This window comes from Amborella trichopoda, chromosome 13, assembly GCF_054954075.1.
Source record: "Amborella trichopoda isolate Santa Cruz 75 chromosome 13, AtrichopodaSantaCruz75HAP2 v2.0, whole genome shotgun sequence".
NCBI lineage: Eukaryota > Viridiplantae > Streptophyta > Magnoliopsida > Amborellales > Amborellaceae > Amborella > Amborella trichopoda.
Genome location: NC_142348.1, coordinates 43,431,063 through 43,503,151, shown reverse-complemented (window position 1 = coordinate 43,503,151; position 72,089 = coordinate 43,431,063). Strand labels below are relative to the sequence as shown.

The 72,089-nt window shown below is 34.5% G+C and overlaps 3 protein-coding genes across 15 annotated transcripts; all 3 read left to right on the top strand.

Moving 5' to 3' along the window:
- Positions 1-16,889: 16,889 nt before the first annotated feature.
- On the top strand, positions 16,890-26,598 carry LOC18442530 (uncharacterized). Of its 6 annotated transcripts, none has more exons than XR_016047498.1 (10): positions 16,890-17,105; positions 17,327-17,505; positions 18,292-18,473; positions 18,668-18,952; positions 19,199-19,257; positions 19,388-19,424; positions 19,536-19,607; positions 22,570-22,894; positions 25,143-25,609; positions 25,965-26,598. XR_016047498.1 is itself a non-coding variant. In XM_088855741.1 (10 exons), exons 1-9 carry the CDS (start codon positions 16,976-16,978, stop codon positions 25,518-25,520), a joined length of 1,647 nt encoding a protein of 548 aa, XP_088711867.1. In that variant the 5' UTR covers positions 16,890-16,975; the 3' UTR covers positions 25,521-25,534; positions 25,965-26,598. The 6 variants fall into 6 exon arrangements, 4 of the variants coding, with proteins under 4 accessions (XP_088711867.1, XP_088711866.1, XP_006852807.1 ...); XR_002282331.2 differs by having other exon boundaries at positions 17,324-17,505; XM_088855741.1 differs by having other exon boundaries at positions 25,143-25,534.
- A 10,961-nt stretch (positions 26,599-37,559) lies between these two features.
- LOC18442529 (uncharacterized) lies at positions 37,560-49,281 on the top strand. Of its 8 annotated transcripts, none has more exons than XR_002282294.2 (10): positions 37,560-38,058; positions 38,177-38,325; positions 38,776-38,957; positions 39,067-39,351; positions 39,588-39,646; positions 40,151-40,187; positions 40,302-40,373; positions 47,263-47,569; positions 48,357-48,512; positions 48,655-49,281. XR_002282294.2 is itself a non-coding variant. In XM_006852744.4 (9 exons), the coding sequence occupies exons 1-9, from the start codon at positions 37,968-37,970 to the stop codon at positions 49,000-49,002; spliced, it is 1,530 nt and encodes a 509-aa protein (XP_006852806.1). In that variant the 5' UTR covers positions 37,560-37,967; the 3' UTR covers positions 49,003-49,281. The 8 variants fall into 8 exon arrangements, 2 of the variants coding, with proteins under 2 accessions (XP_006852806.1, XP_020528027.1); XR_016047494.1 differs by having other exon boundaries at positions 40,302-40,413; XR_016047492.1 differs by having other exon boundaries at positions 37,566-38,000.
- Positions 49,282-63,013: 13,732 nt separating this feature from the next.
- LOC18442528 (PLATZ transcription factor family protein) lies at positions 63,014-66,280 on the top strand. The gene is made up of 4 exons (XM_088855739.1): positions 63,014-63,147; positions 63,239-63,484; positions 63,590-63,730; positions 64,863-66,280. The coding sequence occupies exons 1-4, from the start codon at positions 63,145-63,147 to the stop codon at positions 65,208-65,210; spliced, it is 738 nt and encodes a 245-aa protein (XP_088711865.1). The 5' UTR covers positions 63,014-63,144; the 3' UTR covers positions 65,211-66,280.
- Positions 66,281-72,089: the final 5,809 nt, after the last annotated feature.

The window sequence follows — 72,089 nt, the reverse complement described above, 5'->3', positions numbered from 1 at the left end:
GAAGTTTCCTATTTGATGTGAATTACTAAGCTTATATATTGGGATGAAAGTGCAGAGAATTTGTGTCTTATTTGGGTCACTATATGGGAAAGGTGGCTTACTCTAGAGAGAGAGGCAGGGGCCTCCTATACATGAGAGGCAAGACATCCCTTTAGAGAGAAGAGAGCTTCCTACGGAGAGAAACACCTCAATGTGTCTCCTATGATAGGGAGACTGGTTTCTTGTAGAGAAGCAGTTCCCATGAAGATTTTAGATAGTTTCCTCTTTTAAAGAGAGAATGTCTCTGTTGCTCTCAATGTTCTTCTCTGGGCAGTGGTTTAGCTGTAGAATAGAGATGAGAGATTGATGGGTCATCCCAATCAGGAGAGCAAGTCTAAAAGGGTTTGTTTGACTAGGTTTTATCGAAGATTAGAGACAACTCTGTCTCAAAATCTATAATGTAACTTTGATTAGTATATTGAATTTCAGTTTCTCATGCCCATTGATGTAGCCCTCTTGGGTAAACCACGTATATCTTTGTGTTCTTGTGGACTGCATGTTTTATGCTTCATTTCTCGTATTATGACTCGTACTCTCTTCTATTTTTTTTCTAGCTGGATAAGTACACGATCTTGGTAAAATTCAACTTTTGTGATTCTTGTTTCTACATCGAAGAGGGTTCTTAGATCCTAACAAAAATAGGGTCGGGTCTTGATTAAGGGAGGTTTGGTCAGTCTTGAGTTTGATCAAGGTCAAATCGGGTTTGTTTAAGCCAATATAGGTAGTTTTAGGTTAAACTAGCCTAAATTAGATGGTCTCAACTAAATTCGGAAGGGTTTAACCTGATTTCAAGAGGTTTAAGGTAGGGATTTGGCTTAGACTTTTAAGATGTCTTAGTGGTCTAGGGAGTGTAGGGAATGGTAGTCTATGTGATAGAATGCTTTAGAAAGCTTCTCAAAAGAGAAATTGAGAATAAAATATGGGATTGTACACTATGAAACCATTTATTTTTTAGGAAAAATATCTCTTTATCCCTTATTTTTTATTTCTATATCTCATGAGACCCAATGATTGAAAATATTACTTGTAGGCAAAAAGTCTTCATCTTTTCTATCTTACAAGCCCCTGGACGCCTTTGACTATGAATTTTTTACCCAAAGAAACACTACAATGACACCCTCTCGAAAAAAAAAAAAATTGTTAACATTAATCTCTTGAAGCACCCTCTCTTTCTCAAATCACTGACTCTCTCTCAAACCTCTTTCTCTCTCTAAAACCCAAAGTTGTAGAGAAATTTCCCTCTCTACATCATCTCTCTCCTCTCTCTTTCTCTTTAAAAATTATCTTGCCCGTTTTGTACCCCAATATACCACAAAGTCTCTAAAAATACCCACTGATCTGAAGCCCTATTTTTCCCTTTTAGCCGCTCTTCATTTCCAATTATCAAAGCTCTCTCTCGCCTACATTGGAGCGCCTCTTCTAGCAACAAACCAAGTACCCTCTCTCCCTTTCTCTGTATCTCTCTCTACCAGCTCGTCTCTCTCTTCTGCTTTATACATTTCCTGTTGATTTCTCTTCTACTTTATCCATTTCTTGTTAATTTCTGCAGATGATGGGCTCATTTTGGTGGAATATTGATGCCAGATAGAGGTTTATTGTAGGGCTTTTGGGCTCATTTTGGTAGAATATTGATGCCAGATAGAGGTTCATTGTAGGACTTTTCTAAATTTACAAGATATCTGATAGAAGTTCTAGTTACTTTGTTCACAATTTTTCAATGAGTGTTTTGAATTCTTGGGTTTTCATGATTTGGGCTTTGTCTTGTAATTGGGATTTTTGAATTCGGAATCAAGTTCAGTATCAAATGGGCAAAGAGATCAATCACCCCTGTTACTCAAACAGCAGAGTGTAACCATTAATGGCTGCATTAGAAGATTAAATGCACAATGAAAACAAGTTCTGGGAATGAGGAGACGACATAAATTATTGGGGCCTAGCATGTATATTTGCAAAGGTTATCTGCTATTGACCTGGATCCCTGATTTAAATGGGTCACAATTGTAGTGTTGATTTCCTTTGCAGCTCAAAATTTTGTGCAATGACAAAGTTTCCAGCGAATGACACTGTCTTTTTTGTGGCCATTGGACTCCATGTTTAGATGTATCAAAATAATAAAAAATAATTGGGATACAAAAAGGGCAAGATAATTTTTAGAGAGAGAGAGACGATGCAGAGAAAGGAACGTTTCCACAACTTTGGGTTTTAGAGAGAGAGATATGGAGTTTTAAGAGAGAGACAGTGATTTGAGAGAGAGATGGTGGTTCAAGAGATTAATGTTAACGGAAAATAAAAAATTTAGAGATGGTGTCATTTTTGTATTTCTTTGAGTAAAAAAATTCACAGTCAAAAGAGTCCAGGGGGTTATAAGATAGAAAAAATGGAGACATTTTGCTTACAAGTAATATTTTCAATCATTAGATCTCATGAGATATAGAAGTCAAAAACAGGTGATAAGGAAATATTTTCTCTATTTTTTATACAAGGATGTCACAATCATGTTTAGCCATTGGATGTAAATGTAAAATCCAATAGATGAAAATGTTTCACAACATTTGAGAAATTTTGTTTTGGACTTTTTATCTAAACAATGACAGGTCATCAACCACTTGATTTCATATCTAACAGTCAATAATGATTGTGACCTCATTGTATCAAAAGTAAGTGGTCTCATTGTATATTTTTCTATAAAATGTTCACCCTCAAGAACCCTAGAGTTGAAACTACTCACTCACATCTTGTCTATCTTGAGGGCCTTTTAACTATTGGTACAACAAATATATAAACATGTCAATCTGGGTTTTTGTATAAGTTATGTGGGAAAGATACCATAAGGGACAGGATTTGGAGGACCCTAACAATCTCCTAAGTCTGGGATGGAAATTCATTCCCGCTTTTCAATCATACAATGGGATGAGATTGCAAGTTTGGAAATTAATATTAAAAAATGCCTTTCATAAGTGGGTGGGGATGAAGATATGCTCACATGGTACCTCAATCAATACACATAAATTACTGCAAGAAGTCATAAACTTATTATAGAGCATGGGGCTAGAAACAAAACATTTCAGGCTATATTGGAAACATGAATACACCTTAGGCCCCCTTGGTTTATAGGGTACCAATAAAGGCTACTAACCTTTGATGTGAAAAGATTTGCTGCTCCCTTAGGGGCATACTGTGCATTTGCTCCCTAGAGTAAAACTCACGTTAACCAACCTCAAAAAAAAAAAAAAAAGGTTAGATATGAATCATTATATGCCCCTCAAAAAAAAATTAGTCCATTGAATAAGAATTGTCTAATTTTCAGAGGAAAGATCTACGCAAGAGGTTTTTTTGAAGATAATCATCTGACGATACTTAAATGGATCTCAAAATTTTGGATAAAAAAATCCAAGTTAATCTTTTGCCCGAGGAAGTTCTTGTATAGTATGCCCCCAACGAGAGCACCCTTCAGATCCTCACCTCTCGAAAAGGGGTTATCAAAGATGCATTGGATGCTACCAAGGTTTGAAAACTCGACGAGTCGAACCGGACTCACCCTGTTCGACTCGAGAATCGGCAGACTCTATGCCGGTTTCACTACAATACCGGGAATCGCCCGTGTCTAGAGAGAACCGGGCGATTCCCAATAGTGAATCGCCGAGTCACTGTTAAAACTCGTCTAAGAACACAGGCTGCACAATGTTCTTCACGATTTTCATGGTTTTTGGTCATTTTCTTATCATTTTTCATCTTTTTCAACTTTAAAATCGAATCTTGCAGGCTTTATTTTAAATTTTTCAGCCATTTCAGTCAATAAAAGGTAGTAAAAATCACCGATTTTGATCAAAAAAATTTGGATATGTGAAGAACCTTAAAAAAGTTTTAGGGTTACGCCATTTCTTTGATTTCAAGCAAAAGAAGGCATCATTTTTCGTAAAATCTGAGCGTTATTGATCGTAAGAGTGTTTTTCAGAAGTTTTTGTTTATAATTTGTTAGTATTTTGGATGAATACATATCAAATTTGAATTTGAAGTCGGAAAAAATGGACTGTGTTTTTTTTTTTTCCGCCATTCTATCAACTTCACTCAATTTTTTGCAAATAATGTGTTAAATTTATAGGGTTTTGATTCGTTATAGTGTTGTTTATCATCACATGTATTCAATTTAACTTTATTTATTAAATTTGAGATTGATTTTTGAGAAAAAAAGACTGATGTTTGTGAAGAAAAAATGAGCTGTGGTTTTTTTTTTTTTTTATGGATGACTATATTATTATAATTTTTTTTTGGATTCTAAGTGTGACTTATACAGACTTTTTTTTATCTATAATGTTGCATAAATATATTTTTTTTCTCAATAGGAACTAATTCATGTTTGTCGAAATGAAGATTTGTGACAAGTCTATATGTATTGGCATTGTGAATTATTATACCATTGTAAATATATTTTTTATTGATACTATATCAATGTAAATTTTTTATTCTATATGTAGTGGCTGATATAGGCTATTTTTATCTATAATGTTGCATAAATAAATTAATTTTCCCAGTAGAAACTAAAATATTTTTTTCAATAAAAATATTTTGCATTAACAACAAATAGAACTTCATGAACTACCCCTACATATTATCACTACACATGGTGATTGTTTGTCATGTTGAACTGTCAGGTTAATTCTTAACCTTTTACATATTAAAACAGTTGAACCATGACAAGATATGCGAAAGACCCTGCATGGCAACATGGGGTCAGACTTGATCTCAACAAAAAAGACAAAATTATTTGTAATTACTGCTAAAGAGTGATAAGTAGTGGGGTACATAGGTTCAAGCAACACTTAACATGGGTTAAGGGAGATGTTTCTGCGTGCAATGGTGTTCTTAATAATGTAAGAAAGCAGATGGCGGCATTTCTCAAGACTACCAAAGGTAAAAAAATTGCAAAGCAGAGGATAGATGAGGAGATAGCTAGTTTATATACGCCATCAAGCGGGAATGATCCAGAAGAGCAATATAATAATAATGACTTGGAGATGGCCATAAGAATGAGTTTACAGGAAACATATCAGAGGGAACGTGGGTTTAGAATGCCTGGTGGTTATGACATGGGCATGCATGGTGGGCCTAGCTCAGACATACATGGCGGGCCTAGCTCAAGCATATATGTCGGACCCAGCTCAAATATGTATTGAGGGGTTGGTAGCAATATGTATCAAGAGGAATCAGACGTTGAAGAAATTGTTTCTAGCTTATATAGGAGTGCCAATATTGCAGGTCATGATCGTATAGACCAATTTCTCTCAAAGCTTAAGTCAGAACATATGACCCTCAAAGGCATAGTGAAAGGTACGAGAAACATGTTGGGCAGATATGTTGGTAAATGGTTCTACGATAAAGGGATCCCTTTTGATGCAACCGATAGCCCATATTTTCCACCTATGGTCAACGCAATCCAGAGAGCCGGGCTCGGGGTAAAAACCTCTTACGACATATGAGCTCAGTGGGCCAATATTGGATGAAGAGGTAGATGAAGTTAAAAAGTGGATTGAAGAATATAAACAGAGTTGGCCAAGAACAAACATTACTCTCATGAGCGATGGTTGGTTGAATAAAGTTAACAAAAATGAGTTTTTAAACTTCTTGGCCTATTCTCCAAAAGGTACAGCTTTTTTGTCTAGCAAAGACGTATCAAAGACGAAGAATGATGCAAACTTCGAAGTACGACTATATGACCATATAGTGGAGGAGGTGGGAGATAAGCATGTAGTCTAGTTTATTATAGACAATGCGCATGCATGTGTTTCTACGGGCAGCAAGTTGATGGATAAGAGAAAGCATCTAATATGGACCTCGTGTGCTGCACACAGCATCGATCTTATGTTAGAGGAGATCGGTGAGAACAAAATTGTGAAGAAGACTCTACAGGAAGCGAGGTTAGTGTCAAGATTTATATATAACCATTCTAAAAATTTATTTTTGTTCAGAGAACAGTCTAAGAAAAAAGAGATAATCAGGCTTGTCATAACCCGCTTTGTAATAACCCGCTTTGCGACAGGTTACTTGGATGTGGACTCTATTCGAGAATCTGAAGGTGTAATAAAGAGATTGTTTACCAGTAAAGAGTGGTTAAGTGACCGCCTCTCGAAGTCTAGTACCAGGCTAAAAGTGGATGGCATAGTCTCAAATAGGAGGTTCTGGTCTTAATGTTCCAGTATCGTAGAAGCCACTGCCCCTTTGGTCACGGTGTTAAGAATGGTAGATGCTGACAAGAAACCTACCATGGGCATCCTTTATGAAGGTATCGAGGGGGGCAAATCAGCTATTGGGGAGAAGTGTAGTTTTCTTAGTAAAGTGATCAAGATTATAGAAAGAACGTGGAACACCAAATTTGGACGTCCAATTCATTATTCAGGTAAATATATATTTATATCATTAGAATGTTTCATTCTAAATTATTTTTTTATGAAATTTTAAATGAAATTTCTCTATCTATATATTTTATAGGTTACTACTTCAACCCAAAATTTTTCTATTTGACACCTGAACATCCCCACAAGATTATGGAAAGAGTCAGATACATTATTACCAGGTTGGAGAGAAGCCATCAAAACCAGGTAGCAGCAATAAAAGATGTATTATTTAGTATTTGCATAAAAACTTGATTGAGTTGTTATATTTGTGAGGAATAATACACTAAAATGAAATATTTTGTTTTAGCTTGCTATGTATAGGGATATTATAGGATCCTTCGGAACTAGACTTGCCAGGAATTCTCGAACTAAGATGGATCCAGGTTATCCCCTAACTAATATTTTGTTTATTCATATATTTAATCTTATGAATTGTTCTTGCCCTTACAATGCTTTTTGCATTTTAATCCAGCTGAATGGTGGGAGATATATGGTAGTGATGTACCTCACCTAAAAAGGATAGCAATCAAAATGCTCTCGCAGACATGTTCTGCTACTGACTGTTAGTGAAACTGGAGTACGTTCTAATGGTTGCACACTATTAGGAGGAATCGACTCGCTTCGGAGAAGCTTCATAAACTAGTCTACGTTCATTACAACTTAAACTTTTGAGAGCAACAAATAAGAAGGAAGCTTGAAGATTATGGGCTGATAGACTTTGATACAATATTTGTCACAGACACAGCAAAACAATTGGTAGTAGAAGAAGAGGAGTCAGTATTACACAAGAGAGCGTTCCTTGAGGCTATCGGTGAAGAAGATCTAGAAGAATGTGATGAACAACATGCAAGAGGAAGCAGCCCGCCAACATATCCACAATTCGTCGGTAAGATTGCACTTAATGAAGGAGAGTGGGAAGGGGGTCTAAGGGAAAATGAGAGAGATGATGATTTTGAGGCTACCCAATCCCAGTTAAATTATTCACATATCGAATCCCAACAACAAGAGGGTAGAGATGAGCACAATAGTGTAATTGAGTATGAAGGATGGACAAGCTTCGGGGATTTTGGATTATGACCACAAAAAAACACTAACACTCAGGGATTCAGGTATAGTCAGGTGTCTACTAATTTGGATGATTCGTTTTTAGAACGAGTCAATGAATTGTCGCGTGCATTCAATCAATGGCACCAGCGTGACCAAGATGAAGAACGACGTCGTCTGTCATTTTATTTTTAGATCGTATGTTACGAATTGTATGCTTTATTGTAGTCCATGTATGATGATATACTTAATCCATGATAATTCTATGTTTATCCTTTTGTGTGATGTAAATTAAATGGTAAATAGTAGTTCATGCAGGGAAATAACATATAAATATTCGCATATTCATACAAAGAAATGAAAATTCTTAATGGAGTACCTTCATTTTTTATTGAATTCCTAAAAAACAACATTTATAATGAATTTTAATAAGTTTTTCGGATTTTTTTTAAAGTTTAATCCGACCGATTCAGCCGATTTTCGATCCAGATCGTCGATTACCGATCCGAATGGGTTTTTGAGATGCCCGATCCGAGTCACCGATCCACTTTTTAAACCACTGGATGCTACTTATAAAATGTTTAGATTGAATATCATGATCATCTTTATTAAGTGAGATTTGGAAACCAATCATGGAGCGATTCAACATTGAAACAACATATGGCTCGCGTCTCTAAATATTTGGGTTCAAAAGAAGTTTATAACAATAATTTCCCAAACAAGATTTTTTATGCCCGTCTCCCACTCCAATTTGGTTATATGGTAGGAAAGAAATTGGGGGGTAAAGGATGATCATCGTCATATCCTCCATGGGAAATTAGGGAGACGGCTTGGAAAATTCTAAATAGCAACCGAGAAGCAAAGAATATCCCCCTAATAGATGAAAATAAAAAAGGTAATATTTGAAGGAAAAAGTTCATATAAGGTTGAGGCCCACAACAATAAAACTAAGGTGCACCTCAAAAATTTACTAGAAAAAGTTGTTTCGATGCCAAAAAAACCCTCAAATCCGACCATCTCGACTTTGAGATATATGAACCTAAAAAAAAAGACTTCAAGTTTTGAAAATAGTGCATCATGTAATATATTATTCAGACCATCAATTTTCAAGATTTTTAAGTGTTTATAGATCAGCTTGATCTGTACTATTTTTTAAGCTTTAAATCGTATAATTAGATATTAAAATAAAGTTTTTGGCCATCATAAAGATTTTTTATGCTGAAATGACATCGTTCAACAGTATTTGTAGGTGCGCCTTACTTGGATCATTTAGGGCCTCAGCCTTATAGAAACCACACCCATATATGAAAGAGGAGAATTACAAATTCCAGATAAACTTTATAAGTGAGAGAGGATAAGTATAGTGGGGTCGTATGTACATAGAGTGAGAGAGAGATTTGTATTGAGTTCTACTGTAAATCCCACCAGGTTTCAAAATTTTGAGAGGAGGGCTGAGTTTAATGCTGTTGGGCTTGCTTGAACTGCTGACTAGTGCGGTTTGTGAGTCACCATTTTTCCTATAAATAGCATATAACTTGGCCTAGTCTTGGGTACAGGACCTTGTTTTTTTGTCCAAAGGCATGGCAGTGACGAGTTTGCTGCTCTTGATTGTTCTTCTTCAGAAGCCCCATCAAGCTCTCAATTTCATGATGGCCTAAAAATGTTCCATATCAACTCAATTTTTCCAAAATCAATCATCAATAAGAGGCTTCAGATCACACAGGAGCCTTGTATGATCACCCAGTTCGGTGACCCGGATTGTCCCTACAGAAAATCAGTTGGATCGGCGGTTTGGGCCGAGTAAACCGACGGATAAAAAAATCAAAAAAATAATGTGGGGCTGGTTCATGGAGGGAACTGAGCGGCCCTCGATAGTTAGCAAGATTGGGATTGGCCCGACTAATTCTTGATCCAAATTGGCATGTTCCAATCCAAATTACCAATTTTTAAAACCTTGTACATGACCATACACTTGAATAAGGGACTAGGAAACAGCAACCAAATGCCCCGCCCCTAAATCAAAAAATGATTTAGATACTGTGAAATTTCACAGAATGGCCATTTACATTATTTCCTAAAGGATGTAGTTTGTATAAGTTTGAGACTCTAAACAATCAAAGTAAGGCGCACCTTCAAATACAGTTAAAAGATGTTTCAATACTGAAAATTTTTGTGGACTTAAAAATATTTTCATCTCTAATTATAAAATTTAAAGCTTAAAAAATAGTGCAGATGAGGAAGATCTATGTACACTTGAAAACTCTTGGAAATTGACAATCTAAAAAATGCATTCTAAAATGCACTCTTTTCAAATCTTGAAATCCACTTTTTCTCATGCCCATACATCTCAAGGTCAAGAGGATCGACTTGAAGATTTTTAGGCATCGAAACAACCTCTTCTAGTAAATATTTAAGGTGTGCCTTAATTGGATTGTTCAATGCGTCACGTTTATATAAACATTTTATTTTTCTAAACGTAGATTCATTTAACTTGGAGGGACAAATGAGGAGTAAATAGTTTAGCTGTTTGTTATATGTGTGAGTATGAAATTGACAGTTTAAGGTAGGATACTTTTGATAATCAATGGAGTACGAAGAGTGAGTGATACCACTCTCTCATCATATGATTTATTCATGATTTGAATTACTTATCGATAACTTATCGTTAACATTATGTATTCATTTACAACTAAAAGCATGGGCTTTTTCTTTGAACCCGGTTTTGGTCACACACCAAATTTTGTGGATCTCCTTGTGTATTGAACGTCCATCTCTGGATGGATGTCAAAGAAACGTGCCTTCCCTAAAAGTCTAAGTAGATGGTGGACAAAAGAAGGAACAAATATTGTAGAACTAAGGTGCTCCCAAACAATGCACTCGAGAAAGCGGTTTCGACACCGCAAAACCCTCTAGTTGATCATCTCAACTTTGAGATTCATGAATATGAAGATAAAGGGATTTCAAGACCTAAAAAATAGTTCATGTTTCTCACATGTCATCTAAACCATCAATTTTCAAGCTTTTATAGATATGCTACATCAATGATAGTTTTTTAACTTTAAATTTCATATTTAGGGGTGACACTAGATTTTCATGCCGTTATAACGCTTTTTGGAATAGAAACTACATTTTACTCATAGTTTTGAGGTATATTTTACTTCAATAGTATAAAGTTGACACCTTATACAAACCTGACCCAGCATAGATATCAACTAGTATTTTTTTTTATTAAAAAGAACAAAAATCTAGATTCATAATCATCATCATGGTTAAGAATAACAAACTCTAAACTTTTAGATCCAAAATCCGTCTTCAAAATAGATTTTAAACCTAATTTTTATGGAGTATGTAATATGTAACATTGAGATCATTCATCCGTAAAAAATAATAACTTTAAAAACGAAAAAGGATAATTTTTTTGAAGAAAATATTCAAGAGAAAATATCTCTTTATCCCCTATTTTTAACTTCCATATCTTAAGAGACCCAAAAATTAAAAATATTACTCGTAAGCAAAAAACATCCATCTTTTGTATCTCAAAACCCTTTGGACCCCTTTAATCATAAATTTTTGACCAAAACAAACATTAAAATGACACCCTATTCAAACTCCATCTCTCTCTCTAAAACTCCATCTCTCTCTTTGCTTCTCGATGAGTTTACCAGCCAAGGGGTTTAGCTTGAGCTCGAACACAAACACACCTTCTTATGTGTGTGAGAGAGATGGAGTTTACGTTTTAGAGAGAGGAGTTTGTGTGTGTGAGAGAGAGAGAGAGACAATGATGTGAGAGTGAGAGATGGAGTTTGGATTTTATAGAGATATGGAGTTTTGAGAGAAAGAGAGACGATGATGTGAGAGAGGGATGAAGTTTTAGAGAAAGAGATAGAGTCATTTCATAAGTTGTTGATATCACTAATACATGGTCAAAAGGGTTTAGGGGGTTGGAAGATAGAAAAGATGGAGTCATTTTTTCTTACAAGTAATATTTTAAATTTTTGGATCTAATAAAATATTAACAAAATTTAAAATAAAAGATAATAAGATATTTTTTCAATATTAAAATCATTAGTCTATGTACAAGTACCTACACAATGGACAAAAATTTTACAAAGTGGTGTCTTCTCAACTTTTCAATGAAACTTTAGTTTGGAATCCAACATTGGGCATTGTCCACAAGATAGGGTAAATAAAACGAAAATGGGTACCAAGTTGCCACGTTGTTCCTTTGGTATTAAACTGCTAAGGACAAGTGTGACGTTGCTGGTTTGAAATTAAATACTTCTGAAAATTATATTTATTTAGGAAACATTGTTTTATGAGGGGCAACGTATTTCTATAATACGTGGACTAGAGGTATAAAGCATTCATTTTAAAAATAGATACAAAAAAGTGGTAGTTACAAGTCTAAATGTTTTTTTAATATAATTATTATTATTGAGAGCAATCATCCAATGCAATAGTTGTATTATAGTATAATGTAATGATATTTCTAAAAAATTATGTTTGTGGTATTTGTATGACCTCAAATTTTGTACACACACTCTCTTCATCTCAATAATCAATTCTTAAAAAAAAAAAGTTAAATTTAAACACTAGATATGATCAAAATAAGTCCCCTTTAAAAAATAAATCTAAATCATTCATTTTGTAAATTTCAAGATCTTAGCCTTTATAAACTCAAATCATTTTTTTCTTTTTTAATATTGTTCATCTAATGATAATAAAACAATACAAAAATTGGAAATGAAAAAATCCTTCGAAGGCATAGATCTAAGCATCTCATCAAAATAAACGGCTTATATTAATTGGGCTAAAAAAAATCTTTATAGGGTGTGTTTTCAATTTTTTCTTTTTTGTGACTATTCATTAGAATGAAAAGAGTGTATCAAACAAATGGTCATAAAATGATTTTTTAAAGTTGCTGCATCATAGTACTGTACAACGATCGCATGAAATCATTGCCCTATTATTTATTTTTTATATAAGAAATGATCCTACAGGACCCTCTCCCATCAATGTGTATAGGACCCTCAAAAGATCACCTTTAAAGAGAGTATGGATCTCTAGAAAAATCAAATCTCACACCTATGTGATAACTTTTTTAGAGATATATATCATTTTTAATGGTGATCCTTTGGGGTCCTACTGGTAAAGAGTCCATTAAGATCATCATTTTTTTTGTATTCATGATCTCACATATATTCTTTAAAAATTAGGATCAAAAAATAATAATTAAAATATATATTTATTGCCGAGCTAGCATTTCTACATTATGCGGGCTAGCCGCGTAGAAACCGTGTCCACATATTTAACGCGACAGCTCAACTCTAAAACAAAAAAATAAAACTAAAAAAAGTAGAGGAGGAGGGCGTTGGCGTTTGAATTGTGGAGAAATTCATGAAAGTACAACAACCCACGAAATTTGAGGAATTTCGCAAAATTGCCCTTTGACTTCTTTGAAAGACGCGAAAACGAACCATGGAAAGTTTTTCTTTTTCGGGGCAAAGTTTGTCGGGAAATATCAAACCTTTTCTTTTCGTTGCGGTGCGAAAGATAGGTTGTTCCATTTCTCTCTAATAATGTCATTTCTCTCTCTAATCTACACTTAAAAAATGTAATGTGTAGATTAAAAAGAGAACGATAGCTAGAGAGAGGATTTAAAGAGATATGATAGAGCTAGAGAGAGAAATGGAAAAGTTACACAGAATTGAAGAGAAAAGGCACAGTTAGATGGTGAGGAGCTAGAGAGAAATGACATATTTAAATAGAAAGGAGTTACCAAGAAAGGCACAATTGGAAAGAGATTAATTAGAAAACAAAAGACATATTTAGAGAGAGGATTTAGAAAGATAAAGAGTATGCTTAATGAGAGAACAGAGTTAGAGATAATGAGAAAGAGACAAAAGAGAGAAGACATTGGAAGCAAAAACAGGCAAGATGCGAACTTTCTATAAAATAAAAGATGCTATCTTTCTTAGGGGATAAAAGTTGCAAGTTCTCATTTTAAAGTTGAATTCCTAAAACCAGTTTTTTTTGTTGCAAATTCCTTTCATTAAATAAGGAAGTGCTGCCAGTGTTGGAGCCAAAAGTTTAAGTTAGGGTTTTATTCTCACCGACATCTTCAATGAAAAAAAAAAAAAAAAAAGATAAAAAGAGATATTAAGAAACGAATTGCCATATCACTCCAAAATTTGAATGCCCATTGACTTACATGCCGAATCACCCTTATCAAATTGGATTAGGAAGTTTGGCCCTTCCAATTTGAAGAACCCGAGGATGGTGGTGAGAATGGTGGAACCACAATGTTTAAGGGTTTTATTTTTAATTGTTATATGTTAAAAAATAAAATTAATTAAAAAACCTATGTTTACTAAAAAAAAAATTTAATTTTTAGTTTTTTATTTGTTTGCTAATATCTAAGTGCAAGGTGAATCAAAATCATCCCTTGGCAAATCAGGACCTAGTCCCATTTTAAAAATCGTTGGCGAAAACACTGCCCAAAAAGCTATCCATTTTTAGGAGGGATAGAGGACCAAATAGATGATTGGAAGAGAAAGGTTTGCATGGAAATAGTTTATAGTCTAGATATGTGATAAGAATCGATCATGGTTGAATTGGTTATAATTGTTAATATTTTTTTAGGTCCACTCTATTTAATTTTAAATATTTTTTAGATTACCAAATCAATCTTGATTCAGACTTGGTCTAGATTGTTGATAAAACAATTTCAAACAATTCTGGATAAACTATCCACCCCACCAATCTAGATTTTCAGATTTTGCTTTGTACATATTTTGTCTCGGGCACGGTTGGTATGCAACCAGCCCGTATATTATAAAAGCACAGTCTTGTCAATAAATATATATTTTAAATATATTTGAATCCTAATTTTTAAAATATATATAATCTTTAATATGGAGATCATGAATATGAAACAAAAATAAAAACTAAAAAAAATACTTATTTTTAAAAAATTTAGAGATGCTTTATACATCTAGAACACGTATTGTAGAAATACGGTCCAGCTCATATAAAACAATTGTTATTTTGTCTCTTTTTGCACGATGATACCGAGAAGAGTAATAAATTACAATTTATTTATATGAACTTAGAGATAGATTTCAAAATAATCATATTTAAACCATACTGGCGCATCTCCGATTCTCTCTCCAAAAAGAAGAAAAGGAAATCACAATTAAGAAAAAGGTCACGATGCCCATAATTCTACCCACTAAAAACTACCGGCTCAGGAGAAAAAAAAAAAAAAAAAAACAAGAAAAGGCCAAAATGGAACAGGAGCGAGCGCAAACCGGAACTGCGACGCGTGGGACGCAGACAGCAAACGCGTCGCGTTACGTCTCTCGTTTTCTTACCGACACGTCTCGCGAAAGATCCGTTGCCGTGTCCTAGCCCTGACCTACACGTGGCCGTTGGATAGAGAGCCGTTTCACCTTCCAGGTCCAAAATCTTCCTTCCCTCCTAAATTACCTCCCTTTCTCTCTCTACTGTTACTCCCATTCTCTCTCTTTACTTCTGGTAACCTAATTATAAACCTTTTTTACGTGGAAATTATCTTGATTGGCCCTAGTCTTATAAATGGTGAAATTGGTTATTTAAAAATTCATACTTGAACAATATATAAGCTCCATATATGGCCTCATAGGTTTGGACCTACATTTGTTGTTTGAAAATGAAGTTTATTTGATAAGCTCCGCATATGACCTCATAAAGTGACCTCTCTTTTCTTTTTCTTTTCTTGTTGTATTTGTTTTTTTTTTTTTTGTGGATGGCCACTTAGGCAGCAAAATGCAAAAAGGCCGGTGCAAATTTTGGAAGCATCATTGATATTTTTAGGGATGGTCTACAAAAAAAAAATAAAATTATTTTTTTATACATAGAGGTCACAATTATTATTGTCTTTTAAATTTCAAAATGACGGATTGTAAGATTATCATTGAATAGACATAAATATACATCACTATTATTTTAAAACTTGTCCCTTCTTGATCCAGATTGTCAAGTTATATGGAGAATTGACTGTGACTGATTATGGGATGTAAAGTTCTCTCAATCTTTCTCGATAAGCCCCAATTGTTTTTTATTATTATTTAATGAATTTTTAGATTACCTATTTTGGACCAATCTAGATTGATCTAAATCGCTAATCCAACAATTTGGCATGAATTTCTATGGTCATGATCCACCACACTGATCCGGTTTTTGAAACATTGTATACATAGGATTGGCCCATGGATGCATGGTATATACTTGCTCCTCCAAGTCAAGAGCCACTTAGAAGAATTTTTTAATAATGGAACTCTAAAAATCCAACCAAAAGTCATTTAATGAATTTTTTGAAAGAAAAATCTTTTGATACGACAACAACCCCATAAAAATAAGTAAAGCCTCACCTCAAAATTCACCAAAAATTGCAGTTCAAGTATAAAAAAAACTTCAAATCAATCATCTTGGCCTTGACGATTATAGTTGTGAAAAAATTTAGAATTTCAAGCTATACAAATAGAATGTTATAATATATTATCTAGACCATCCATGTTGTCCTAAAAATAAGTATTTATAGATCCGCAAAGATTTGTACTATTTTTTTAGTTTCAAATTTCAAAGTTGGTGTTGGAAATTGATTTTAGAGTTGTTATAAAGATCTTTGATATTCAAAATGCTTTTTAGACAAGAATTAGAGGTGAGGCTTTACTTTATTTTCATAAAGCCTCGGCCTTATTAAAATTGCATATTTTGTAAAAATATAAATTGAAACATTAAACACTCAAACTTGTGGTTGATATTCATTTTTTCTGAAAATTGTTTGAAGGTGTTGCACCCCAATATCTTGAGCTTTTTCGAACTGGATTTTACTGCAGAATTAATGAAAGAAAGGATCCGCTGGAACATAAATTTCTATTCTCAAAATAAAACTTTTTAAGGTAATTTATCAAAATTCTTCTTAAATTTTTTTATGATATTCCCTTTTTTAACAATTCGAAATCATGGTCATGTCTAGTTTGATGAGCATTTTGAAATTAAATTAAAAATTATTTTGATACTTTTTTTGTTGAAATATACTAGTGATTTTTTTTTCCGGATTTTCGATTTTCTCTATTCATTTGAACTTAAATTCAAGGTTAAGGAATGCATTATATATTTATTTATTTTATTTCGAGTTCACTTTTTTAGGAAAGAAGGGCATTATTGTCAAAAACAGAAAAACAGGCTAATTTTCAACCCTCACCTGAACTGATTCTCTGAAGCGTCGTTCTCATGTCACACTCCCATTTATAATTATAATCGCCGCGAACGATCCATTTCTCTCTCTCTCTTCTTTCGTCCTTTTGTTTCTCTGTCCTCTTTGTTTCTCTCTCTTCTCTGTCTCCTTTTTGTATCTCTCTCTTCTCTGTTTTGGAGCAAACGAGTGAGCCTCTTTCTCAAACTTACCCATCACCAGGCGTTTGATTCTCTCCTGAAGGATCTTAGAAGGAGAAACCATGGTTTTTCTGAAAACCGTGGCATTTGTCCCTGCCTTCTCTCTCTTCCTGTTTTCCATTTTTTTCTGTTCTTCAAATGCTTATTCCTCTCCACCATTCTACGAGACATCCGGAGGGAATCCTTTTCCAGGTATTTTTATTTTTTTTTGGCGATTATTTCTTTCTTTTTACGATTGCGCGAGGCTCGTGTTGTTTATGGTTTACTTGCTTGTAAGAAATTTTTGTTTTTGAAGATGGGTCTTGAGAGCTTTTTGTTATGTTTATGATGTCGTTTTTGCGAATTTTCTGTAGTGTTTGTTATATGGGTTTTGAGAGATTTCTGTTGCGTTTATGATTTTTTTTGGACAGAAGAGAAAAATGGCGTGGTTTCATGGAGGAGAGTTGCAGAGGAAATCGCTCCTGCACCAGCTGTGCCCTTAGGGAATGAGTCTTTTGTTTTAGCGGCCGAAAGGACTCGAAGGCAAGATCCTTCGAACGATTTTAAACACTACACTGGTGGATGGAATTTAAGTGAACATCATTATTGGGTTGTAAGTGTTTCGAATCTTAATATAATTTGATATGTATTGTTTTTCTTATTATTGGTTTTCTTTTTCATTTCTGCGTTTTGTGGGCTTCAGTGCTTTTCTTTTTAATTTCTGTGTTTTGTGGGCTTCAGTGCAACTCTTTTTATTATCATTTATTATTTTTATTATTATTTTTGTTTTGTGGGCTTCAGTGTTGCTGTTGCTGCTGTTGTTGTTGCAAGTTATTTTTTCTGTAACTTAAAACACTTATTATTATTTTGAATTCTCAGAATCTGTATTGTGTTTGTTTCCATTCTCTGATTAATTCTCGTTCCAATTTCTGTCTCTATGTCTCTGATCTCTTGTGAAATTCTGGTATCCTCATTTTGTTTGGTTCTTTGAATTGGATATTATTGTGTATCCTGAGATTGGATCTTTTATTCTCTCCATATCTTTTTTCAAACTCCTATTTTTTGGTATCTTTTATTTATATATTTAAGATTTATTCTCGTTCCATTCTCTGTCTCTATGTCTCTGATCTCTTGTGAAATTCTGGTATCCTGATTTTGTTTGGTTCTTTGAACTGGGTATTATTGTGTATCCTGAGATTGGATCTTTTATTCTCTCCATGTCTGTTTTCAAACTCCTATTTTTTGGTATCTTTTATTTATATATTTATTATGGTATCTATATTCTTTTATTAAATGCCTTTCACCCCACTCATGTTTCAGATTTTGCTAAATTCTCTTTATTTATTAATTTTTTCAGATTAATTTCATGTTTCCTCTAATTAATTTTATTTTTTTGCAGTCTGTTGCTTTTACCGCTGCTCCCCTGTTTGTGATAGCTGGAGTTTGGTTTGTGGTATTTGGGGTGGTCCTCTTTCTCAGTTGTTGCTGCTATTGTTGCTGCCCCCGGAGAGCTCCGAGCTACTCAAGAGTTGCCTATGCATTATCTCTCATTTTTCTCTTATTTTTCACCTGTGCCGCCATGTAATATCTCTTTCTCATTGTCTTCTAAGCATTTGCTTTGGGTTGATGAGTTTTTTTTCTCTATACTGGTTTTGTTTCACCTTTTCATTGGGGTTTTTCTTTATTTTATATGTTATTGTTTGCGTTTTTTTTTCTTTGCTTGTTTCACATGGATTTTCTGCTGACCCACTTGACTGTGGTTGCTTTTGTTGCAGAGTTGGATGCGCTGTTTTGTATACTGGTCAGGGGAAGTTCCATGAAAGCACAACAGAGACCTTAGATTATGTAGTGGGCCAGGCTAATTTGACAGTTGACAATCTTAAGAACTTCTCGCGGAGTTTATCAGCTGCTAAGACCATGGGGGTTAATCGCATCTTCCTTCCTACTGATGATCAGGCTAAGATCGAAAATCTTGTCACAAAGCTAAATGCTTCGGCTAATACTCTCCAAAATAGGACTGAGGACAATTCTCAGAAAATTCAGAATTGGCTTGATACTGTGTAAGAAATGAGCTTCTGTTTTCTGTGTAGTTCAATTTATGTTATTTGAAAGAGTTTACTGGCAAAGCCATCAAATTGTATTCCAATTGAAGTTTGTTTTTTTTTCTTATTCGAGGAATACTAATTGAATAGGTTATGAACTAAAATAGGCCTCTACAATCTTTAATAGGGTGTTCTATGCTTACCTAATAAAATTATTTTTGATTCCCTGTGTTGGATTGATTCATTTTGTTTATTGTGATGCAGGAGATACTTTCTGATTGTTGTGGCTGCAGTTATGCTATTTTTAGCATTTATTGGATTTCGTAAGCATTTAAATCCTTAGCCTTGGAACATTGTGTTCAGACACTATTCTTTGAATTTCTTTGGTACATTTGAAACATTATTTCTAGCTCTAATTGTTAATTATTATTTCCATTGTTGGCTATTTTGCAGTGTTATCTATTCTTGGGATTCAAGTTATTGTATACATGTAAATATCTTGATTGAGCACCCATTTTTCTTGTTTTCACATTATTATCTTCAGACCGACACTGTTTTAGGTGAGTTATCATTGAATAATCATTTGTTGAATGAATTGCAGATTGGTTGTCATTGGTTGGATTCTGGTTGCTGGGACATTCATTTTATGTGGCGTATTTCTTCTTCTCAACAAGTAAGTAATCACTTTAATTATGTGGTTAGGGCTTCCCTGAAAGAAAGTGCAATATGCCAGTTTTGTTGTTAACTTATCATGTATCATTTTATTAAATTATTTCTAATAGCTTTTATACATGGATAAATGAGCTTTGAGACGTATAACCTGTACAAATCTTGATATTTTAAATTCCAAGTTAACTTCAATGCTGTTCATTATAGTTTAATTCAGTATTGTGTTTGTGTTTAACTTCAATGCTGTTCTTAGTATTTTTCATATATTAGTCAGATTTAGATCACAGAGAACACTCTGAGCACTTCTATAAGAGCAAGAACTCTGGATATGCATTGTAATCAGTTTGATATAATGTTGTACCCTTTAATGAGGCTGAGAAAATGCAGTTCTAAAGTAGAGTACATACCCGAGCACTTTTATAAGAGTACATACCCGAGCACTTCTATAACAACCAGAAAATTGGTTATGCACTGAGTTCCATAATGTTGAAGCCTTCACTAGAGGCGGAGAAACTGTGTATCTAATGTAGAACGCATGGGAATGTTACCCAGTTTGGGTTTTTCTCTTGATATGTTTCTTATTCTTTGAGTTTTAGAAGCTTGTATGTGTTTAGGTTGTAAATCAGATCAACACAATTTAACAAATCCTCTGACAACTGTCAGTTATAATCCCAATTTGTAATAGTCTTTTGCTCACATTTAACTGTTAATGATGCTTGTATGAAAGCCAGCAATGAGAGACTTCAGGATTTTCTAAGGTTCTCTTGAAGTTTGTTGCTATTAGGATAGAAGAGTAGTAGTTGATTTCATTTGGATTCATGCTTGATTTAAGACTTTTTAAGTTTATTTTCGATATTAGGGTAGAAGAGTAGTAGTTGATGTCATTTTGATTCAGGCTTGATTTTGGACTTGTTAAGTTTATTAAAGTTTATTTTCGATAGTTCTCACATGTGTCATCATTTCTAGAGCTGGAAGAGTCTTCGGAAAAATAAAGAAGTCTAAAAGGTTTTTGACGTTCCAATCCCGTTGGGGATGGATCAAGTAAGCTATGGATTCATGAGTTGCGATTCATGGTAGTAGCAAGGATGGAAAAAGTGCTTTTTGCTTCTTGGGGGTACTTGAGTGATTTCCCAACCAAGCTATTCAATTGCTTCAAAGATAAGCTGAGAAACTGATGTAGATTATGATTCATCCAGAAGAATTGAAGACTAATGCTCTGAGTGCCTCTTAGTCTTAGTCAGGGCAATCTATGTTCATGCTCTGGAGGAACAGGAAAATATGGGAGCCATGAGCCATGGAAGAAAATATTGTGAGACACATGAAGAGCCTCCAGATTTTTATGGGAAGTAGAGGATTTTTTTGGACACGTTATGTTATCTCGAGAAATTCTTCTTCTGTAAGCTGTTGATCAATGTGCAGAGAGTCATGGTTGCATGTGTCAAGCTCCGACATGCCCTTTGTGGGTTCCTTTACTTTTTTTGCTAGATGATCTTGTGGGGTCAATTAGGGATTGTATACTATGAGACTATTTATTTTTGTACAAGCAAGTCACAATCACTTTTAACCATTAGATGTGAAATCCAATAGATGAAAATGTGTCACAACATTCGAAAAATTTTATTTAGGAATTTGTGCCTAAGCAATGCCACATCCACATTCACTCGATTTCTATTCTAACAGTCACACATGATTGTGACCTCCTTGTATCAAAAGTAAATGCTCTCATTGTATTATACATTTCCAGTCAATTATCAGCATCCTTTTAAAAGAAAGGAAATGCTGTTAGGTGTTAGTCTCTTGCTGAAAATTTGTCCCATTCAAGGGCAAGCAGTGGTTTGATGTGGGGTAAGGAGAAATTATTAGGGTCCTCATTAGGAAGAACTTTATTACAGGAACTCTTCTCATTATCCAACAGGACTTATAGAATGGGACTGCATTGACTTCATTCCACAGCTTTTCGTGTAATTTTTTGAGATCATCTCAGAAATAACATTAACCCAAGGTTGAAATTTTGGATACGTGAAATGTAAGCATTACATCTATAAGATTGATCTGGTGGGCCTGATATACTCTACTTGTGCGGAGGTGGAACCTATCAATTGAATATTGCAGTTGCTGCTCTTCGTATTTAATATTTGGTTGACACAACTTTAGCAACAAGAGGCATGCGCACTGCCCTTGCTTTTACTTGGATCCTACTGAAATACTAGGTCTCTCTCGTGTCTCAATCTTAAAATGATTGTGTTTCTGTCTCATTTTGAGTCTCTTCTTGATGGATTTTTGTCTAATTGTGGGTTGAAGAACATTATGGTGGATTGAGTCTCACTTGTTGAAATATGAAAAGAAAATGGGACTAATCAGTTATAATATCTATTGAGTAGCACTGAAATCTTGGAATGCAAAATAGGATTAAGAATATAGATATGAAAGTCTAATGTGTAACATATATATGAATTTTTTGGTGTTATTGTGAGTTGAAGAGCATTTGTTGGTGAATTGAGACAGACTTACTCTTTTATGACGGGAAATATTGTATGTTGCCTGGATGACTTCTACAGATTTTGATTACCGAAAAAAGAAAAAAGAATATGAACCAGGACTAAAATTTAATATTTAAATCATTAGTCTTCATTTTCTTATCCAACATGCTGAAGTAACAGAAAAAATTGCCTATAGTGACTGTCTTGAAGGTTGTATTCTTAATCGGTTGTGTAATAATTGATTGCACCTCACCACTTCTTATCCAACATGCTGAAGTAACAGAAAAAATTGCCTATAGTGACTGTCTTGAAGTTTGTATTCTTAATCGGTTGTGTAATAATTGATTGCACCTCTCCACCACATCCACCATCATCATCATGATCCTCTCTGTCACTCTCTCAATTTTTAATTTTTTAATTTATATTTTTTTTGTGGGGTTAGATTTTGGTCTCTTGACTGACATTTTGGTTCTTCTTGATGGTCAGTGTTGTTTCAGATACTTGTGTTGCCATGGATGAATGGGTAGATCACCCTCATGCAAGGACAGCACTGGATGATATACTCCCATGTGTGGATGTGTCCACTGCTAATGAATCCTTGTATCGAAGCAAGGAAGTCTCCTACCAATTGGCTAATGTTGTTAATCAGGTCATCACCAATGTCTCCAATGGAAATTTCCCTCCCATTGCTGCCCCTTTATACTACAACCAATCTGGACCCTTGGTACCTGTTCTATGCAACCGGTTTAACTCCGACATCAGCTATCGAAATTGTCAAGCTGGAGAAGTCACCTTCAAAAATGCGTCACAGGTAAAAGCTTTTTTTGTCTAGCTGTCCTTGCAACACCGTAAGAACATTTTCTCTCCCATTGTTGTCTGTGTATATATATATATATATATATATATATATATATATATATATATATATATATATATATAAAATATATGTACACCTATAGGTGAAATGCTACAATATCTCGCCACCCGCCACAGACTTGCTATGTCCGTGGCAGTTTATTGAACGGATCCGCAATGGACGGCGCCGTCCACTGCTGTTTCGCGTGAATTTTTTGACCGCCACGGATATGCTAGGTCCGTGGCGGTCAAAAAATACACATTGCTCGATTTTTTTGGACGGTGATGAGTTTATTGGTGAAAACACTGTTCATTTTCGCCCATAGGCGTTGCGTAAATGCTTCCTATATATATATATATATATATATATATATATATATGAGTAAACCTTACACTAGGCAGTTATAATGAATAATAATATGGGTGGAATCTCAGCCATCAAATCTTCATCATGTGGTTCAGAATACATATCAGTATATGAATTTTAAATTTTTTTCTATAAATCTGATTAAGATGAAATTTTGGGTGTATATATCTAACACTATTGCGCACCATATAAAAAAATTATTTTCAATAATTTAAAATGACCAAATTACCCCCATCATTTTTCAGGGTCATTTTATATTTTTGGAAATGTTTTTTATATATTTTTTAATTGTGCGCCCTAGTTTTTAGTATACACATCTGTTTAGTATGCACGTCTAAAATTTCATTATAATCCGATTTCTAAAAAGAATATTAAAGTTCATATAGTGATATGCATTTTGAACCACATGATGAAGATCCGACAACTTCCATTTCACTTATATTACTATTCATTATAGCTGCGCAGCTATTGTTAGCTTTATATATATATATATATATGTGTGTGTGTACATATGCAAAAATGTATAGGCATAGGTTTGTATAGAAAAACATCTATATTACAATATTAGAACATTATTCGTTTTTTTTGACGATGGGAGCATCATTTTATGCAACATTTAATGTTTTTCCTTGCACAGGAATTGGATAGCTTTCTATATCTAGTATTTGCAACTGAAAAAACTAGCTCTGTATTGGTTTATCTGCCATGTTGGTGATTTGAGCGTATGGTTCATTCCTAGTGGGTTAGTGTTTTGGTCAGTCGATAACACATTTAGAAATAATAAAAAAATTTCTACCCAGTCTAAAAACAACGTAGTCTTTGGACTCCTCAGAACATGGAAGTGCGCTGGTTATTTTTTAAAAGCAACATGAATTCATTTGATTAGTTCTATTTGAGCGCTGGTTATTTTTTAAAAGCAACATGAATTCATTTGATTAGTTCTATTTGAGCCCTGCTACTACTTTTCCGATTGTCAGATAGAAAGATTCCTCAAATTTTAATCTTTCTATGTCCCAGATTATGAAAATGCTCCCAATTATTTTTAAAGACAACCCAGGTTTCTTTAAAAAAACTTGTCCCAAATAATTTCTCTTCTCAAACGACCATGTTACTCTAATTAGTATGGCATACATTCTCTCAAACGACCATGTTACTCTAATTAGTATGGCATACATTCTCTTTTTCACGTTCCTTGTGTTCCTCGACTTAGTTTTGTATGAGCCCCTCCAAAATGGCCTTCAAAATGGTCTCTATTCTGTGGAGTAGAGCCCCTCCAAAATGGCCCTCCAAAATGGTCTCTATTCGGTGGAGTAGAGCCCCTCCAAAATGGTCTCTATTCTGTGGAGTAGAGCAATACAGTTCTGTAGCTTGTCCTAAATAACGTCTCTTTCTAATTAGTTTTCTTTGAACTTGTGTTCGTCCTCTTTACTATTTTGGTTTAAATAACGTCTCTTGTGTTCGTCCTCTTTACTATTTTGGTTTAAATAACGTCTCTTTCTAATTAGTTTTCTTTGAACTTCGTCTCTTTCTAATTGGTTTTCTTTGAACTTGTGTTCCTCCTCTTTACTAGTTTGGCTAGTTTGGTTTAAATAACGTCTCTTTCTAATTAGTTTTCTTTGAACTTGTGTGTTCCTCCTCTTTACTAGTTTGGCTTCCTCTTTAGATTTAAACGTCTCTTACTAATTAGTTTTCTTTGAACTTGTGTGTTCCTCCTCTTTACTAGTTTGGCCTCCTCCTTACTAGTTTGGTTTTAAGTCTGGCAAAGTGGTCTCTAGAAACATCTTAAAAATTGGTTGCTTTCCCTATAACATTAGGATCTAACTTTGGGTTCTTTTAGGTATGGAGGGGTTATGTATGCGAGGTGTCGTCTTCAGGCCTTTGTACTTCAGTTGGTCGATTAACACCTGATATGTACAATCAAATGGTTGCTGCAACTAATGTGAGCTATGGCCTTTATCGCTATGGCCCCTTCCTCACCCAATTGGAGGACTGCACTTTCGTTAGGGAGACGTTCAATACTATCAGTGACAGAGATTGTCCAGGCTTGAGGCGATATAGCAAGTTGATTTACATTGGCCTTGTTATGGTCTCATCAGCTGTGATGCTTTCACTCATCTTTTGGGTCATCTATTCTAGAGAGAGGCGACACCGCGTTTATAATAAGAGGCACCGTGGGGCATCAGCTCATGCACTAACGCAAGACAAGGGTCCATAGATGATTCTTACGTGGTGGTTTCTCTTGCTTTTAGGTTTGATTTCTTGGTTCTTGATTCTTGCATGGTGGTGCTCTTGCTTTTACGTAAGGTATTGTTAAAAATTGATTTCTTGTTTGTATGTTAGAACATGTCTAATGTTAGCCATGTAAAATGAACGTGTAGTAAAATGAATATAAAATGAATGGCTGTGATTTTTTTACAAAGTAAAATGAATGTCCGAATGTCTATGATTTTTTACAAAGTAAAATGAATGTCCTTGAAGTATCAGCCAGAATGCCACATCCCCGTTTCTTTTAAATGTTGTACAGACCTAATGTGCCCAAAAAGCTGATTACAGATCGACGTTTCTCATGGGCGGCGGGGATATGTCCATGCATCCAAATGTATTCATGGTGAACAGGTGAGGCTACATGTTTCTTATAAATGGATTTTCTTGTTTGCAGGTCACATGTGGTGGGATGTGTATATAAACAGTGGATTCACCCTCATAGGTGCAGAGAAGCATTTTGATGTTGTGGTCTTTCTGATGCCAGTTTCGCTGTCTTTCGACTTTGTATATACTTCGGTGTATATATGTCGGAGCCAGAGGATAGAGATGTACATTGGTTGAATTCTGAATCTGGGTAAGGGCATCATCTGACAGCTTTGGTCGAGCATAGAGATGTTTGGATGAATTCTGAATCTGGGTGACATGGACGGCCAAGATTTTGAAGAAGAACATTTTTGGGTTCACCATTCCACGCACTATTTGCTTCATGACACTAGATGGGTTCCATTTTTAGAGATTTGAAGAATATAGGTTCTCCATTTTACACAGCTTCGTTACATTAGATTAGTATGTTTGAATTTGTGATGGTTGAGTATAGAATTTCGTGATTATCACATCGATCCACCATGGTAGTAATTTATCCCCACCTTGCAATCAATTCCTTCGTGCTCTAATGGTAGCTGCTGCATTGCATGGTGAGATGTGCTCAGTCAAAGGCTAGTGATTGTGCTGATTGGAACGAGCTCGAGGGTGTACAGGTTCTTGCTTTGAATAGGCGATTTGATTAATAATATATAGTATTATGAGAATGATTATGTTTATTTCCAATAGACAGATTTGTGGTGATTGTAGTCCTAGAACGTCTTGAACTGTGGGGTGTGGAGCAGAAGTGGCTCTCGTATGAGGGATCTTTGGGTGTGGGTAGTGAATGAAAGTCCTTTGAGCGAAATGATATAATAGAGCACATAACCAGGAAGGAGGCCTGCGCTTCAATGGTGGCTCACACCCAAAACCCACAGCTATAACCCTAATCTCACCTGAACAGAGATCCTCTTTTCCCTGGGAAGGAGATGTCTTGGTAGCCAAAGCATCTTTATTCCTTTTTCGTGTAAAAATACCTGCACGAGAGTACCTTGGTGTCCATGAGGCGCTTATCAAAAACCTCATGGAGGCGCTGACTTAGCTTCTTCATGCACCCCTGCCACCACCTGCAATTCTAGTGACATTGGAGGCGGTGCCTCAGCTTCTTCATGCACCCCTGCCACCACCTGCAATTCCAGTGACATTGTCAGTTGTGCCTCGAGCATGGGCAAAAATGATGCTCGGTTATTTTTCACTTCACTTGAGGTGCAAGTTTTAACCGATAATATTGAGATTAGATGAACGTCCAATGGTTTGGATATAAAATCATGGGAATTCTATTCATTAAAAATGAACAAGATAATTTCTCTAATAATATTGAAAATCGATGGTGGTGCACTAATTTAATGTCTGTACATCCTGAACTCGACCTCGAGAATTTAGGATTTTCAGCATCAAAATCACCTCTTCTAATGAAGTTTGGAGATGCGCCTTAATTTGGTATGTGAAGTTTTGAGATACGCCTTAATTTGGCATATGAACTCTGAGAATCGAGGATTTTCAGCATAGAAACCACCCCTACTAATGAAGTTTTGAGACTCAAATGTTATCAAAACCGGATCAGCCATTGGCATTGGACTCTGGAAGCCAAAACCTGTTTAGTTGAACTAGTTGGATTAAATTTTGAGTTTTATTGGATGGGGTTTCTATAATGCCCACGGCAAGAAAAAGTAAAGCGCCACTTCAAAACATTGTTTGGAAAACACTTGGGGAATGTAAAATCCCTATGATGGGAAAACACTTGGGGTATGTGAAATCCCTATGATGGATTGAAAATTGAAATCCCTATGATGGATTGAAAATCTATTTCCGGTGTCTATTATGAAATTTGTAGCTTAAAAATTGTATAGATCTTGTGGATTTGGATTTGTGAACACGCGAGATTTTGTGGATTTGGATTTGTGAACACGTGAGATCTTGTGGATTTGGATTTGTGAACACGTGAAAATGAATGGTTTAGATAATAGTTTATATAATAACCTTATTTTTATGTAAATGAATTATTTTAACATTTTCCTTTTGCTTTTTAGCCAAAATTGATGCAGGCCGGCCGTGGCTTGCAAAGTATTGCCGGTAGTCACTCACTCAACTCCTAGTATGAGGATGCATACAACTCTTTAAGTGCAGTAGAAAATTGCCTGTAACAAGCAATATTTTCATTTAAAAATTCATTACTATATTTTAATCCCACATATAGTACTTTTTAGACTCAAAACCTATGTTTATATGCTTATAAAAGATTAGTTATAAAAGATTAGATTGGAATATCAAACCCCACATTTGGAACTCTTAAAACAATAACTGGAAAATAACTCTTCATCTGTAGTAAAATAACTCCCCTACAATCGTAGTTTATATATAAACTGGCCTAGGCATTGATCAACAGTCCAACTGGTCGGACCAATTGGTGTTTAGTTTTGATATGGTGTCCGCCTAATATGGACACTGAATTATTGCATCAGCACGCCCCAAATGGTCAACGTGAGAAATGAAGAATTATGATTGCACGTCTTTTAAAATTTTTATTTTTGGTAAATTGTATCAAATTTGAAATCTTAGATGTTTATTTCAAGAAATCAAAAAATAAGTCGTGAAAAATAAAATGACGAAAATAGCATGTAGCATACAATTAATTTGTCTGATTTATTATTCACAAATTATTTTTAACATATTTGTAGTTCGCCTGATTGCGTAAAATTTCAATTCGATTTGCTAACACATTAATTTTTTTTTTTCAATTTAATACAATTTGTGAAAAATTTAAAATTCAAACAAAACAAAATTGTGGCCATCAAAAATTCGTCATTCTAATATTTTGATGGCGAAGTGGAAAGTGCAGATGCACACGCATGCACAAAAAATAGGTGTGTCAAGGCTTGTACAGTAATTGAAGCTTCATAAGTTGGAAATGAGCTGAGGAGCCCATCCCAGCCCTGAAAATCTAGGGCTTGGGCCACAAAATGTGGTCAGAGGGTTGTACTAGGGCCAGGCTACCATGGCATGAAATTCAGGCAAGGCTGGCCTGCTAAAGCCACAACGGGGCTGGTCCTATCTTGCCCAGCTCAAACCTAATTTTCCCCCTTATTTTTTATTTTTAATACTGCAGATTAGCTAGCCCGATCAGCCCCAAACTGGGACAAAGCCGGGCTTTGGACTCGGGGCTCCTCGTCCCTTGACCAGGCTGGTCCTGATTTGGGTTGACCCTAGTTGGATCTGGGTTGGTCTTGGGCCAGGGTTGGCTAGGCCCAGGCCTAACTCGTTGCCAACCTTAGTATCCAACTTAAACAATGTGACCTAAAAATCTATTTGCATCCTAAATATAAATTTTTTTAGTGATATATATATATATATATATCCAATCGAGATGATCAATTAGAGAGTTTCTAGTTTCAAATGACTTTTTTTCGTTTGATCTTTGAGGTGCACTTTGTATAAGAAAACCTTATATAATATGTTGTGACATGCGATATTATTTCTTTAATGCTATATATATATATATATATCCGGTCGAGATGATTAATTAGAGAGTTAGAGAGTTTTAAGTTTCAAACGACTTTGAAGCTTCAAACGACCTTTTTTCGTTTGATCTTTGAGGTGCACTGTGTATAAGATAACCTTATACATCAGACCTTTTTTCGTTTGATCTTTGAGGTGCACTTTGCATAAGATAAACCTTATACATCAAAGGAACGTGCGCCTCTAAATCTTGCTAAAAGGCGCAGTTATGGCACTGAATATGATGACCTAATCTACGTTATTTTGGAAACAATTGGAAATTTAAGGAAAAAGTTTATATAAGGCTGTGAATTACATATGCATCTCAAAAGTCCATCGGAAAATGTTGTTTTAATATTGAAAATACTTCTAATTGATCATCTCGGCATCGAGATGCATGAATATGAAAAGAAAAAAAATTTTAGTCTCAGAAATAGTGCATCTTACAATGCATTATCTAGACCGTCCATTTTCAATATTTTCATATGTTTATAGATCTACTTGATTTTAAGCATTTTTTGAGTTTAAAGTTTTATAATTAGATATGAAAATAGATTTTGAGATAATCCTAATAATTTTTTTCACTAAAATTACATGTTATGATAACATTTGAAAGTGCGCCTTAATTGGATAGTTTAAGGTTGCAACCTTATAGAAACTACATCCTTTAAAACATGGATGGTTTAGATAAAGTCTTCCCAACCCCTATAGGCAAAAATGAACAGTGATACCACTTATGTTCATCACCATCTAAAGTTCATTGTACGGTCACGATTGTCTGGTAGTGTTTTATTTTTTATTTTTTTTCTATAAATCAGAATGATCTGAAATTTGGAGTGTATATGCATCTTTGTGAGGCGCACCTAATAAAAATATATATATATAAAATATTTCGTAAAATATAAATTGACCAAAATACCATCGTAATTTTTCAAAGGTATTTTGGTTAACTTATATTTTACAAATTATATTTTTTATATTTTTCTTAAATTCTCCTATTTTTGATGAATACACACTCCAAATTTCATATCATTCTGATTTGTAAAAAAAAAATGAAAAATAAAACACTACCGGACAACTGTGACAGAGCGATGAACTTTGGATGGTGATAAGCATAGGCGAAATCACTATTCATTTTCGCCTTTAGGCGTTGCGTAGTATATATATATATATATATATATATATATATATATATATATATATATATATATATAAACTTACAATCTATTTTTTTCTCATGTACATGCATCTTGATATTGAGATGATCAATTTAGAGATACTTGGGCACGAGAACAACATCTTCTAGTAAAATTTTTGAGGTAGGCTCAAATTTGATTGTTTAGAGCCTCGGCTCTATATAAATTTTTTTTAATATATATATATATATATATAATCTAAACTTCACAACCTTTCAAATTATAAAAGTTCAAGATAGAAAGAGTTGTAAAGGATGGATTTATTAATTTTGTAGTCTATTTTTTTTAAAAAAATTACTTTTATGGGGCAATTTTGTAAATATTATTGTAAGATAAAGGGTACTTTTGTCATCTCTATAATGGGTAAAATTGAAATTTTAACTAAATGACAATGGTACTTTACAAATAAAGTTTCAAGACATTAACTTCTAAAATGCCATTATATTTTTATGAAAATTTCAAATTTGTCATTGCTTAATGATAAAGTTACCTATTTAAATAATTTTTTAATAAAAAAGTAATCATTGTTTTGATAAATACACCGATTACAACCTCTTTTAACTTGAACCTCTGTATTTTGAGGGGTTATTAACTCTAAACAAACAAACATATATATATATATATATATATATATATATATATATATATATATATATATATATATATATATATATATATATATATATATATATGAGTAATGATCTTATGAGACGCTTCCATACCCATGTGTGTAGAACTCCAAAAGATCACCACTAACCTTTGTATTTTGAGGGGTTATTAACTCTATATATATATATATATATATATGGGGCAATGATTTCATATATAGTAATATGATGCAACAACCTTAAAAACCATCTTATGGCCATTTGTTTGATCCAAATTTTGAAATATACACTCTTTTAAACTCAACCTATAAAGTATTGTTTTAGCCCAATTAACATAGGCCGTTCATTTTGGTGAGATGCTTAGATCTAGGCTTTGGAAGGATTTTTTCTTTCTAATTTTTTTGGGTGGCTTTATTATCATTAGATGAACAATATTAAAAAATGAAAAAATGATTTTGAATTTATAAAGGCTAAGATCTTGAAATTCACAAATGAATGGTCTAGATTTGTTTTTGGAGGGGACTCATTTTGACTATATCTAGGGTTCAAATTGAACTTTTTTTTTTGGGGGGATTGATTATTGAGATGAAGAGAGTGTGTATGCCAAATTTTAGGTCATACAAATATTACAAACATGATTTTTTAGAAGTGTCGTTGCCTTATACAATGATACAACTTTTGCTTTGGATCATTACTCATATATATATATATATATATATATATATATATATATATATATATATATATATATATATATATATATATATATATATATATATATATAGGGTGCAGTTTGTATAGAGCCCATGCTCTACACAATCAAATTAGAGTCTACCTTCAAATAGTATCGAGAAATGTGGTTTCAATATTGAAAATCTTTGTGATAGCTTTAAAATATATTTTCAAATTTATTTATGAAGTTTAAAGCTTTAAAAATAGTGTAGATCGACATATCTATGATATTTTGAAAATTGACAATCCAAAAATGCGTTACAAAATACATTATTTTCAAAACTTGCAATAGATTTTTTTTTTCATGTTCTTGCATCTTGATGTCAAGATGATCAATTTAAATATATTTGGGCATCAAAACAACCTCTTCTAATGAAATTTTTGTGGTAACTTCAAATTTGATTGTTTAGAGCCTCGGCTGTATATAAACTTTTCCCAAATATATACATATCACTTTGTGGACTTAAAATCTTTGTTTTTATTTCCATACATCTCTATGTTAAGATAATCAAATGTAAGTTTTGTTTAAGTCGGAAGTTTTTGGGTGAGTTTTTGAGATGCACTTTATTTCCACAATGTGAGGTTGACAGCTGACACACACGTCCAGATATGCATATATTTTATGACTTTTTGGCCCAACAGGGCCTACCGTGGCCCGGCCTGAATATTATTTGAGGTTAGTGAGCCCAGATTTAAATGTGATTCAACCCATCCCATCAGTCCCATTCTAGAGGCTTTGCAAGTTGGTAGGCTCAGTTTTGGACAAATTGACCCTCTTGTCGTCCTAAAGTTCCGTCATTTTAAGAAATTTCCAACTTTTTAACATTATTACATTGATACCCAATTCAAAATGACAATAGTGCCCCTACTTTGGATTTTGAATTCCGAAATTTAATACTTTTAACATTTTTTTCCCGATAACTTCAAAAGTTTAAGTTTCCAAATACCGGCAGGTTGCGAAAAAAACAACAAAAAAATAAATAAAAAATAAACATGAATGTAATATTTGGGGATTTTTTTAATAAAGGCAATTTAAAGGGATATCTTTGTAATTTACTTTCGACTTGGGTAGGCCTCATTTTACAGTAATATGTGAGGTATGGTTCCTCGTGTGATCTTTTTCACCATTTAATAAAGAGAAAAGTTTATATATGTGATATAAATTTTATATGTTGGATAAGGTTTTAATTTTGAAAGACTCTAATTGATCATCTCGATGTCAAGATATATGAATATGAAAAACAAAAGTTTTTTAGTCTCATAAATAATGCATCTTGCAACATATTATCTAGGCCGTTTATTTTCAAGATTTTCATATGTCTATAGATCTACTTGATTTTAACCTTTTTTGGAATTTAAAATTTTTTAATTATATATGAAAATAGATTTTAAGATAATTTTAAGAAATTTTTACAACAAAATTACATATTATGATAAAATTTGGAGGTGTGCCTTAATTAGATTGTTTAAGGTTACAACCTTATAGAAACCACACCCTCTAATAAATGACCATAAAGTAATGGAATCTACAACTATGGTGCAGTTGGACTTCGCATCATTCGGCATTGAATAAAAACTCCAATTCTTCAAACTGATCTAAATTTTCTTCACATCTAAATTAATTATGGATGAAGTTTCTATAAGGCCTAGGACAAAATAAAATCTTATCTCAAGTCCTTGTCTTGAAAGCATTTTCAATAATGGAAATATCCATAATGGCCTTAAAGTCAATTTCCAACATCAACAATCAAATTTGAAACTTAAAAATGGAATAAATCTTGTGAATATGTGAACACCTATATTTAGGGTGAAATAGAAAATCTATATAATTTGTTTAAAAAAATGGAACAAATCTCGTGAATATGTAAACATTTATTTTTAGGGTGAAATGGACGGTTTATATAATGTGTTATAATATATACTACCTAATTATTTTTCACAACCATAATGTTTCAAGTCGAGATAATCAATTTAAAGGTTTTTCAATGGTTAAATTGCAATTTTTCATGAGTTATGAAGTGTGGCTTTATCTATTTTGATAGGGCTGCAATACTATCAAACCATTTTCCATTAATTATTGTAAAAAAAAAAAACACTAATTATTATTTCTTTCAAATGTTGGGAAAAAAAAAAAAAAAGTACTTGTTACCAAGTGTTGTGTAGCTTCTCATAAGTACATTAAATGAAGAAGCCCCAACCATTTATTGTAGGGTTGGTACGTCCATAACAATGGACGGTCTAGATGCTGCTTTTTAAGAGAACACAACTTAGATGAAAACCCCATAATTGAGGCATATATATCCATTAAAGAAAATGAATGGCTAGGGTTTGTCCAAGCTCTCAATATTTTCACCAACGACTCAAAGAGGTTCTCCCGTTTTTTGTTCAGTTTTATCAAGACGAGGGCTAGTTAAAATGTGTTCGACCACTGTTTGAATCTGTTTAACAGAATTGTCAAAAAAGAAATAAAAAAAAATTATACTTTTAAATATAAAATATTATATAAAAAAATGTTATCTTTGTTTAATCAGTCTAACCAACTGAAACGCATTATGTGATGGATGGTTTAGATGAGAGGTCTAAGTGCGTCAATGTTCATCTCAGCCGTTTGTCTCATGAGGTTGAGGCGACACTGCAGCATATTGATTGCAACCTTATATAAACTTCAAGGATATATAGAGATTCTTTTTTTAATGTTAATTATTACTTCCATTAATGAAAACGAGCGAAGCTCGATATACAGCAAGCACATGAATATATAGGGGAAATATCGTTAAAGGGTATGAAACCCTTTAAAAAATCATAAAAGGGATCAAATTATCCCTACTAAGGGTATTTTTATAATATGATATATACAAAATAATTTAAGTACAAAATTATAAAAACACCTTTAATTGTTCTATGTTGTTAGTACTGAGCTATGTCTTCCTTACCTGGAATGCGGAACAACTAAAAATATTTTCATCATTTGGTTGAGACATCTTAGAGATCAAATTATAAAAACACCCACGATTATTCCACATTCCAAATACCAAATAAAAACAAAATAGTAAAAAAGTCTCAAATATAACCCTTTTAATAATATCGTAAGGGATTTCATCTCCTTTAGTGATATTTACCCATACATCGAGAAAAACTCCGTACTTATGAGAGAATATAGATTCGACCAGTATTCAGACGCACTACTTGGGCTGAGTACTTGGCCCATGCTCGAGCCAAGTACTTGGCCCGAGTTTGAGTAATTTGGACTGAGTAGGACTGAGTACTGTGGTAGGAAAAATGTTAAAAAAAAAATAAAAAAAATAGATAAAACGTATGTAAAATAAAATTAAACAAAACACATATAAATGTGGTTAAAAAAACAGTGAAAAAATAAATTTTAAAAATTTACTTTGTGATCTGGGTATTTTTTGAAACTTTCCAAGAAAATAAGAAAAATATAAAAATAAGCATTTATGGCCAAAATATTTGAACAATCTTTGTCAAAATAATAGAAAACATAAAACATATATGAGTAGTGATACTATGAGACCCTCCTACACTCATCTGAATAGAACTCCAAAAGATTACTATTAAATTTTGAAATAGATCTCTAGAAAACCCATTCACCCACGTCATAGATATGTGTCAAAATTTAATAGTGATATTTTGGGGTCCTACTGACATGAGTGTAATAAGGTGTCATTGTGACATTACTCAAAACATGTATATCTACAATTAGATTTTATTTTATTTTTTTAAAATATTTTATAATTTTTAAAAATTTTAATATCCCCCAATTAGATCCCCAACTTGTGATAACTCGAGCTCAGCCACAGAGCCCGAGTAACTCGGTGGAGTCCCAGCCGATTTCTCAAACGCTAGTTCGACAACCAAGCCAAAATTTGGATGAGATCCAATTGTTGTGGCCCCACCCAACATTGAATGGGAAAGGAGGCGTAAACGTAATTACTAAATTACCCTTATATCGCCAATTTGGATAAGATCCAATTGTTGTGGACCCACGCATCATTGACGTTAATTTGTGAAGTCTTTCACCAACAAATATAAATGGACGCCCCGCACATATAGAAATTCGAGTCCCTTTGGGCAAGCTATATATGTTTTCCTTAATTCTATCCTCCCCTAATCCACCCGTCCATTTTGAATGGAAGGCTAATATTGTCTCAATCACAAGATCATGTCTCTATATTATTTTATTTTTAATTTTTTTCTATAAATTATTTTGACATCAAATTTCAGACGTCCATTCCCCTATTAAACTCGTACTAGAGAAAAATATAAAAAATATTTTCAATAAAATAAAATGACCAAAATACCTTTGAAAGTTTCAAGAAGTATTTTTGTCATTATATTTTATCGAAAAATTATTTTTAATATTTTTTATAGGTGCGTCCCAATGAGAAGATGGCAAGTACCAAATTTCATATTCATGAAATTTGTATAAAAAAAACAATTACAAATAAAATACTTTGAGATGTCAGATCTAAGATCAAAGGGTGAGTGACTCTCTTGATCAAAATTGGATGGCTGTATAGTAGGGGGAGAATATAACTTCTACACTGTAGGGGAAACATAGAAACCTTTCACATCTATTTTTGAGATGAATTATTGGACTTAATTTAAAAAAAAATTTATGCAAATATCCGTTATATTTCTCATTATTACGAAAATACCTCAAACTTTTTGTTATTACCAAGATGTCTGTTTTCAACTTCATAATACTTTTTTTTAAAAAAAGATGAAACTGCCTATTTTCGGTTTTTTAAAAATATTTTTTTTTAATTTTTAAGGATACGTGATCTCTAATGTGGAGATCATGAATATGAATAAATAAATAAATTTTAAAAATTAGAAATTATAATTCTATTAAAAAAAACATTTGGACAGTTAGTTTTAGGGGTGGCAATGGACCCGAATCCGACACATACCCTCCGGGTATGCCTGATGCGGGTCCGGGTAGGGGTCTAAGTTTTGGACCTGCGGGTAGGGTCCGAGTCCAATAAAGGATACTCGGATTGTCCCTAGTCCAAGAACGGGTCCTCCCATACCCGACCCGGTGGTACGCGGACTTAGTTTACGCAAAGCCCAAAGGCCAAAGACTTAATCCTAAATTCGTTTCAAACTTTTTGTCTTCCCTTAGTTCTCCAAATGGCCAAACCCCATCATCATTCTCCCTCTCTGCAATTCTCCGTCTATAAATTCTTTGGAGACACCTCTCTCTGGATCTTGAATGTCTCTTTCTATAGTTGCCCACCCCTAAAAAATAGGTCTCTAATTGCCCATTACAGCCTACAAAAAAGGAAGCTCATTGTGATGGTGGCAATGGACTCAACCAGACCCAGGATCTGACAAAATAGACCCGGAACCTGATGGATCAGGTCCGGGTTCAAAACCTAAACCCGAATATATTCGGGTCTGGGTCCAGTCAAACCCGACCAATTGCCGTCTCTAATTAGTTTCCATTGTTTTTAAATACACCATATATTTGCATCTATCTTTAAAATGGATGGTTTATGCTTTTGGACCGCATAAATAGAAATGCGATCCATCCCACATGAAACAATTTTCCAACATAAATTGTTAGAGAAATTTGACTGGAAGCACCTCCCGTTTAACTTTCTCTCAGTCCCTGGACTCAATACTGAAACCCATAACCCATAAACGAACATCTGATCCTTAACCTCTTCTTTATTAAAAACAAATTCACCATTTTTTTATGGAAAGAGTTTATATAAAGCCGAGGTTTTAAACAATCAAATTAAAGCTCACTTCAAAACTTTTTCTGAGGTTGTTTTGATGCCCAAATATCCTCAAATTCATTATCTTTGATGTCAATATGCATGACCAGAAAAAAATGGATTTCAAGTTTTAAAACCTTGACATTATTTAAATGTGGGCTGTGCTTTGATTGTTTAGAGCCTAGGCTCTATACGAACATTACCTTCCGCCTGAGCTTAAGAGGATTGTAGAGAGACAGCGTGTGTGTGCATCTTCTGAAAAGCCATGGCGCCTCTCCCTGCTTTCTCTGTCTTCCTGGTATTTTCCACCATTTTCAGTTCCTCTTACGAGGCACTTGAGACTAACCCTCTCTCAGGTGTTTTCCATTATTCCTGTGATTTTTTTTACTCACCATTTTTGTGAGTTTGTCTTCTGGTTTTCACTTTCTAACATTGATGACCATTGTTTCTTTGTGATATGGGTTATCTGAACAGAACGACAACATGAGGTGTTATCATGGAGGGGAGCTGAAGAGGATAAGAATATTGTTATATTGGAAGAAAGAATCCACAGAGAAGAGTCTCTGCAAAATTATGAACACTATAATGGAGGACAGAATATGAGCGACCCCTTTTACTGGACTGTGAGTTTTCTTAATCCAAATATATTTTTATTGTTGGGTTGTATCACATCTATTTCTCTGGAATATCTGCTTATCTCTGGTAATTCCATGTATTCTTTATTCTTTTTTTCTTTTTTTAATTACCTTTGTAGTTATCCTTTTTCTTTTGGGAAGAAAATTCTCTTATCCTTTTTGAGCATTTCAAATCCTGTAATATGCATTTTGTTGGATATTTAACTATATCTTTGGTTAAATTCATGTCTCCCTCTCCCTGGGCTCTTTTTTATATTTGTTTCTTATTTTAGATTTTTTGAATTTATATGTTCTGGATATGTATATTTTTCTGACTAAAATGTGCGTGTGTCTCTTTCTCTCTTTCTTCAAAATTTGAATCATCTGTATCTGGATTCTTGTTTTCTAGTTAATTCTCTTTTCTTGTTTAATTTCCTTATCCATATCTAATTGTTACAGTTAGTGCTTTCTAAGGCCCGGTGCCCACTTGCTGTAGCTGTACTTTGGTTTCCTGCATTTGGGGTTCTTCTCATTCTTCTCTGTTGCTGTTGTTGCTGCTGCCCCCGAAGACTTCCAAGCAACTCAAGAGTTGCCTATGCATTATCCCTCATTTTCCTCATACTCTTCACTTGTGCTGCCATGTAATCTCTCTCTCTCCATTGACTTCACTTGTGCTACATTTTTTATATAGTTCTCTTGTTTTAAAGAGATTTTGATTCACTCAATCGAGTTTTATGCATTTGGTTGCAGAGTTGGATGTATTGTTTTATATACTGGTCAGGGGAAGTTTTATAGAAGCACAAAAGGTGCCTTGGAATATGTAGTGGACGAAGCTAATTTGACAGTCACCAATCTTAAAAACTTCTCGAATAGCATATCAGCTGCAAAGAGAATTGGGGTTCATGGGATCTTCCTTCCTTTGAGTGATCAAGCCCAGATTGATACACTTGCGTCTAAGCTGAATAGTTCGGCAGACACTCTTCAGCATCAGGCAGAGGACAATTCTGATATATTTCATTTTGTACTCAATCTTGTGTAAGAATCAAGTTTATGTTTCTCTTTTATTTTTATTTCATAAATAGTGTTTACTTGCGAGGATGCTCAGTACTTATTCAAATTGGAGCCTTCTTTCTTCGAGAAATTAAACTGTAAATGGGTTCCTAAATGTTAAAGAGAAAAGATGAGTTCTACATTATTTTCTTTCTCTTCATTTTCCTTTTAACAGGAGAATTGTTTTTGTTGAGTTGGTTCATTTTGCTCATGATGTGCAGGAGAGACCTTCTGATTGTTGTTGCAAGTGTGATGCTTCTTTTGGAATTTCTTGGATTTTGTAAGCATTTCGCATCTTTGTTTTGGAAAACTATTATCAGACATTGTTATTGCAATTTATTTTTCAACTTTGGTTTTTCCTTAGGATGGCTTTTATTTTTTACCAATGTTACGAGACTTGGCCGTGGCCGCTCGGCCGAGTAACTCGTATGGGTAAGGCGAGTTTTGGGCGAGTAAGCTATACAACATGTTTGCAAAGTTTATAACCATTAATACGTCAAATTTAATTCGCATGTTCTTGCATGGCTCCACAGTTAGTCCCGACGCAGATATTTTAGCGTGGTCAGGGTTCGAACTCAAGACCTCTTGCAAAGAGGCATCTTGATCTCGGGCTGCCAAACCAACAAGCCATTCGCTGCCATTATACTATATATACCATGCTTTTGTCTTCATTTTTTTTAAAAAAAATTGAGCTTGACTCGAGCTCACCTGGGCCATGGTCCAAGTACCTTCGCAGAGTCGATTTTCTAAACACCGTACTATATTCTTCTTGGCTATCATGCAGTGTTTTCGATTCGTGGGCTTCAAGTTCTTGTATACATGTAAGTGTGTTGTGATGCGACACCCTTTTTTTCTTAATTTCTTTTTGCTATCTTGAAACTCAACACTATTTTAGCTCATTTATCATTGAATAATTGTTCATCAAATGGTTGCAGATTGGTTACTATTGGTTGGGTTCTGGTTCCAGTGGCATTCATTTTCTGTGGTGTAGCTCTTATTGTCGATATGTGAGTAATGGCTCATATAATACGAATAATTGGGAAAGAGGTAGCATATACCATAAGATATATTATTTATTGTTCCACCAAATTACTCTTTCATTCTTAACTTTTTATGCTGTTACATTTTCATGTGATATCTTGTTAACTCATTTATTTTGAACCTTATGGCCTCTATGTTTTGCAGCCCATAAAATTTGTGATACTTAATTCTAATGGTTTAAAAAGCAGATCGGTACTAGGATCGGGCACTTCAAAAACAGATTTGGATCCGCGAATCGGTGATCCGGATCAAGAATCGACTGAATCGGTCAAATTAAAGCTTAAAAAAAATCCGAAAAATTTATTAAAATTCATTATAAATATTGTTTTTTAAGAATTCAATAAGAAATGAGGGTACTCCATTAAGAATTTTCATTTTTTTACATGAATATGCGAATATTGATATGTTCTTTCCCTGCATGAACTACTATTTATCATTTAATTTACATCACACAAAAGGATAAACATAGAATTATCATGGAATAAGTATATCAACATACATGGACTACAATAAAGCATACAATTAGTAACATTCGATCTAAAAATAAAATGACAGACGACGTCGTTCTTCTTGTTGGTCACGCTGGTGCCATTGATTGAATTTGTTTGACAATCATTGATTCGATCTAAAAAAGAATCATCGATATTAGCAGACGTCTGACTATACCCAAATCCCTGAGTATTAGTGTTCTGTTGTGTTCCCAATCCAAAATCTCCGAAGCTTGTCCATCTTTCATGCTCACTTGCACTATCGTGCTCATCCCTATACTGTTGCGGTTGGAACTCGATATGTGAATAATATGGCTGAGATAGGGTGGCCTCAGAATCATCATCTCTCTCATTTTCCCTTAGACCCCCTTCCCACTCTCCCTCATTAGGTGCAATATCACTGACATCTCCGACGAATTATGGATACGTTGGCTGGTTGCTTCCTCTTTTATGTTGCTCATCACCTTCTTTAATATCTTCCTCACCGATAGCCTCAAGGAACGCTCTCTTGTGCAACACTGGCTCCTCCTCTTCTACTACCCATTGGTCTGCTGTGTCTGTGACAAATATTGCATCTAAGTCTATCGGCCCATAGTCTTCAAGCTTCCTTCTTATTTGTCGCTCTCGGAGGTTTAAGTTATAATGAACGTAGACTAGTTTATGAAGCTTCTCCGAAGAGAGTCGATTCCTCCTAGTAGTGTGAAACCATTGGAACGTACTCCAATTGTGCTCACAGCCAGTAGCAGAACATGTCTGGGAGAGCACCTTGATTGCTATCCTCTTTAGGTGAGGTGCATCAGTACCATATATCTCCCACCATTCAGCTGGATTAAAATGCAAAAAGCATTGTAAGGGCAAGAACAATTCATAAGATTATATATATGAATGAACAAAATATTAGCGAGGGGATAACTTGGATCCATCTTAGTTCGAGAATTATTGGCAAGTCTAGTTTCGAAGGATCCTATAGCATCTATATACATAGCAAACTAAAACAAATATATTTCGTTTTAGTACATTATTCCTCACAAATATAACAACTCAATGAAGTTCTTACCCAAACATTAAATAATACCTCTTGTATTACTGCTACTTGATTTCGATGACTTCTTTCCAACCTTGCAATAATGTATCTGACCCCTTCCATAATCTTGTAGAAATGTCCAGGTATCAAATAGAAAAATTTTGGGTTGAAGTAGTAACCTAGAAAATATATAGATAGAAAAATGTTATTTACAATTTCATAAAAAAATGATTTAAAATGAAACATTCTAATGATATAAATAGATATTTACCAGCATAATAAATTAGATGTCCAAATTTGGTGTTCCACCTCCTTTCTATAATCTCGATCACTTTGTTAGCAAAACTACACTTCTCCCCAATAGCTGATTTCACCCTTTCGATACCTTCATAAAGGATGCCCATGGTGGCTATCTTGTCAGCATCCACCATTCTTAACACCATGACCAAAGGGACAGTGGCCTCTATAACACTAGAATATCGAGACCAGAACCTCTTATTTGAGACTATGCCATCCACTTTTATACTGGTACTGGACTTCGAGAGGCGGTCATTTAACCACTTTTCACAGGTAAACAATATCTTGAATGCACCTTCAGATTCTCGAATGGAGTCTACAGCTAAGTAATCGGTCGCAAAGCGGGTTATGGCAGGCTTGATTATCTCTTTTTTCTTAGAGTGTTATCTAAACAGAAATAAAATTTTGAAGTGGTTGTATATAAATCTCGATACCAACCTGCTTCCTCTATAGTCTCCTTCACAATTTTGATCTCACCGATCTCCTCTAACATAAGATCGATGTTGTGTGCAACACACGGGGTCCATACTAGATGCTTCCTCTTATCCATCAACTTGCTACCTGTAGAAACACATGCATGCGCATTATCCGTAATAAACTGGACTACATGCTTATCTCCCACCTCCTCCACTATCTGATCATATAGTCATACGTAGAAGTTTGCATCATTTTTCGTCCCTGATACGTCTTTGCTAGACAAAAAAGCTGTACCTTTTGGAGAATAGGTCAAGAAGTTTAAAAACTCATTTTTGCTAACTTTATTCAACCAACCATTACTCATGAGAGTAATGCCTGTTCTTGGCCAATTCTGTTCATATTCTTCAATCTACTTTGTAACTTCCTCCACCTCTTCATCTAATATTGGCCCACTGAGCTCATATGCCGTCGGGGGTTTTACCTCAGGCTCGGCTCTATGGATTGCACTGACCATAGGTAGAAAATATGGGCTATTGGCTGCATAAAAGGGAAACCCTTTATCGTAGAACTATTTACCAACATATCTCCCCAACATGTTTCTTGCACCTTTAACCATGCCTGTTAGGGTCATCTGTTGTGACTTAGGCTTTGAGAGAAATGGATCTATACGACCATGACCTGTAATACTAGTACTCCTCAGTAACCTAGAAACAATTTTTTCAACGTCTGATACTTCGTGATACATATTGTCATCCATACATATTTGAGCTGGGCCGACCATACATGCTCGAGCTGGGCCTGCCATACATGTCTGAGCTATGCCCACCATGCATGCCCATGTCATAACCATCAGGCATTCTAAACCTGCGTTCCCTCTGGTACGTTTCATGTAAACTCATTCTTATGGCCATCTCCAAGTCATTATTATATTGCTCTTCTAGATCATTCCCGTTTAATGGCGTATATAAACTAGTTATCTCCTCATTCATCCTCTGCTTTGTATTTTTTTTTTCCTTTGATAGCCTTGAGAAATGCCGCCATTTGCTTTCTTACATTATTAGGGTCACTATTGCATGCAGAAACATCTCCCATAACCCCTGCTAAGTGTTGCTTGAACCTGTGTACCCCACTACTTATCACTCTTTGGTAGTAATTACAAATAATCTTGTTTTTTTTGTTGGGATCAAGTCTAACCCCATGTTGCCATGCAGGGTCTTCTACAGATCTTGCCATGGTTAAACTTTAAAATGTAAAAGGTTAAAAATTAACCTGACAGTTGAACATGAAAAATAATCACCATGTGTAGTGATAATATGTAGGGGTAGTTCATGAAGTTATATTTGTTAGTTAATGTAAAATACTTCTATTGACAAAAATATTTTAATTCCTACTGAGAAAAGTAATTTATTTTTACAACATTATAGATAAAAGTAGCCTATATCAGCCACTACATAAAGAACAATAAATTTACATTGATATAGTATCAATAAAATATATATTTACAATGGTATAGTATTTCACAATGCCAATACATATGGGCTAGTCACAAATCTTCATTTCGACAAATATGAATTAGTTCCTACTGAGAAAAAAAAAATGTTTATGCAATATTATAGATAAAAAAAAGTCTGTATAAGTCACACATGCCAAATATTCATACATCTCAATTACAAATATGCAAGATAATATAATAAAAAAAGCAAGCTCCAAACATGCCTACAACTCAATTATCAAGAACATACATTGTTTGCATTAAAAATTTAATAATAAAATTGATAATTACAAGCTAATATAATTATCATACATGATATTTTACTTTAATTCCTCATGATAATACAATTTAACAATATGTATTTTTTGCATTAAAAATTTTAAAAATTAAAAAAACTTTTTTAATGCAAAACTGCATTAAAAATATAATACAGTTTAACAACATGTATTTGTTAATTTTTTTTTTTTGCATTAACAACAAATTAAAAAACACAGTTTTGCATTAAAAATATAATAACATGCCACGATTTTTTTACAATGATATTCACTGTAATTCCTCATGATAATACAGTTTAACAACATTTATTTTTTGTATTAAAAATTTAAAAATTTAAAAATACTTTTTTAATGCAAAACTTCATTAAAAATATAATACAGTTTAACAACATGTATTTGTTAATATATTTTTTAGCATTAACAACAAATTAAAAAATACAGTTTTGCATTAAAAATATAATAACATGTATTTTGTTGCATAAATAATCTATCAACATGCAATTTTTTGAACTAGAAATTTAACAATAAAATTTAAAAATATTATTTAATTCCTCATGATAATAAATTTTTTTTTTTTCAAAAATCACGATTTCTCAAAAAAATTGATCATGAAAAAAAAAAAAAAAAAAACCCAATTCTTCACAGACCAACCTAACATCAGTTATTCCAACTCAAAAATCTACCTCAAATTGAATAAATTACATCAAATTTAATACGTGTTTTGATAAACAACACTATAAGGAATCAAAGCCCTATAATATTAACACATTATTATCAAAATATTAAATAAAATCGATTGCATTGAGGAAAAAAAAAAAAAAACGCAGTTCTCCACAGACATCAGTCATTCAATCTAAAAAATCAATCTCAAATTGAATAAATCAAATAAAATTGAATACATGAGATGATAAACAACACTATAACGAATCAAAACCCTATAAATTTAACACATTCTTTCTAAAATATTTACTGAAACTGTGAAAATGGCTGGAAAAAACAAAAAACAGTCCACTTTTTTTTTAACAGACATCACTCTTATTTTCTATAAAATCCAACTGAAATTGAATAAATATAATCAAATTGAATATATCTAATAATAAACAACACTACAAAGAATCAAAACCCTATAAATTTAATACATGATTTGTAAAATATTGACTGGATTTGATCGCATGGCAGAAAAAAAAAAAAAAAAACAGAGTTTTTACCTGTTCTTCGTGCATCCGTGCCTTCAAACTCAAAATTGAAATGTATTCCTCCAAGATAATCACAAATTATGAACACAAAATTCTGACCAACACTCTTACAATCACTCAGCCTGAAATTTTACAAAAAATGAAGCTTTATTTCGATTGAAAATCACTGAATGGCGGAAACCCTAAAACTCACTCTTCGATCCAAATTTGTTGATAAAAAACGGTGGTTTTAATTCGTTTTATTGAGTGAAAATGATTCGAAATTTGAATTAAAGCCTGTAAGATTCGTTCATAAAGCTGAAAACGTTGAAAATCGATCACAAAATGACAAAAAAAATAGAAATCCCGTGAAGAACATTGTGCAGCCCTGTGTTCTTCCTGGTGACTCGGACGGAATCGCGAGTCTACTATTGGGAATCGCCCGGTTCTCTCTGGACACGGGCGATTCCCGTTTTATGTGCGGAACTGGCACGTCCGGTGGCGATTCCCGAGTCGAATCGGACGAGTCCAGTTCGACTCGGCGTGTTTTAAAACCCTGCTTAATTCTATGATATTCACTATGGACCATTTCCTGTTCATGTTTTGATGTGTTTCGCATGTTCTGGTCGAAGTTTTTGACTTCCTAAGCTGTTAAGAGTTTTTTTTATAGTGACCCGTTCCTGTTCATGTTTTGATCTGCTTCTCATATTATGATTGAAGTTTTTAACTTCCTAAGCTGTGAAGATTCTTTTTTTTTAATTGTCAATTGGAGATAACATATTCAGATTTAGATGAGAAAGGAAACAGTAAGTAATACTGCATAAGTTGAGCACTTTATTGAGAGTGAGAAAAAATGGACATGCTCTGAAACATGCGTTACAGCTTAGAGAGATGGATATACTAAAAAACATTGATAACCATATGAAAACAGAATGCTTGCTAACATGGATACACAGCAGAATGAAGGCACAAGGGTTTTCCTCTAAAATGGGTTCCTTAATTTTTGGCTTAGGCAAATCGGAACATCACAAGTTTAACCTTTAATCCTCAAAATATACTGACCGGTGTGCATTGATATCCCACAGTATCACTTTCTTTCCCTTGCATCGACTTTTCTGTCCAACAGATGTTGGTCTTCAATTGGGTGTCCACATGATCTTTTCCCTTTTCTTTTCTTCTTCAGTAGATCAGTTTTCCTCTTTAGACACCATAGAAGAATCCATACTTTTTTTAGGACTAACATTTCATTTTTCCAAAAGTACTACATGTTTAGGCAAACACTGGATCCCCAATACTCTGAAGTCCTAGTCCTATGGTGTCACACTGTCAATGAAATGATGGACACTAATGGGGAGAGTGTGGGACTTACTGCTGCACCTCCATCTATTTCGTTCAACATGCTTGTTCTGGTCGGTGCCACTCTCTTCTCATCACAATCCATCATTCAGTAGGTGGTGATGATTTATGACCCCAGTGGACTGTGTCTTCCGAGGTCATGGGGCACGGTCTAAACAAACGAAAGTTATGATGGATTGGACTATTAACTTGGCCATTATATCTTAAATTGGTTTTTCCAATTGAAAAGTCTCCAAATAGTTTTCTGAAATCGACACTTTTTGAAGTTTGGATGGCTAATCTCTTGTCGGTACACCTCCACCATTTGACATTTCTTTTTCTTGACAATCAGCATTGTTTCAGATGCATGTGTTGCCATGCATCAGGATGCAAACTCAACGTTGGTGGATATTCTTCCATGTGTGGATGCAGCAACCGCCAATAAATCCTTGTATCAAAGCAAGGAGATCAGCTACCAAATGGTCAATGTTGTTAATCAGGTCATTTCGAATGTGTCCAACCAGAACTCCTCCAGGGGTGCTCCTTCATATTACAACCAATCTGGACCGTTGGTTCCTGTTCTTTGCAATCCATTTAATTTTGACTTCACTCTTCGAAATTGTCGACCAGGGGAAGTGACTCTCAATAATGCAATGCAGGTAAAATTTTATTCCTGTGACTGCTCTGATACACAATTATATTGGATGAAGAAAAAGCAGAAGAGCATCATTATTCATTTCATTATTTTGCAAAGGATATGTCTACACTACATATGTATACATTATATACTACCTCTTTTGTTTCTTTACCACATGGTGAATGACTTCCAACTACCTTTGATTCCAGTTGGACTGTGAACTTTGTCAAAAATGTACCCAATTCAATAAAAGAACCCTGCTTTTAGAGAAAATATGTTTATATCGGCTGGCCAAACCTAAAATCATCTAGTTAACACAATTTATTTATTTTTATTTATTTTTTTTATTTTATCTGAAACCTTTCAACTAATTGAGCCAATGGTTGAACCGGATTGAACTGGACCAGCCTTTTTTCCAGTTTGACCTGCAGTCTGGTTGAAAAATGTTGTGCATAACGGAAGGCTTTCTCCTTTTATGTCCTGATTTCTATCACCAGTAAACGAAAATTCGGCTTTCTCCTTTTTTGTCCTGATTTCTATCACCAGTAAAGCAAATTTGTATAAAATGTTTATTAGGTTTCATATTATTACTTCACAAGTAAAAACATTTTTATGTAACTAATCATAATCAAGTAGCTAACCACCACATAATCAGGTAGCTAACCACCACAACTCTGATAAGATGGTCAGTTGAGATATTGATAAACATGTTTCATGCATGTCTCCCAGAAACATAGTGATGTTCTCGTTCTTCTATATGAGTCTCCTGTTCCCCACTTTATAACATGGCCAAAATTATCTTTATACAGCGGAATTGAGGAACCTGGTCCTTTACTCCTTCGAAATGGCTGAAACATTATTACGATGCAACAGAAATATAGACTATTTTTGGAGAAACATAGTGCATTATGTTCACCACCCTCAAATGAAATGGACTTGAAGGACGCAATGTTGGGGACCTCTCTGTATGTCTCATTTCATCAGATGATCACGACAACAATGGACTATGAGTTTTCTTCATAGGACATAGGACTGTAGCTTATTTTCTCTAGTAAAGCATTACTTCCTAGCCATATGTATTAAGATCTTCCTTGTGGTTTTCTGCAGGTATGGCAGGGTTATACATGCAAGGTTTCATCGTCTGGTTTGTGTTCTTCGGTGGGTCGTCTGACCCCTGACATGTACAACCAAATGCTGGCAGCAACTAATGTGAGCTACGAACTATATAATTATGGTCACTTCCTCAACCATCTACAGAACTGCACCTTTGTGAGGGACATATTTGATACCATAACCAAGAGAGATTGTCCACGCTTAAGGCTATATAGCAAGTGGATTTACATAGGCCTTGTTATTGTCTCCTCAGCTGTGATGCTCTCTCTCATCGTTTGGCTCATCCATGCTAGAGAGAGGCGACACCGCAAGTATATCAAAATCCTTCCCGGGGTTCCATAAACTCAAGCACTGGTTCGAGAGAAGGATCCATGGAGGATCAGAAATGGTTCTTAGAAATTGGTCTTCTTTCTCTCATGTTGGATGTTATGGGATGGTTCTTGGAAATTGGTGTTCTTTCTGTCATGTTTGATATTATGGGATGTGTGTATTTGTAACTTCACATTTCAAAAATAGGATTATAGGCATTTGTATGTATCCTAAAAATTGGTGGTGTATCTCTTGGCAATGATTTCAAGTCACTATGTTATAGTAATATAATGAAGCCCCATTTCTAGAAAACTATGCTTGTGGTATTTGTATAACTTAATTTCAATTTTGTATATGTACTTTAGACATCCCAACACATGAATCCACGAAAAATAAGATTTAACTGATGCCTTTGATATGGTCAAAATGAGTCCCCGCCAAACTGTCCATTTGATGAACTTTGAGACCTAGGCATTTAAAAACTCAAAATTGATATTTGATTTTTTAACATTGTTCATTTAATGAAAATAAAGCTATTTATAAAACGAAAACGTTTATATAATGGCAAGGCTCTAAACAATCAACTTAGGGCGCACCTCAAAAATTCACTAAAAGAGGTTGTTTTGAAGTCCAAAAATCCTCAAATTGGTCATCTCAACTTCAAGATGTATGGACATACGAAAACATGGATTTCAAGTTTTAAAAATAGTGTACTTTGGAATACATTTTCAAATCGTCAATTTTCATTATTTTCAAGCATTCATAGATCTGCTCAATCTGCATTACTTTTAAAGTTTTAAATTTTATAATAAGAGATTTCAAGCCATCACAAAGATTTCTATTATTGATACAACATCTTTCAACGCTATTTAAAGGTGCGCCTAATTTTGATTGTTTAGAGCAAACCACACCTTTTACAAAGTTTGGAATAGAAAAAGCTCCAAATTTGGTAAAGAAAAAGCTCCCCCCAAATTTGGTAAAGAAAAAGCTCCCTCTAAGGTGTAGATCTAAGAACCTCCCTAAAATGATGGCCCATGTTAATTGCATTAAAAAGATAGCCCATGTTAAGTGCATTAAAAAGATAGCTCTTTTGGTAAATGTTTAAATTTTATTTCTTGGACAATTGTTCATCAAAATCAAAATGAAAAGGAAATTTGTTTCATGCAACGGGGACCGAGGTACAAAGCGTCCATCTTAAAGATGGACTCATAGTCCACATGAAAATAATGTATATGTAAAAATCGATATCAAACAAATCATCCTTGCGTGGTTTTCAAATATTGGTTCATTGTGTTACAATGAAACTTTTCAATGAAATATACATAATATTAACAATATTTTATAATAAACTTTATTGAATGGAAAGATGCTCTCTTATCTCTCTCAACTCTCATTTTATAGCCTCACTCACCTATCTGATTTCACCATATGATTAATTTGCATCTAAAAATATTAGTTTAAGGCAGTGATTTAAACAATACCGGGTCCGTTCAGGTTTTGTGTATATATAAGAAAAATGGCCAAGTCCAGAAAAAACCCGCGGTTTTGCAAAATAAAATGACAGTCGGTGCATTGTTCTTTCTGAAATTTTTTCGGGTAACAAATTAGGGTTTTCTAGCAGGTTTTGGTTTTTTCGTCATGAATTTGGTGACCATTTCAGCACCGATTTGCTTCAAAAAAAATTGAAAACAATCATGATAGAACCAGCTCCAGTAGTCTTCAATTTCTGATAAATTGTAACATAGAATCCTTGATCTGCAATGAAATAAATCCTTGATCTTCAATGAAATTAGTGTGCTCTGTCTCAGGAACCGGTTTTGAAAACCTTGAAACAATCACCGTAGGGGTTTCAATTGCACTGGGGATTTCGATCTACAAGGACTGAGCTTTCATCCAAATAAAGAATTTTTTATTTTCAATCCTTTTTTTTTCTGTTACAATTTTTTTTCATCGTGCCTAATGTTCATGAAACACCGAAAATCAAAATCTGACAAACAATCGACTTCTCCTCCTATTTGGAATGAAATTTTGTCATATATATTTCAAAATAACCGTAAACAACCTATTTGCGTACGATAATATAAATCCAATATACTGGATCTAAATGAATTACCACATGTTTTCAGCCTATACTTTCTCATACTTTCTCTTTTTTAAAATTTTATTAAAGGGTGCAGTTCATATAGAGCGGAGGCTCTAAGCAATCAAAAAACGGCCCACCTTCAAATAGTGAGGAGAATTGTGGTTTCAATAGTGGAAATCTGTTTGGTGGCCTTAAAATATATTTTTATTTTTAATTATAAAATTTAAAAGCATAAAAAATAGTGTAGATCGAGTATATCCTTGAAAACTTGAAAATCTTGAAAATTAATGGCCTAAAATACATTACAAGATGCACTATTTGCAAAACTTGAAATCCATTTGTTTTTCTCTTGTCCATGCATCTTGATGTCGAGATGATCGATTTGAGGATATTTGGGTATCAAACAACTTCTTCTAGTGAAAGTTTTGAGAGAGGGCTCTAATTTGATTGTTTAGAACCTCGGCTTTATATAGACTTGTTCCTTTATTAAATTACTAATTAATATGAGGAGCTTTGATTAAATTTACTGATTACTTAGTTATTGATCTAAACTTATATATTTTTTCCCTTCTCTTATAATTATCTCTAATTATATTTCTCATTTTCCAATTTTCTGGAAGAAAATATATATTTATTTTTCGAAGGAAATATGTTGTTATACGGATTTTCACTGAAAATCAATATTTTTCCCTTTATCTATTTGTTTGAACATTGATTTGTTGTTTACTGTCAATTTATGATAGATAATATTTATAGTTAATTCCTTAAGTTTTAAGTTTATCTTTTGTTGTCTGATTTTCACGTGGGAATTAGGTGATGTATACTTTTGAAACTAGAAAAACTGAACTGGTACCTAAAATGTATTTCTAATTCTTTCAAATGAAAATTTTGAAGTAAATTCTATATTTTGTGATTTGCATACATAAAATTTGTTTAATCTTGAGTTCTTGACTATTATCAACCATTCTAGTGTTATTTTAGTGATCCATGCATTTGGTTGTATGTTTTGTTACATTATATCAAAAAACATATATGCTGTAAGATTTTTTTTTCTCAGTTTTCTTGTACTTAGAGATGCATTTTGATGATTGTAATGCCACAAATTATATTTTTTGGTGAAGTTTTATCTCAATGAACCAATAATTTGAAGGTTTTGAATGCTTTCGATACATAAACTCAATATTTGTTTTCTTCTAAACTCAATGTCATGAAATACATTTGTTTTCTTGATTCTAGATTTGGCTGATACAAACCCTTTTTAGCTATAATTTTGATTTTTGCCAGTAGGAACTAATTCATGTTTGCTAGATCTGTTTCTGTGATGTCCAAGTTGATGAATAAAATGAAGCACCTGGTATGAACCCCGTGTGCTGCCAACTGCATTGATCTTATGTTAGAGTGGTGAGATTCAAATTGTGAAGGAGACTCTACCTCCGGCGAGGGCCATCACAAAATTTATATATAATCACTCTAAAATCCTATTTTTATTCAGAAAACAATATGAGAATAAAGAGATAATTGTGTCCGCCATTTCTTGCTTTGTGACATATTACTTAGTTGTGAACTTCATTCAAAAATCTCAATCTGCATTGAAAAGGTTGTTCATCAGCAAAGAATTGTCAAAAGACTGCCTCTCAAACTCCCTTGACAGGTTAAAATGGAGGGCACAATCACAAATGAGAGGTTCTGGTCTTAGCATTCTAATATCATAGAGGCCACTGCCCTTTTGGTCATAGTGTTAAAAATGGTGGATGCTGATAAGAAAGCCACCCTGAGCCTCCTTTACAAAGGGATTGAGAGGGACAAAACAACTATTAAGAGGAAGTATAGTTTTGTTGTTAAAGTAGTCGATATTATAAAAAAAAGGTGAGACAAACAATTGGGCTACCCGATTCAATATGTAGGTAAAGATTCATTTATATACTTTGAATGTTAAATTCTAAATATTTCTTTAATGTGCATTTAAATGGCCTTTCTCCATCTATTTTTTATATAGGTTTCTACTTCAACTCAAAATATTTCTATTTGATACTCGAACATCCTAACAAGATTATGGAAAGGGTTAGATATATTATTACCAGGCTAGAGAGAATCCATCGAAACTAGGTAGCGGCAGTGCAGGAGGTAAGAGTTAACATTTGGTATAAGAATTTCATTAACTAATTACAATTATGAGAAATAACTAATACATTAAAATGAAATGTTTTTCTTAGTTTTTTTATGTATGGGGATGCGATAGGATCTTTTGGAAGTAGACTTCTCAAGATTTCTAGAAGTGAGATGGATAAAAGTTAACCTCTTAATTCATTGTTCATTCATATCTTTAATCTTAGGAAACTTTTTTGCCTTTGCCAGGTTTTTTGCATTTCAATTTAGTTGAATGGTGAGATATATATTATAGTGATGCACTTCACTTGAGAATGATAACAATCGAGGTGCTCTCTCAGACATGTTCTACTACTGGATGTGAGTGAAACTAGAGTACATTCAAGTAGTTGCATACCCCTATGATGAATCAACTCGCATTGGAGAGGCTTCATAAGCTTATCAACATTTATTACACTTGAATCTCCAAGAGTGACAAGTAAGAATGAAGCTTGAAGACTATGGCCTGATCGACTTAGATATAATATTTGTCATAAATACAACAAAGCAATGGGTAGTGGAGGATGAGAAGCTAAAGTTGTGTAAGAGAGCATTCCTTGAGGCTATCGGCGAGGTAGTGAAGAGCATGAAAGAAGAAGCATCCCACCAACAAATCCATAATTTGTTGGATATGTTGGTGGTGTTGCACCTATTGAGGGAGAGTGGGAATGGGGTATGGGGGGAAAATGAGAGAGATGGTGATTTTGAAAGCACCATATCTCAACCAAGATATTCACAAACTATCCCAACAGCAGGAGAGTGGGGGTGAGCATGACAGTGGATGTGAGCATGAGGGATGGATAAGTGCTGACAGTTATAGGAATCAAATATTGAGTTTCATATCTTGTATATTACAAGATATTAAGTTTCCTATATTGACCTTATTGAGTTTCCTATTTTGTGGGATTACAATTGTAATGAGGATTTGTTTCTTAAAAGGCAAGAGTTATAACTCTATAAATATCTGGTAAACCCGAATAATCCCTATGAATTAGATATTGGTTTACCCTCCGTGGAGGTAGCCATCATTGCCAAACCACGTACATGTCTTGTTGATCTTTATCTCTCTTGTCACTATTTCATTCTACAACAAGTTTTGAGATTTTGGACTAGGAGTGCAACAAATCACTACCACCCAAGGATTTAGGCATGGTCAGCTGACCACTAATATGGATTATTGTTCTTAGATACAATGAGTGAAGAGAGTGTGACTAAGATGATGAATTATTTTAATTTTACGTCGTATTTTAAGAATTGTATACTTCATTGTAATCCATGTATGATTACATACCTCATCCATGATGATTCTATGCTCCTTTTGTGTGATATGAATGTAATGGTTAAGAGTAGTTTATACATGGAAATAACATCTCAACATTCATATATTGATGCAAAATAATGAAAGTAAAAATATATAATACCTTCATTTCTTATTTGAATCCTAAAAAATAGCATTTATAATGATTTTTAATATGTTTTTAAATTTTTGTAAGGCCGAATCTAACCAATTTGGCATATCCACCAATCCAAACTTGTTTTTGGGATGCCCAATTGGGGTCACCAATCTGTTTTTTAAATCACTGGCTTGAAGCTTTAACTTTTTTTCATACATTTAACATTGGGAATGGAGGAGGGTGGGACGTCATGTTGAGGCATTCCACCCCCAATCACTGATACCCACGACCTAGTTCCTAGTTCAAAGCTTTATGTATTGGGTGAGGTTTGTTTAAGGTGTCAACCTTAAACAATTACGGTAAGGTGCACGTCAAAATTTCATTAAATAATGTATATATAGTGGTAAAACTCTTTTCATAGCCTAAAAGTTTATTTTTCACCTATAATGACATTGAAAGCTCTGAAATATATCTATGAGCCCTCAAAAATCTTGAAAATGGACAATCTAGATAATGTGTTAAAAGATGCACTATTTTTAGGACTTGAAATTCATTTTTTCTTTCATGTCCCTATATATCGAGGTCAGGATGATCAATTGAAAAAATTTCTAATGAAAAAATAACCTTTTTTCGATGGGTATTTGAGGCGCATCTTACCTCTACAGTATAAGGTTAACGCCTTATATAAACTTTTTCTTTATGTATTCGTACTTCTTTCATTCTCACATTGCAAAGCTTTTCTATTTAGTACTTCCTTGCCGATAAGTAAGCTAGAGTGAGATAAGTATGATTAGAGATAGAGAGAGCGTAGGGCTACTTAAGTAGGATAAGTATGCTTAGAGATAGAGAGAGAGATAGGGCTACTTAAGTAGGACAAGTATGCTTAGAGATAAAGAGAGAGAGAGTAGGGCTAGTTAAGTAGGACAAGAAAGGAGAAATAAATTAGCCTAGTGATTATTTATTTTAGTAAGCCCTCTCTTTCCATGATAAATATGATGAGAGAGAGACCTGAGTTGGTCCATTTCAAAAGAGAGGTGAACTCGAGCTCAGTCCATGCCATGAGAGAGAGAGAGAGGAATACTCGAGCTTGGTTTGAGAGAGAGACTCAAGCTTGGTCCATGTGACAAGAGAGAGAAAGAGTCATGCTTGTTACTATGGTGCATCTTTTGAATAAATATAAAAGGGATTGTCTACTAATAAATAATTTATCTTTTGTATAAGAAGGTCACAGTTATTCTTGTCATTTAAATTTCAAAATGAGTAGTTGTAAAAGTGTCATTGATTACACACAAAGTTCTAAAAAAAAAAAAAAAATTCAAGGATTTTGTAACTCACCCCCAAGTATTCAATTTAACATCTTATGAGTGGGGGAATAGTTGTGACCTCCTTGTACAAAAGGTAAATGGTCTCTTTATAAACAATCCCTAAATAAAAAGATAAAAAAAAAAAGCAAGCGGATCCCCTCATAAATTTTGAAACTTTGTATAATTATCTTAACTAAATCAAGGATTTTATACAATGAGACCATTTAACTTTAATACAAAGAGGTCATAATTATTCATAGCGAAAAGTTTATATAGAGCCAAGGCTCTAAACAATCAAATTGGAGCCTACCACAAAAATTTCATTAAAAAATATTGTTTTAATGCTCACATATCTTCAAATTGATCATCTCTACATCAAGATGTATGGACATGGGAAAAAAATGGATTTCAAGTTTTGGAGATAGTGTTTTTTGTAATGCATTTTTCGACTGTCAACTTTGAAGATTTTCAAGTATTCATAGATCTGTCAATCTACACTATTTTTGAAGCTTTAAACTTTATAATAAAGATGACAATACATTGTAGGGTTATGTTAAGGTGTTCACACTATGGATTAATTTATTATTGCACTTAACAATTATTGACACTTTTATACTCGTGTTTTGTATATTGAGCATTTTTTTGACAAGGGTATTTTTGGTCATTAGGAGGGTATGATGTCATCAGTATGGGGTATCATATCACCCACATGGCGCACACTAGTGGCATTTAATGCACTGTATTCATGACATCACACCCCATGTGGATGACATCACACCATCTTAATGACTAAAAATAACCTTATTAAAAAAATGCTCCATGTACAAAACAAATGTATAGAAGTATCCAAAATTTTTTGAGTACAATGATAAATTACTCCATAGTGTGAGCACTCTAACATAACCTTATATTTTAAGGCTAGCAGAACGATTTTCAGTATTGAAACCACATTTCTGGACACTATTTGAAGGTAGGCTCTAATTTGATTGTTTAGAGCCTAGGCTCTATACAAACCATACCTTTATTTGTCATCGTCTAAATGTAAAATCTGATAACTTTGGTGTATCACAAAGTTCAAGAAAATTTCTTGATAAACTTTGAGCTTAGTCAATGGAATAAATATAGCCACCCAATTTTACATCTAATGGTCAAAATTAATTGTGATCATCTCGTACCAAAGCTAAGTAATCTAATGGGAAAGGTTTCTATGCTTCACCTACATCATAGAAGTTCTATCCTCCTCCTACCATCCAGCCGTCCAATTTTGATCAAGAGAGCCACTCACAGTTTGATCTTAGATCCGACGTCTCAAAGTATTTTATTTTTAGTTTTTTTTATACAAATTGTATGAATATGAAATTTGGTACATGCCATATTCTCATTGGAGCACACCTATAAAAAATATTCAAAATAATTTTTCGATAAAATATAATGACCAAAATACCTCTTAAAACTTTTAGGGATATTTTGATCATTTTATTTTATTGAAAATATTTTTTTTTAGATTATTCACTAGTGCGAGTTTAATAGAGGAATGGACGTCTAAAATTTGGTATCAAAATAATTTATAAAAAAAAAATTTAAAAATAAAATAGTATAAAAACGTCACGTTATGATCAAAGCAATCTTAACCCTTCATTCAGAATGAACAGTTGGATAAGGGGGAGGAATGAAGTTTTATGCTGTAGGGAAAGAACAGTTGGATAAGGGGGAGGAATGAAGTTTTATGCTGCAGAGAAAGATAGAAAGCTTGCCCTAATCTAATTACATACTTTTCCTTTAAATAATATGGTACGGACATAAACTTTTTTTTTACAATCCCACTCACCATAAGCAAATGCATTATGCACTAGGAGAGAGAGGATACAAATGCATTGTGACTGCAGAGAGAGAAACAGGCAGCCCATATTCCTCTGCTGTATACACACAAATTCTCTGGGTCAAACATGAGAGGGAGCTCCATTACTTTATCTCTCTCTCGCTAAATTTCTCTCTCCCGGAAATTATTTAGGTCAAAAGACTCTCAGTGGGGACCTACAGAGTGCACTCTCTTTTTCTCCAAATAAATTCGTCGGGTTAAATAAGACAGATGTGAACTGCATTGCCTTCTAACTCTAGTAAGACATGGGTCTCTCTCTCTCTCTCTCTAAAATACAAGGTTTGAATAATGAAGTTCGACTGGTCAAAAAGAAGAAGAGAGGAAACCAGACTGAGGATGGACAGAGGAAGGGACGTGGCACTTGCGATACACCCGTGGACTTCTGACGGACCACAGAGTTCGTTGTGCGTGCGCACTCACGTGCGCTCTGCACGCTTCTCCACGCCCCTCTCTCTCTCTCTCTCTTCTCTTCAGTTTTTTTTTGTTCCCTAATTTCTCTGTTTGCAGAGATCCATGATCGTACTGAAAAAGACTAAAAATCACCTGAGGAGATTAACAGTACCTGTAACGGCCCTTGCTCATTTCAGTATAAGAAAATAACGGTGTTATTTGGGTTTAGCTCTCACACTGTTATTTGAGTTGGGCAATGCTTGTTTGTTGTTATTGCGGATGCTCGTTGAGTTGTGCATTTGATTGTGATTAACCAAGGTTGGTGGGTCGGTGACCTGGATCGTCTATCTGAAAAATCAGTCCGAATTGACAGATCTGAAATCCAGCCAGTGAATCGGCCAATAAAAAATTAAAAAAAAACTAGAGAACAAAAAACGTTAATAAAAATGTATAAAAAATAAAATAAAATTCTGGTTATGTCCTAAAATGGTTAGAACATTCCTGATATTTTGACAGAACCGGACCAATCCCTCCCGTTCTCTACCAAAACCGAAGGTTGTAGTCCGGTTCGCCCTTCTTTTAAACATTGTGATGATAAACCTAGTTTCCATGCGTAACTTTTGTTATGAGATAATTCCAAAATTCGTCTTAATACGAGACAAGCATTTTTAATATACTTTTAAGGCTCCATTTGGACGAAATGTCTATTATTAGTCTTAGAGTTAATTATGACCTAACACACAAAGAGCTTATCTTGATTAACATCATCAATATCTACTGTGTTTTAGGGCGGTTTTCGAATCATTGGGGTCAGGAAGCAGGACCTAAACAGGAGTTGGCTGAAGCAAACCAAACTTAGAGCCAAAGCATTTACCTTTTTTCAGTTAGGAAATGGAGCCTAACGGCCCCAACCATGAGCAGCAGCCTGTCCAGACAGGCCCTCAAAGAGGTATTATGCTGTAAATTGTTTTTTGTGCGATTTTACAACTCCTTTTTCTTTAGTCAGTTCAGCAGTAGGATTCGAACTTGACACGTAGCATTGCAATAGTCGACACTTTGGCCGATCAAGCCCATGTCAGAATTCGGATTCAGTGAAACTCCATAACACTCATATTTACCTCTTTGGATCTCTCCTAGATTCTTAATAATATAGCAATTCTTATGTTGGAAGCAGCATGTTTGTCTGATTAGACCACAAATTACAAATGTCTGAAAGAGATCTACTGAATTTCTTTCTAAAATTTGATCATTTTTCATCTCGTGAGTCTGGGTTTCACAGCGAGAGATTAGGGTTTATTCCATTTATTGAATGAATAGGAGGTCTCAATCACCATTAGACTGACTTTACTTGTGAAGCTTTGTGTGGGATTAAAAGTCTCAAACGAAACCTCAACCCCTATACATGGCCTAATCAAACTCAAACCCCATCTAAATCATCAGTCCTTTGTGGCCTAAGGAGTGTTTCTTATCGATCAGAATAAAAAATATTTTTGCTACTAAACAAGTCTTACTTATCAATCTATGTCTTGACACCATCATGCCTACAGGTGAGCTACCATTTATAGTCAAATAAGATGATAGACCTAGGGCATAAACTATGCAGTATTTCTATAAATGAAGCTCACGTGAATTATAAAATGAGCCAAATCCTCATTACTCTTTAACTTTCAACATGGAATCATCGGACCTTAGCTGAACAGAATGCTTTCTTGAGGCTGATCTGTCTCATGGTTTGCTCTACTTTGTCACTGAGATCAATATACTAGGATCTCACATACACTTACGCTCATAATAAAAAATAACATAGTTACAAGATGAATAATTGCGCATGAAATCTGATAATAAAATAACTATATGTAATCCTAGAATTATCAAGGAAAAAGTTTGTACAATGCATCAATAATATATTATAAAAGTAAGGTGCACTTCAAAAATCCTCTAAAAAAGGTTTTCCATACTGGAAAATCATCCAACTGATCATCTTCAACTCAAGATGAATGAATAAATTAAAAAAAAAAAGTTTCAAGTTCTAAAAATCGTGTATCTATCTGGACTTCAAGATTTTCAAATGTTTATGAATTTATACTCTTTTTTTTTTGCTTTGAATTGATAGAGTGGTTTATGTATGAACCCTAAAATTTTAGGTAAAATACGAAATGTCCCCCTTGTACGTGGAAATTACAAAGAAGATCGGTCAACCTACTTTTTTATGTTTTTCAAAATTGCCCCTCGGTCAACCCGAATTTTAAATTTTTTTTTTTTAGTTTTTTCCATTAGTAGGGTAGTGCCCCAAGCTTTAAGGCACTGCCCTATTTATGAAAAAACTAAAAAATTAAAAAACAAAAATTCAGATTGACTGATGGGTAATTTTAAAAAAAATAAGAAAAAGGGGTTGACCAACCTTCTTTGTAATTTCCACATATAAGTGGAGCATTTCGTATTTTACCTAAATTTTAGGGCCTATACATGAATAAAACTATGAAATTTAAAGCCCCATAAATAGTGGAAGTTAAACACATTTATAAACATTTGAAAATCTTCAAAATAGACAGTCTAGATAATGTGTTACAAGATGCACTGTTTTTAAAATTTAAATTTATTTTATATATATACATGTTTAATTAGATACTAAGGCTGAGAATTTACCTTCCTTTTACAGTATGAAAATTGATGATTTATATGAACTTTTTCATATTAAAAAGAAAGTACCCAAACCCTTACGTTTCTTTTTTCTCCAGTAAGGAAAAAATGTAAGACAAAATAAATAGCTAGACCTGTGATTCGCAATCCCTAAGGTCTTTTCCTTCTTTGGGTTGCTTTGACATGCATTAAATGCACTAAAACGGATGTCACAAAAGCTCACATCTTGAAGTTCATGTCTTGCACAAATCTCCACCCCGGTGGTGGTGTTGTGCACCTTGATTTTAACTCCTAGCTAAATAACAAAGGGGTGATGAAGACAAATGCACGAGTACCTAGATTCCTAGAGCATTGCATTCTATTGCAATATTACACCACCCTACGTGTTGTCTTTGAGACCCAACCAAATAAACAAGCATTGCATTTTTCTCTACTTCTCTATATTGGCCTCACATTAAATTAAAATAAAATAAAATAAAATAAGAGGTATTTACGTACAGATTCAAAAATTTTTATATAAAATACCATAAGGGTAATTTTGTGCTACAATTTCACATAAATTCGGTCAACTCGTATTTTTTTTATTTTGTCTGTTGATTCGAGGATGCCATTTTCGGACCGCATTTTCATTTTATTGTTTTAGCTTTTCCATTAGTAGGGCAGTGTCCCAAGCTTTAGGGGTAGTGCTTAGGTAGTCTCAGGGTAGAATCCTCGCATTGCCCTCTGGATGGAGCAAGTCTCAATTCCTAAGCGGCCCAAGATCCTCATCCTCGTACTGCTCTTTTTTTCTTAGTTGTTTAGAAAAACAGCGGTCCCAGGTTCCCATCCTCTAACCGCACTTTATTTTTTATTTTTTGAGTAAAACAACGATCCGACGATGGGGACCTCAGATTGCTCAATTTTGAAAAAATTAAAAAAATGTGGGTTGACCATCTTTCATTATAATTTCCACCTATAATCGGACCATTTTGTATTTTAGGTAATTATTTTGTGTCCGTACATAATTTACTTTAAAAAAATAAAATAAAGAGCTACATTGGCTTCTCACTAAAATATCTCTCTCATATCCAAATATTTAAATACGCTTCACTAGAAGCCCTCTCTCTTTAAAACTTTTACGAGGAAATGAAATGGAACTCTTGTAGAAACTCTAATTTAAAGCTTTTTAGAGATTAGTTATGACCTTAGTGGTTGAATAATTGGGGTGATGTTCTGAACCCCGTTTGTCCGGGCTTTATTCCGTGTCTTTTGCTGGACATAACAACAATGCAGCCACCTACTATTACCAAAAACCGTCCCCCTTTTGGAACATGGTCAAAGTTCAAGTTGCTTTTCAGTCGTTGGTAGTTAAAGCTTGCTTCCTGAAGTGCCCTACCCTCAGAAATAGTGTTTTTGTATGTGTGTGTGGTGTGGTGGGGTGGGGTGGGGTGGGGTGGGGTGTGGTGGGGTGGGGTGGAGAGAGTGAAGAGAAAGAGAGAGAGCAAACTTAGGGGTGGCAATGACCCGACCGGAACCGGACTCGGACCCAGACCTAAACCCAAAAATATAGTGTAGGACCTGAACCCGGACCCAGAACCGATCTAAAAATTAAAATATATATAATTTAATTATATTTAAATATACTTCGTACATTGAGACCCGAAAAAAATTATCAGACCTAAACGGTGTTCAAGTCTAAGATTTAGATCCAGATCCGACCCGTCAAGTCCAAATTTTAGACCCATAGCAAGACCTCGGCCTCGAGTCAGGTCCGGGTCCCCTTGCTGCAAACTTCCCTATAAGTAGTTTGATAGTGTGCATGGGGAGAGAGATAGTAAACTTAGTAGTGTGATTGTGTGGAGAGAGAGAGAGAGAGAGAGAGAGAGAGAGAGAGAGAGAGAGGGAGAGAGAGAGATTGTGATATACCTTGGTGAGACCACCCCATGACATAAAAGGGGATTAAGAATCCGACTTCTTGGGTTGAATACCACTTTGCCAGATTTGTTTAGGGCTGAACCTCTCGAGCCAAGGAAACGGTGGGAATAGGAGACATGGAAACAGTGCCCACGTTCTCCTTATATCTCCCACCTTTTTTTATTCACCCTAAAACGCTTAAGAAAATGTACTCTATTTCACCAACGAATATTAATATTCGCCCATTTTTTTTCTGCTCTTCCTCCTTATATACTCCCCCTCAACCCCACTCATTTTTCTCCCTCTTCATTTCCAAGCCCGTGTTCTTCTCCAACACAGATACACTTAGAGAGAGAAACCATAGAGGAGAGTTAGAGGAGAGAGAGAGAGAGAGAGAGAGTTTTGAGGTAAAATTCTTGAGGTTCACCTCTTCACCTCGATGTAATTATGGTGGGTTTCTATCTCCAGATTAATATTTTGATTTTTCTTAAATTTCATACACAATTTTAGCTTAAAGGGCTGGTGCAATGGTTTTCTGCAGGGGATTCAGAAGCCTGCATGGTTAGAGGCTCTGAACTCTCAGAAATTCTTTGTGGGTTGCTCAGCTCATGAGAGTGCAAAGAAGAACGAGAAGAACATTTTCTGCTTGGATTGCTGCACCAGCATTTGCCCCCACTGCTTGCCTGCGCACCGAGCACACCGATTGGTGCAGGTCCGGCGCTATGTTTACCATGATGTTGTGAGGCTTGAAGACTTGGAGAAGCTCATAGATTGCTCCAATGTTCAGGTTGTTTTCTTTTTCTCTTAGAGTTCTACTCATAACACAAAACTACACAAACTTCTTGTGATTCTTTCTTAAATTGTGTACTTGTTCGTGTTTTCGATATCACAGGCCTATACCATTAACAGTGCAAAAGTGGTGTTCATCAAGAAACGCCCTCGGAATCGGCAATTCAAGGGTTCTGGTAATGTCTGCACTAACTGTGATAGGACCCTACAAGAACCATACATTCATTGCTCTCTTGGTTGCAAGGTAAATCATCCGTTTCTCTTCATCTTTTGATATCACAGTTAGTTGACATTTTGAGAGTTGATAATTTGTGTTTCATACTCTTCAATCATAGTAGTCAGAAAATATGGGGGGGGGGGGGGAAGGAAGCGGAGGGGGTATCGCCTTTAATAGAGCGATACCCCTTAATAGAGCATAATAGCGAACCAGACTTCGCGTAGGCAACCTCAATTAGTCGGGAAAAGGCTTAACGAATCAGGATTCTTGTAGCCAACCCCAATTAGTCAGGAAAAGGCTTTGATGATGATGACTCTTCAATCGTAGTTTTAGTCCTTCCCAAAATATTTTCTGAATAATATGAAAAATAATGGAATAATTAGTATGAATCCCTCTTGGATCGAGTTCTAACGAATCCTTTGAGAACTCGTAAGAAACTTTAGAAACATAGGGACGGGGGAACAATAAAATTCTCATACATATATTTCGTGGAGAAAAAAATAAAAGAAAAGAACTAGGTATACCTTTTTATATCGTGAATGTAGTAAAATTTCATGGCAATTGTGGCAACTATTGTGGATACATATGAATATAGATGAACATGATTCTTTGTTTTCTTTTTTCTTTTTTCTTTTTAAGCAAGCACATAATTGAGGTATTGTAGCATGGTTATTCTTTGAATCTACATCACATCTTGCACTTTCAATAATTTTCTTGACAAATTAGTGCATTAGAATGGGCCATTCCAACACTAATACACAATAAATTTAAACCAAAAGGTTTTTGAGCTTTGATGCCTATGGAACTAAATATCAGGCCACAAATAGTTGGGATGATAAAGCTCAGATGAGGATGAGGATGGTGATGATGCCTATGTATCTAAATCATTTAAATAACTTAAGCATTGTTATGGTATGGTCATGCATTATTTGTCTAACCAACTAATGTTTATGACTTTACAAGGGCCTTCACATGTGTACATGCATGTTTTTATATATGCTAGAATGCATTTATGTATATTATATGATGAATTCTAGAGGATTTATGCTTATTAAACTCTTAAGACTCGAGAATTATATGATTAATTCTAGAGGATTTACGCTTCTTAAACTCTTAAGATTTGAGAATTGGTTGCTAAGGGTTAGAGAAACACGAACAGGTGGACTTTGTATTGAAGCATAACAAGGACCTCACAGCCTACTTAAGGACTTGCAAAACGTTGCAATTAAGCCCTGATTTCTTGGTCCCTCATGATGCTATGGAAGAGGAGATGAGCGAGACACCACATTCTGTGATGGACTGTGATGAAGCCATGGGATTGTCTTCGGGCTCTTCAGGTTGCGACAATAACCTCGCCTTCGCTTGCACTGCTACCACCGATTTAGTTCGAAAGAAGAGAACTGGAAGCTACTATGTGTGCGCAAGATCGGCCAATGTTGCGAACGAGGACATGGTGGTTACCATGAGCAGAAGAAAGGGGATCCCACATAGGTCTCCCCTATGTTAACTCTCACTCTCCCTCTCTCTCTCAAACACGCACACAAGTTGCACTAACAAGTCTTTCTAGGCTCCATGGAAACGTATTTGTCCTCCTTAATACACACATTCCTCTCTAGCATACATTCTTTTTTCCTTTTTTTTCTTTTTTGAACATTGCTCTTTAGCATACATTATTTTTTCCTTTTTTTCCTTTTTGAACATTGCTCTCTAGCATACATTCAAGTAGGTAAAATAGAACCACCCCCTCCCATCTCTCTCTCTCTCTCTCTCTCTCTCTCTCTCTCTCTCTCTCTCTCTCTCTCTCTCTCTCTCTCTCTCTCTCTCTCTCTCTCTCTCTCTCTCTCTCTCTCTCTCTCATGAAAGGCACTTGTTTTATATATTTCCCAACAGTCAAACAATACAACCTAACCTAGAAACAAAACGAATTACAGAAGTAAGAACAAACAAAAGAAAACCAACATCTAACCAAACATTTCAACAACCAGCTCAGTAACAGTCGCCCCCAATTTTGATCTCTCTCTCTCTCTAACAAAAAGTTAACACCTCTCTCTCTCTCCTTCACACACACACATGTTGATCTCTAGGATACATTCAGATAGACACAATAAAACCACCCTTCCTCTCTCTCTCTCTCTCTCTCTCATACACAGATGTAGCTCTCTAGGATACCTTCAGGTAGGCACAACAAAACACCCCTTCCTCTCTCTCTCCTTCTCCCTCTCTCTCTCTCTCACATACACATTTATTGCTCTCTCTCACACACACGCACATGTTGCTCTCTCTCTCACACACACACATGTTGCTCTCTCTCTCTCTCACACACACACATATGTAGCTCTCTAGTACACAGTACACTAAACCGCTTCCCATCTCTCTCTTTTTTTAACAAGATCCCCCTTCCCATCTCTCTCAAACACACACATCACGTAGGTACACTAACCCCTCTTCTCATCTCTCTCTCTCTCTCTCTCTCTCTCTAAGTTCGAGTTCCTTATCTTAACGCCTTCACGTGCTAGGCCTCCTTTCCCAACTCTTTAACTATTGTATACAACTCCCAACGGCCCATAAAATGTTGCCAAGCAGTGGAATTCTTTCCTTTCATTTAATTTAATTTTTCAAATGTGAGTTTGTCTATGCATCTGAGATCTTGCACATTGGTATGATTTGGAGCAGGACAAAAGGTGGGTTTTTGGCAGGAGCATTCGTGTACCTTCCTTCCAAATTTTTATACTTTTAACCTCCAACACCCCATAAACCACATTATTATAACGTAAGATCTTTGTCACCCCCTCGTGATAGACCTTGGATAAAGCAATTTTATTTATTTATTTAACAATAACCTTCTTATCTTTGACCGGACCATAAGAGTCTTTGACACACCTTGGTTCATGTAATATTAAATGGAAATATATACAATAGGTAGGGGTGGCAATGGTCCAGGTGGCCAGGCCCGGCCCGGACCAAAAAAATAGAGCTTGGGCCACAAAATATGGCCCGAGGACTAGGCCTAGCCAGGCCACCATAGACATGACCTGGCCCTTATTTTTCTTTTCTTTTTTTTTACATTGTTTTCTATTAGTTTTACTAGGCTCGGCTCGTTGCCAGCCCTAATAGGACTATTTAACTTTTTTATAAGGCGGTCACGATCATTTCTGGCTATTAGATTTGAAATCGAAAGGCTGAGAGTGTGTGATTGATTGGGCTCAAAGTTTAAAGAAAATTTTTTCGAACACCATAGTGGCTAGAATTTGATGGGACCTCTTTGTTCTAAAAGTAGATGGTCTTACTGTATACAATCCCATATGAAATTCCCTTGGCCCTCTACTAACCCATATAAGCTATATTAAATATAACACATAGAGCTTTTGATTAATAAGATATTGTTTTATAAAGACATTTCTAGGATTAGTTGTGACCACCTTGTTCTAAAGATAGATGGTCTTATTATATACAATCCCATATGAAATTCCCTTAACCCTCTATTAGCCCACATAGGTTATGTACTATAAGCTATATTTAATAGAACACATAGCTTTTGATTAATGAGATATTGTTTTGTTAAGACATTTCTAATCCACATAGTTAATTTATGATGTACTGTGAGCTATATTAAAGAGAACATATTTAAGTTTTGATTAATAAGATATTGTTTCATTAAGACAATTACTTGGGTTTATGCACTTAAGTAGAATATGTAAGAAGAGTATATAATTAATAAGATATTGTTTTATTAAGACATTTCTAACCCACATAGTTTAGATGTACTATGAGTTATATTAAAGAGAACATATAGAGCTTTTGATTAATAAGATATTGTTTTATTAAGACAATTACTTGGGTTTGTGCCCTTAAATAGAATATGTATGAGGAGTATATAATTACCTGCATGCGCACAACACGGCATGTGACTGGAGATTTGGGCTGGGCCCCACAAGAGGGTTTACATGATCAAACAGTTCATATTTTGATGGATTCGAATTGAGGTCTAAGTCAAATGGGCCGTCCTGGCCGTCCATTTTGAGACTTTATGCTTTGCAATTTGGACGGGATGGAGTATGAATTTTCTCAAACTCGAGAATGACCAAACCGGTGGTCCAATCAACGACTTGGTGTCTTGGCCAATCAAATTCAAACTAAAAATTGATTTTAGTAAAAAATCAATCAAAATTAATGTTTGATCAGTTTTGACTAGTCGAACCAGCCGTTTTTAATCCGTTGGACCAACTAATAAAGTTGGACAAATTTTTAATATATTTTATATTTTTATAAGAAATTTATCAACATACACCTAACTTTTGAACTATTTAATATTATTCCAAGTCTAAATCATGTATATTATGATGGATATTTTGAAATTAAATAAAAAAAAATGGCTAAAATGTTAAATAGTTAATTTAAGTATATTTTGACAAGGACGTAGTTAGCATGCAGCCAAAGCCGCACATGTAGAAATGCGGGGCCTTTTGAAATAGAATTTGATCCTAATTTTTAGAAAATATATAATCTTTAACATGAAGATCATAAATATGAAATAATAAATAAATTTTGAAAATTAAAATAATAAATCTATTAAAAAAACATTTGGACCGTTAGTTTTACTTGTTTTTAGATAGACCACCTATTTGCATCTATCTTTAATATGGATGTGTTATACCTCTGGACTGCATATTATACAAATGCGGTCCAACCCGCATGAAACAATTGCTCTTTTGACAAACTTCACTATTTTTAAATTATTATAGCTATTTTCTTTTTCTTTTTTCAAAAATTTGGTTCATCCAGTTTGACCATTTATTAGATTGGTTTTGGCTAGATCAAACCTCTCATTGGTTTAGCATCATATGATTTCAAAGTATAATAGGGAGATTGAGGATGAGATATTCAGAAAATGTCGTATATAAAATTAGAGGTGGGTAGGTGAAGTGGAGATCAACTTCTAGAGTTTTATGTGATCGACATATATCAATGAAATGGAAAGAAATTTTATAGGATGGTTGTAAGATCAACTATACCTTATAGGACGGAATGTTGTCCATTCAAGAAACAACATATGAGTGTAGCTGAGATGAGGATGTTAAAATGAATGAGTGGCAAGATAAAAATGATAGAATTCATAACGAACACATATGAGGAAACTTACGGGTAGTTCCAATAGACGATAAGATGAGTGAAAATAGACATAGGTTAGCTATATGCAGCATCAACTAGAACAATATTGGTTAAGACGGAAGATTTGGTTCAAATAGAAGGTTCTACAAGGGTAAGAAAAATGTCTAAAAGGACATGGATGGAAGCAGTAAGAAAAGATATGGCGATTTATGGCCTGATTGAGGATAGGATGATAGAGCGGAACGGTGTAACATGATTCATAAATCCGAACCCAAATAGTTGGAATAAGAATCGGATAACAATGATAATGAAGATAATGATTTTGAGATATAAATAGGGAATAAGTTCGTACAATTGTGGGCATGATCTCTTGACCAAATTAAGTAAATCACACTCTACACTCAATGTCATATCTCTTCTCTTTAGCTCTAAGTCGATCGCCTTCATGTCATAATGGTTCTCTCCTATAGGAATAACGTGGTACTCTTTTTTTTATTCTTTTTCAACGCTAACTTAAATTTCATCATATCAAATGTACAATGAGATTCATGCAAAAAGAATTAAAGAAGCTGCACAAAAAAGCCTTAATACACCTCAACACTGTTAAGAGTACAAAAGAGATGAAGGAATTAGGGTCATGGTGTTCCAATCTTCCGGACCACCATGAGAAAAATTTATAGAATCCTCCATTCCACCCCCTGAATTCAATGTGCTATTTGAAAAGATCCAAATTTTATATACAATTTATTCAAAAGACTCCCTCGTATACCCTTAGCTTCTTTCACTTTCTTGTTCTGTGCTATACTGAAATGTCCCCGGCTTGGCTAATTAGCCTCCATCATTCCGTTGTGATCATCATCATCATCCGAGCTTTATTCCAACTAATTGTTCTGCATTGTTATTTGTCTTTCTATTAAAATGGCGGAAGACTAAGCGCTCGTTCCATGACTATTCCTATCTTTAATAAGGAGCATGTGGATGAGATGATCTTTGCAAAAAATCCAGAGCTCATGGCGGTCTGATCTATGACAAGGAAGCCAGTGATCCTATGCTTGATGGTGAACTGATCTTTGATAAAGAACCAATCTATGGTGAAGAACAAGATTTTGTTGATGGTCTGATCTATGATCTTCTAGGTGAACCAATTTTTGATGAAGAACCATTGGAAGAAGTTGAGAAAATTTGGAACCCTTCTCTTGGGCGTAGTGATGAGATTTTGAAAAGTTTGATGAAACCTTAGATGACGAGGTGAACCAGGACGAGATAGTCCTTCTATTTGTGGTAGAAGCCATGGATGGAAACATGGGTTTGATGCATACCTGGAGGCTGCAGGCAACTCTGATTTGTATAAAGAACAAGTCATGAATAGTGGGCATTCAAGATTGATTAGGAATTTAGGACTTCAGAAGTTGCAAAGGTAGAAGGTAAGAACGAAGTTCAGGAAGACATGGGCGGTCTGAAGAGGAAGAGATCTCACATTGAATTAGAATTCCGAGAAAGAGAAAGATGATGAAAGGCTGAAAGGAATCTCAAAATCTCTGAATTCTATCGAGCACGGCACATGCAGTAGATGAGGTGATTTTGAGCACCACATCTTCAATAGAGCATAATTTCTCTCTTGTAGCTTAGAATTGGCAACCGTTGGAAAGTTTATTCAGAGGTCTATGGCACTCATACCTACTCTATCAGCTTCCCCTACCGATTTCATTAGAAGAAGCCTTTCCCATAGGATTTTTTATGTGCGATCAAGGATAACTGAATGCAATAAATTTGTATCAGTTCCTCATTATATTGTGTGCTCTTTTTCATGTGCGTTTGGATATGTTTTTTTATAAATATATATGAAAAAAAAACCAAAGACAGGCAAAACTCAAGGAAAGAACCCCTAAAATGCTTGCTAAGCTAGGTTTGGATGGGTTGGGGTTAGGCTCCTCCTTTCTATCTATAAGGGGAAATTTACCGCTCAAGCTAATGGATTTCTGTCTAAAAAGGTTTATGTAACTAGCTCTTTGTCCCTCTAACCTAAGATGAATTTCTAACTCTCCAACCCTTCAAATGAAGTTTTGGAGGTTGTATAAGGCTTGAATGAAACATGGGTGGGAAACCAATAAAATAAATAATACATGGGTAAAAAATCAACTTTTTATCCCATCATTATTGAAATGGCAAGTTTATTATGTGTTTTTTGAGGGGAATATCAATTGGTGACCCATAGAATCTTTGGAGCCTCACATATCATCAACCTCCCTAATTATTTCGACCGGTTTAGCATAAATGCATGGCCATTTTGGCTCCATGATCTCGTAGAAAATCGAGTTAGGATTATTTTACCTTAAGCTTCACTCAAAAACTCTACATTTGGGGGAGTTACGAAAGTTTTATGGGTGCAAAGCACATTTCCTAGAACTTCAAACTTTTATCAGTGTTGGGGCTTCAAAATGGGCTCCAATCTTCGTAGGAACCTGGCAATAACTTATATACATGGTTAGGGTGTTGAGCTAAGAGAATGCTTGCAAACTTTTAGCTTAAAATACCTTTTGGATTGAGAGAGTTTGAACTTGGAGTGGGTGAAAGTCATGTATTCTGCCACACATGAAAATTTATTCCATCCTCTACTTTGGTCTCAAATCTAGCATAGATCCAAGTAAGGAACCTCCATGATGTCCATATGACTACAAATAGCATTGAATAAAGAACATCCTTTCTATTTTTCAGCCCATTCATGTGGGATTGGGGAGAAATGACCAAAAGAACGAGGGGTATCAACATGTATTTTGCAGCCTTTTAGCCATGTGAATAGTGACCAGGGTAGGGCTTGTCCTAATGAACTTTAGCCCTTTTTGATGTTGTTCCCTTTTTGTAGACCGTCGATGTACATGTTGTGGGTCGTAATGGAGCCCAAAGCCCATGAATTTTATTAGGAAGGTCCACCAACACCAACTATGAGGATCCTCCAGAATTGACCGTTATGAGAGATGTAATATTTCTGGTAATTTTTGTTGGAAACCATAATCCATCATGCCTTTTAAGGTTTTTTTTAGGTAAAACGAGGCTTAATGCTGCCCCTAGATTTTAAGCCTGTTTATGGGTACATGTTGTCACAACATGGTTGGTTGGATGCTTTAATATAGTAACAAATGCGTATAATTGAATTTGTTGATTTTCATTCTCTCATCAAAATAAAGTTATAATTGTAACTTAGATCAAACTTGCTTTTATGTGAATTTAATTAAGTTTTTATGGAACTAATATTTTAAAAGGAAAATATCTTCATACC

Excerpts from the sequence above, each read along its gene's own strand:
- LOC18442530 (XM_006852745.4), top strand. The coding sequence starts at position 16,976 with ATGGTTTTTCTGAAAACCGTGGCATTTGTCCCTGCCTTCTCTCTCTTC. Across the intron at positions 17,506-18,291 it reads GTGAACATCATTATTGGGTT|TCTGTTGCTTTTACCGCTGC; the intron begins GTAAGTGTTTCG and ends ATTTTTTTGCAG. Across the intron at positions 19,258-19,387 it reads TTTAGCATTTATTGGATTTC|TGTTATCTATTCTTGGGATT; the intron begins GTAAGCATTTAA and ends GCTATTTTGCAG.
- LOC18442529 (XM_006852744.4), top strand. The coding sequence starts at position 37,968 with ATGGCGCCTCTCCCTGCTTTCTCTGTCTTCCTGGTATTTTCCACCATT. Across the intron at positions 39,352-39,587 it reads CATTTTGTACTCAATCTTGT|GAGAGACCTTCTGATTGTTG; the intron begins GTAAGAATCAAG and ends CATGATGTGCAG. Across the intron at positions 40,374-47,262 it reads GTAGCTCTTATTGTCGATAT|CATTGTTTCAGATGCATGTG; the intron begins GTGAGTAATGGC and ends CTTGACAATCAG.
- LOC18442528 (XM_088855739.1), top strand. Across the intron at positions 63,485-63,589 it reads TAGATTGCTCCAATGTTCAG|GCCTATACCATTAACAGTGC; the intron begins GTTGTTTTCTTT and ends TCGATATCACAG. Across the intron at positions 63,731-64,862 it reads ATTGCTCTCTTGGTTGCAAG|GTGGACTTTGTATTGAAGCA; the intron begins GTAAATCATCCG and ends AAACACGAACAG.